The sequence below is a fragment of the Triticum aestivum genome, chromosome 2B (genome assembly GCF_018294505.1).
Source record: "Triticum aestivum cultivar Chinese Spring chromosome 2B, IWGSC CS RefSeq v2.1, whole genome shotgun sequence".
Lineage (NCBI taxonomy): Eukaryota > Viridiplantae > Streptophyta > Magnoliopsida > Poales > Poaceae > Triticum > Triticum aestivum.
The window spans coordinates 53870040-53929719 of NC_057798.1; the positions used below are offsets into that span (position 1 = coordinate 53870040).

Below are 59680 nucleotides of genomic sequence, written 5' to 3' on the forward strand. Positions count from 1 at the left end.
GTCGGGAACTACTGTCAGTGATAAAAGGTTAAAAGAACGAGCAAAGGGGGAAAAATTGCCCAGCTCGGCGAACAAGCACAGCAATCGTGGCCCCCGCTCAATGTGTCTAATGCTCCGGGGATGGTGGCCGGTTATGGCAATCTTGAAGATTACCTGCCTGACGATGCACTTCCTGATTTCATGGAGGTGGACGAACACAAATACGAGTACGGGAAGCCTCTCGTCAAAGATGAAAAATCTCTGACAACAATGATGCGAAGATTCCATAGTTGGTACATGAAAACCTGCAGAGAGTCTAAGGGGACAAACAGTTTGTATCTGAACATTAAAGAGGAGCACGACCTCGTTTCAAATAATCTGGTGTGTGTTCCATTTGAGGAGTTCTTCGAGTTCTTCAATCAAAAGGCCCTCGATAAATTAATGGTCTTTTGCTACTGCTTGTAAGTACTATTTCTGTCATTAAGTCTCTATATATAGCTCGGCTCTTTCATTGCATGTATTTATAATTAATTATCCTCAATATATTATGCAGATTGAAGATCGTCGAGTGCAAAAAACAAGAAATTTATGATATTGGGTTCATTAACACAAATATCATAGATATATTTCTAGTTGAAAAGCACGTCGAAGAGGCCGAGGACAACTTGCTATGATCGTTGATCAAAAATCAAAACAAAGATACCATACTCTTTCCTTACGACGGCCCGTGAGTGTTACTATCGTGTGCATATTCGGTTTCCCTTATTACTCGAGCGAGGTTATAGTAATGTAATTGATGAGTTATGCATGCGTGCGCAGGTACCACTATATTCTTCTGGAGATTAAGCTTGAGCGTGGACTAGTAACCGTCTTAGACTCGAGACAGAAAGATCCCGAAACCTATGCGGACATCACTGAAATGCTCAGCAAGTAAGTTCAATCGATCATTATCGCACCATATCGGCAACTTTTTGTTCATTTCCTGATATCTCAAGTAATAATAATTATTTTCTTTGTCTTGCAGGGTTTGGAAACAGTTCACTGCACAAGCTCCGGGACTGCCGAAGGAGCTGCGATATACATACCCAAAAGTAAGTACTACTGGCTAGCTAGTTGCGCGCATCTCCCGTTGATTCTATAGCTATACTTTCATCAATGCCATTTATAATGCTTCATTATCAGTTTGATTGACCTCTATTTCTCGTAAAGTGCTTGTGGCAGGAGGAAGGGAATGATTTCTGTGGATACTACGTGTGCGAGTTCATCCACAACGCGACTTTGAAAAACAAGCGGGGCTACTCTAGAAGACAATATGAAGTGCGTAAGCAATAATATTCACAATTTCATTTTATTACACCATCATTTCTGTTGAGTTTCATTCACATATATGTATTAATTAACCCCCTTCTTCAAATTAGACGTGGCAGATGCGGGATAAACTCCTAGAACCAGATAGCATGAAAGCAATTCAAGAGGAATTGGTGGGATTCTTTCTTGAACACGTCATCAGTAAAGCCGGAGAATACCATGAGGAAATTGATTTCAAATGCTAGGGGTTTGTAATTAAGAGATCTTATACATATTGTACATGTATGTAGCCAGTAGCGTCGGATACATGATACGAAAACTTGTTGTTCGACCAATCTCTCCGAGAAGGACAGGTCGATCGATCACTTCTCTCGGTATGCATGACGAACTTCTGTACTGAATGATTCTCTCGATCACTTATGTATATATAGTACGTAGCGTCGACCAAGCACGGACATAAGAGAGGACACTTCTCTCTATTAATTAGCTAGCTAACACAATATATGAAACACCTAAATTAACCCCCCAAAACCCCCAACTCCCCTCCTTTAAAAAAATAAAAACCCCAGCCACTGGAATGCAGACGCGTGGATGCCTTTTGGTCCCGGTTGGAGCCACCAACCGGGACCAAAGGCCCCCTGACTGGGCTCGGCGCACAGGGCCACGTGGAGGCACATTGGTCCCGGTTCGTGTTTGAACCGGGACTAATGGGTGGAGGTATTAGTAACGACCCATTAGTCCCGGTTCATGAACCGGGACTAAAGGCCCTTACGAACCGGGACTAATTGGTGTTTTTCTACTAGTGCACTTCATCAACCATGACACAAGCATAGCCCTCTGGAATCGGGATGCAATGGTAGGTTGCTTCGGGGGTAACTGGAAAAGCAACGCCGTTCGCCACCTTCATGGATATGTTCTTCATTTTGGGGTGTAGCTCACAGTTAGTGTTCTCTATGATGTCATCCACAGGGTATGTATCCAGCAGTGTGTCGCCCGGCGCAGAACCAATGCTGCTTCTCAGCATGGATGGGATGGTACCGAATGTGGCCCACACGAACGCCACCAAAGAAGATCAGGGTCGACGGCGGGACCTGAGGTCGGGTTCCTCACCAAGCGGCGCGCCCCTCCAGGTAGCACCTCCCAGTGCCAGCCCGGCGGAGCCCAGTCCCGGACATGGGTCCTCTGAAGCAGGACATCGTCGCGAACGGGTCGACGGCGAGGATGCGGGCCAGGCATATCGTCAAGAACAAATACTATATGCCCGCAAAAAGTAACATTTTTTAAATGATTGGATTGTGATAACTAAAATATATAGGACAAATGTTTGCTACAAGCAGTGGTAGTTACCACCACTTGCGTTTTGTATGTTGTATGTAGTATCTGTCAAAACGAGAGTATGTACATTTAGTATGTAGTATATAACAATGATTAGGTAGTATATATACAAATTTTTAGGTAGTATGTATCATTTTTTGAGTATGCTCTTTTTTACGTACAAATATGTACGTATTTCACAAATATAACAAAAACTATGGGCTCATATGCAATTTTTTCATGTAACTTGTTTTGAAATATCTTAGATATAGTATACAAACATATTTAAAATAATAAAATAGTATATATAGTACCACATCCTAGTATATGAGACATGTGGGGTAACTACCACCGGGTGGTAGGATGGATTTTCCCTATATATATATATATATATATATATATATATATATATATATATATATATATATATATATATGCAAATTCTAACAATTTGACATTAATCCTAAAATTCTAAAATTAATCTAATTCATCTAACTAAAACTAATTCTAAAATTTCCTGATTATATAACTAACGTTTCTATAACAATTCTAATATTTATATAACTAAAAAATAGAAAAATTGCTAACATTTCTATAAATATTTCTATAACTAAAAAACAGAAAACATTTATAACATTTTTATATAACTAACATTTCTAATATTTATATAACTAAAAAACAGAATAATTTCTAACATTTATATAACTAAAAAACAGAAAAAAATTATAACAAACAAACTAATGTGTGTGTGTGTGTAGTGTGTGTGTGTGCGTGTAGTGTGTGTGTGTGTGTGTGTGTGTGTGTGTGTGTGTCGTGTGTGTGTGTGTGGACATGGTGGCCGGGGCGAGCTGACTGGCGAGGCGACGACGGGGCGGCGACAACGGGGCGACGGGACGGGCGGCGACGACGGGGCGGGACGGCCGGGGCGATGGGACGGGGCGGCGACGACGGGGCGGGGCGGGGCGCGGCGATGGGTTGGCCGGGGCGTGGCGACGGGGATGACGGGAACGACGCGGACGGGGACGGCCGGGGCGGCGACGAGGGGCGGGGACGGCCGGGGTCGGCGACGAGGGGCGGGGACGGCGACGTCGACGGGGGCGGCATCGATCGGGGCAGGGCGGCGCGACGGAGGGAGTAAACAGAGGAAAACTGAATTTTTTTCAAGTGTTGTATATATACGATGGACCTTTAGTACCGGTTGGAGCCACCAACCGGTACTAAAGGTCTGTTTTGGCCAGGCCAAGCGGCGGGAAGCGCACCCCCTTTAGTACCGGGTTGTGGCTCCAACCGGTACTAAATGGGGGGGGGGTCTTTAGTACCGATTGAAGCCACAACCCGGTACTAAAGGGGGTGCGCTGGCTCCAGGCGGTGCGCAAGTTTAGTCCCACCTCGCTAGCCGAGGGGCCGCACTGGTTTATAAGCCCCAGTGCGGTAGCTCTCTCGAGCTCCTCTCCTAAGCAGGCCTACTGGGCCTACCTGTCCTCTTCTTCCCAGTGGGCCTACTGGGCCTTTGCGGGCCTGCATCCTGGCCCAACGAAAGGTTGTGTTCCTAGTCGTATGCAGGCTGCTTTGGCCCAGTAGGCGGGCTTTTTTATTTTCTTAATTTTTTTCGCTTTATTTATTTTTGAGTTGTTTTTTGTTGTATTTAGAGTTTCTTTGTGAATATTTTTGCTTTAGGTACAAAAAATTATAAATTTTCTATTAGTGCCGGTAGTTTTCAAATTTGAATAGTTTAAATTTTAAATTATTTGAAATTTGTGTGAATCACTACTTTGTGAATAACTTAACTTTGAAAAAAGTTTTTTCAGTGATTCTTTTTTCTTATGTTTAATATTAGTGTGTTTTATCATTATATTCAATTTGGTAATGCTAGGTTATTTAAAAAATGAAATGCCTTTCTAACAGTACAGTTTTCATTGGAAACCCTGATACTTCGAAAGAGATTGTCCATTTTGTACACGAAGTGCATCCAGTTTTTGCCGTAACCCTCTCTACTTTTTTGCACATGCTATTTGTATGAAATTATGATACCATGCCAACTTTCAACCTTTTCTGAGTTCATTTGAAATGCTTTTCAATTTCAGGGTCATTTAGCTGGAAAAAATCAGTAAATGCATGAAAAGAATTTGTTTGCACATAAAATTTCTTCGCGTTTCAAATGCCAAAACACATAACTACCCTAACTATTATAGACATTCCCTCCTGGGTGTGAAACACAGAAGAATGTGATGATAGTGAAGCCGATCACATCCCAGATCTTTGGGTGTGAAACTTTTTCTTCGCATGTGTCCCTTTGCGCCGTAGCCATGAAAAATATTCATCATTTAACTGGATGCTCGGGTCAATATTCACTGTGAATGGAGCAATTTCATCAAACTTTTAATAATCTTCTGACATGTCTGTCTTGTCATCCACTCCCACGATGTTTCTTTTTCCTGAAAGAACTATGTGGCGCTTTGGCTTGTCGTATGATCCATTCGCTTCCTTATCTTTTCTTTTTCTCGGCCTGGTAGACATGTCTTTCACATAAAAACCTGCGCCACATCATTGTCTAGGACGAATGGTTCATCTGCATATGCAAGATTGTTGAGATCCACTGTTGGCATTCCGTACTGCGGGTCTTCCGTTACCCCGCCTCGTGTCATATTGACCCATTTGCACCGAAACAAAGGGACCTTCAAATCACCTGATCCATAGTTAAGTTCCCATATGTCCTCTATGTAACCATAATATGTTTCCTTTCCCGTCTTGGTTGTTGCATCAAAGCGGACACCACTGTTTTGGTTGGTGCTCTTCTTATCTTGGGCGATCGTGTAAAATGTATTCCCATTTATCTAGTACCCTTTGAAAGTCATTATATTCGAAGATGGTAACTGGGACAGCGAGTACAGGTCATTTTGAATATCGCCATCATTCAGGGCACGTTTCTGCAACCAACCGGCGAAAGTCCTCGTTTGTTTGCGTGTAATCCAGTCGTCAGACTTTTCCGGGTGTTTGGACTGTAGAAAATTCTTGTGTTCCTCCATATACAGAGCCACCAAGGCAGAATTCTGTAGAACTGTGTAGTGTGCTTCAGTGAGAGAATTCCCGTCCATACATATTATTTGATGCCCTCCTAGCGTGCCTTTTCCTTCCAGTCTGCCCTTATGCCGCGATTCAGGAACACCAATCGGCTTAAGGTCAGGAATAAAGTCAATACAAAACTCAATGACCTCCTCATTTTCATGGCCCTTCGAGATGCTTCCTTCTGGCCTAGCACGGTTATGAACATATTTCTTCAAGACTCCCATGAACCTTTCAAAGGGGAACATATTGTGTAGAAATACAGGACCCAAAACATTAATCTCTTCGCAAAGGTGAACTAGGACGTGCGTCATGATGTTGAAGAAGGATGGTGGGAACACCAACTCGAAACTGTGCACCAAATCATTCTGTAACCTTGGTATGATTTCTGGATCGATTATCTTCTGAGAGATTGCATTGAGGAATGCACATAGCTTCACAATGGCTAATTGAACGTTTTCCGGTAGAAGCCCCCTCAATGCAACCGGAAGGAGTTGCGTCATAATCATGTGGCAGTCATGAGACTTTAGGTTCTGGAACTTTTTCTCTGCCATATTTATTATTCCCTTTATATTCGACGAGAAGCCAGACGGTACCTTCATGCTGAGCAGGCATTTGAAGAATATTTCATTTTCTTCTTTGGTAAGAGCGTAGCTGGCCTGACCCTGATTTATGTCGTCTTTTCCGTGCATACGTTACTGGTCCTCCCGTGCCTCTGGTGTATCTTTTGTCTTCCCATACACGCCCAAAAAGCCAAGCAGGGTCACGCAAAGATTCTCCGTCGCGTGCATCAGGTCGATTGCGGAGCGGACCTCTAGGTCTTTCCAATATGGTAGGTCCCAAAATATAGATTTCTTCTTCTACATGGGTGCGCGTCCGTCAGCGTCCTTCGGAACAGGTTGTCCGCCAGGACCCTTTCCAAAGATTACCTTCAAATCCTTGACCATATCATGTACATCAGCACCAGTACGGTGGTGAGGCTTCGTCCGGTGATCCGCCTCACCTTTGAAATGCTTGCCTTTCTTTCTTACGGGATGCCTTGTCGGAAGAAATCGACGATGTCCCAGGTACACATTCTTCCTACAACTATCCAAATATATACTGTCGGTATCATCCAAACAGTGCGTGCATCCACGGTATCCCTTGTTTGTCTGTCCTGAAAAGTTACTGAGAGCAGGCCAATCATTGATGGTCCCGAACAGCAACGCCTTTAGGTCAAATTCTTCCTGTCCGTGCTCATCCCACACACGTACACCTGTTCCATTCCACAGCTGTAATAGTTCTTCAACTAATGGCCTTAGGTACACATCAATGTCGTTGCCGGGTTGCTTAGGGCCTTGGATGAGCACTGGCATCATAATGAACTTCCGCTTCATGCACAACCAAGGAGGAAGGTTATACAAACATAGAGTCACAGGCCACGTGCTATGGTTGCTGCTCTGCTCCCCAAAAGGATTAATGCCATCTGCGCTTAGACCAAACCATACGTTCCATGGGTCACCTGCAAACTCCTCCTAGTACTTTCTCTCGATTTTTCTCCACTGCGAACCGTTAGCAGGTCCTCTCAACTTTCCGTCTTTCTTACGGTCTTCTGCGTGCCACCGCATCGCCTTCGCATGCTCTTTGTTTTGGAACAAACGTTTCAACCGTAGTATTATAGGAGCATACCACATCACCTTGGCAGGAATCTTCTTCTTGAGGCGCTCGCCCTCGACATCACCAGGGTCATCGCGACTGATCTTATAACGCAATGCACCACATACCGGGCAAGCGTTCAAATCCTCGTACTCACCGCGGTAGAGGATGTAGTCATTAGGGCATGCATGTATCTTTTGCACCTCTAACCCTAGAGGGCAGACAACGTACTCTCGGGCAATTCGTTGTCCTTTGGAAGCATATTCTTTATCATTACCAGCAACTTTCCAAATCCCTTTTCAGATACACCATTCTCTGCCTTCCATTGCAGCAATTCAAGTGTGGTGCCCAACTTTTTTTTTCAGCTTCGCAATTCGGGTACAACAATTTCTTGTGATCCTCTAACATGCGCTGCAACTTCGTCCTCTCCAGATCACTTGCGCAGTTTCTCTTTGCATCAGCAATGGTCCGACCTAGATCATCAGCGGGCTCATCTGATGCCTCTTCTTCAGCTTCTTCCTGCATTGTCGGCTCAGCTTCTGCCCCCATTGTTGTATCATCGTATTCAGGGAACCCATGGCTAGGATAGCCGTCGTCGTCCTCTTCTTCTTCATTGTCTTCCATCATAACCCCTATTTCTCCGTGCTTGGTCCAAACATTATAGTGAGGCATGAAACCGGACTTGAATAGGTGGACGTGAATGGTTTTTGACGTAGAGTAACTGTGACCATTCTTACAGCCAGCACATGGACAAGGCATAAAACCATCCGCCCACTTGTTTGCCTCAGCGGCCCACAGAAAAGTATGCACGCCATTAATGAACTCGGGAGAGCATCGATCATCATACATCCATTGTCGGCTCATCTTCATTACACAACACCGAATAGACCAAATTAATACAAGTTCATACATAAAGTTCATATATAAAGTTCATATACAGAACTTAATTAAATACAACATACAAATAACTCTCTAGCTAAAGAATTTTAATGCAACAACAAATGCGATGAAGATCGTAACTAAGGTAACAATTGATCCAACAGCATAATGATACCAAGCCACACTATCAATGGCATATTTTCTAATCTTTCTAATCTTCAACCTCATTTTCTCCATCTTGATCTTGCGATCATCGACGATATCGGCAACATGCAACTCCAATTCCATCTTCTGCCCCTCAATTCTTTTCAATTTTTCTTTCAAATACTTGTTTTCTCTTTCAACTAAATTTAACCTCTCGACAATAGGGTTGGTTGGAATTTTCGGTTCACATACCTCCTAGATAAAAATATCTATGTCAACTTTATGGGCATAATTTTTCATAAACACGAAATGCAACAACTAATTTTAAAAGAGAATATACCACATCCGAATCATAACAAGGACGAGGGCCGACGGGGACGGATATCAAAACCATGGCACTATGTATAACAAACAACGTACGGGTAAGATAATTATACGAGTAACTATATATCCAAATCACACAACATCAATTTGGTAATGTAAAACATTCATGAACAAGAGCCTCACCAGGTGGTGCCGGCGACGGTACGGTGCGGGCGATCGACGATGGTACGACAGAGATTTAGAAGGCACTAAGTAAACCACACCTACATATGCAAACTAAGTGTTATTTTTGACCTCAAATTGCATATAAATCAAATGCTAGCAAATATAATTCTTTCCAAATTAATCACTATACAAAGCATTGCAAGAGCTAATCTAGCAATGAGAGTTGAAAGGACAAAGTTGCTAACCTTTGTGATCATTTGAATGGATGGGGGCCTTCAAATCTTGACAAATTTTGGGCAAAAATTATGTGGAGCTCAAGGAAGAGAGGGGAAGAACAGAGGAAGTGAGGGGAAAGAGGAAGAACAGAGTGACTCGGGTGGACGGAGGGTTTATGTACGTCGACCTTTAGTACCGGTTCGTGTCACGAGCCGATACTAAAGGTGCTGGAGGGGGTCCAGACTGACAACACCCTGCCACCACTCTCTTTAGTACCGGTTCGTGGCACGAACCGGTGCTAAAGGTTCTCCACGAACCGGTACTAATGAGAACGGCCGGCTAGCCATTGGAACCGGCATTAATGGACACATTAGTGCCGGCTCAAAATCAAACCGGGACTAATGTGTCTCATATTAGGTCATTTTTCTACTAGTGCGTCCACCACCTTCGTCTTTGTCCAGCACCAGCTCGTCGCCAGCGTCGCCATCATCTACCCCGACCGCTTCATCTACTCTGACAACCGCGGGCGACATTGGCCCCGCGCCGATTGGCGCCGCAACCGCCGTCGAGTCCTTCTCTGTTGGCCTCTCCGACTTCTTCGACATGGCTTACAGCTCGTGCAGGTTCCCGTCTACGCATGCCCGATGCTGGCAATACCGCCGCGTGCCTTCGTCCACGACGTGTCCCCGGGCCTGACAAGCCTGGTACGGCGCTTCGCCAACTTCGTCTTCATCCATCTACGCATGCCCGGTGCTGGCAACACCGACGCGTGCCTTCGTCTACAATGTGTCCCGTGGGTTGGCAACCTCGGCGCGACGCGTCGTTAACAATGTCTTCTTCCGGGCACACCACTACTTCGACATCACTGCGCGCATGACTGACTCGGCGCCTCCTTGCGCCCGCGGCTCCACGGCGACTTCCTCGACACCGGCTACCCCGACTCGACATCGACCATAGCATTCTTTGCACGGCTACCTCGACCATGGCTACACCACATACGCTCTCGGCTACTTTGACAAACGGCACAAAGGGCTACCGCCGTGCTTGATCAACTTTGTCGGTTGCCACTCCAGTCACGACTCCGCGATGCGTTACGACTGTGGGGGGGTGTCCGTCGGCTTGCCTTCGGATTCTTCTCCAGTCTTACCGTCTGCGTCGCTACCGTTGTGACTGCGGGGGATGTTGAGTAACGTGATTGTATTAGGAAATATAGGATAAACTAGGAAGTATACTGGCTTGTCTTGTACTTAAAATAGATCATGTACTCTTATATATATGTCCACGAGACTCAAGCAATACAACGAATTATTTCACCAATCCCCTCTCTCCCTTCTAACACTTGCAAATCCGGATCGAAGTGGGATGCTTAGTCTGAACCGACTCGGCAAGGAAAAACCGACTCGGATCAGAGCCCAGCCCCTCTTGTCTTTATATACACCATCGAGCCGGCTCATTGGAAAACACCACGAAGCGTTTACGCTAGCTGTAGATCACGAGATGGCGCGCCCGCCGCTCCTCTCTGGTGGACCCATCTACGTCCCGCCGCGTCAGGCAGCAGCGGTCGGCCACGCCGTCGCCGGTGTCGCCGACGACAAGTCAGGCCCGGCCTACCAGCGGCGGACCTGGGACGCGCTGAGGGCCAGCATAACCGGCCACGTCAACAAGGCCACGCCCGCCAACATCCGCCACGTCCTGCCGGAGCTCCTTGCCGAGAACCTCGTTCGCGGGCGCGGCCTGCTCTGCCGCGCGCTGCTCAAGTCCCAGGCCGCCTGCCCGGCCTTCACCGACGTGTTCGCCGCGATCGCGGCCGTCGTTAACTCCAAGATCCCGGCCGTCGGCCGGCTCCTACTCGTCCGCCTCGTGGTGCGCCTCCGGCGCGCCCACGTCACCGGCGACAAGCACCAGCTGGCGGCCGCGGCGATGTTCGTCGCCCACCTCGTGAACCAGGGCGTGGCGCACGAGCTGCTGGCGCTGGAGCTCGTCGAGATGCTGCTCGCCGAGCCCACGGACGACGGCGTGGAGGTGGCTGTCGGGGTCGTCACGGAGTGCGGCGCGGCCCTCGGCGAGGCGTGCCCCAGAGAGGTCGACGCCGTGTTCGACGCCCTCCGGAGCATCCTCGTCGATGCCGACGTGGACCGGCGCATCGGGTTCTTGATCGAGGGCCTCTTCGCGGTTCGGAGAACCCAGTTCCGGGGGCACCCTCCCGTCCGCCCAGAGCTGGACCTCGTCGAGCAGGAGGATCAGTTCACGCATCAGATCGAGATCCCCCTCGAGGACAGCCATGTCAAGCAGCTCGACCCCGAGATCCATCTCGACGTGTTCAAGCCAAGCGCCACCTTTCTGCAGGACGAGGCAGCCTACGAAGACCTCAAGCGAAGCATGCTAGGAGACGATGGCGAGCACATTGAAGAAAGCGAGCCCAACGACGACGACGACGACTTCCACAGGGAAGACATGGAGATGGAGGTGATCAAGGACGGGACGGCCACCAACCTGATCAACCTCCGGAGGACGATATACCAGACGATCATGTCGAGCGCCGGCGCCGAGGAGGCCGGGCACAAGCTCCTGTCCATCGTGAGGCCGGGCCAGGAGGCGGAGCTCTGCGCCATGCTCGTGGAGTGCTGCAAGCAGGAGAGGGCGTCGTCCAACACGAGGTTCTACGGCCAGCTCGGGCAGCGGCTTTGCCGGATCAGCCGGGCGTACCAGGCAGGCTTCGAGGCGTGCTTCGCGCGGTGCTACGCGGCGGCGCACCGCATGGCAACCGACGAGCTGCGGGCCGCCGCGGGGCTCTTTGCGCACCTGCTGGCCGCGGACGCCGTCCCGTGGCGCAACGTGCTGGGCGGGGTCAGGATCACGGAGGATGACACCACCTCGTCGTCGCGCATCTTGATGAAGGTAATGTTCCAGGAGATGGCGGAGCAGCTCGGGGTACGGCTGCTCGGCCGGAGGATGAACGACGACGACGAGCCGGAGGTCCGTGACGCCCTTTTCCCCCGGGACTCCGCCGAGAGCACGCGCTTCGCCATCAATTTTTTCACGGCGATTGGGCTTGCAGGTGTCACTGAACCTGCGAGGAGGATATTACTATCAGAAACATGTGGTTTGTGATCAACTAAATAGATCCGTATTGTGTGAGCATTCAGTCTAATTTTAATTTTTTTGTTATCCTTATTCCAATGAATTTCTTACAAATGTCAATACCTTTCGTAAGTATGTCTGCAAGTTTGCAGAAACATGATTTAAGAGTGTACAATTTTGGTTCAGAGAAAAATATGCACTGTCCAATTTCCATGTTTCTAAACTTCTCGTTGCACACGGGTTTTAATACGTCAATTAACTGGGCAATTTCATAAGAGTAGGAATAAAAATGGAGGATTATAAGAGTGTGCATCTAAGTTCAACTCTTCACTAAACTGAAGTTTTTTTTAGGGGTCTCAATGGAAGTTGCCTTTTTCAGAGCTTAAGACATAAGAAAACTTCGATTGGGATTAGCAAGACTGATAAGAATCTCTCTTTGCACTCCCTCCATTCCTTTTTAGTCTGCATATAAGTTTGTCTAAAGTTAAAGTATTTCTAATTTGATCAAACTAATAGAAAAATATATCAATATTGGGAGTCTCTAGGGCGCATCTAGATGTGCTCTAGTTTGGTTTGGAGATCATGCTCCGAGGTGGATCCGGATGTGACGCGGCATGTGTGCTCTGTGTTCGACCTCTTCGCCATTTATGGCTTGAGTTTAGGTAGGGCAAGTAGTGTGTCGGTGTTGTCATGGTGGATGTAGATGCTAACCTCTTGGTGTGGCATTGTGCCCAAAGGCGATGTATCGGCCATCTTGGCCTTTTCTTTTATGAACATATGATACGCATGCTTATGCATATTCTAGAAAAAAAACATTTTAGTGGCTCAATCAAACTAGGAAGGAAAAGAGAAAAAGAGAAAATAAACTGTTTGCATGAATCTCCGCATAAAAATCAATGGCATAGGACTTAGATCTGCAATACTTTTTTACAAAAAGGCCTCATCGGCTAGCTTTATTAAGCTCAAATAATGCTTACATCGTCTGCTAGCAACAAAAATCGGAGATGCATCCACCCATACGAAAGGGCCGTTTGCACGCCCCCATTCAGCTAGCTCATGAGCAACTACATTTAATTCTCTATTACAATGTTCAAGTACAGATGCCGTTGCGAATTGGGCATTGAGAAATATTGCCAACGTGACGGTTTGCGAGCACATAAAAACAGGGCTTATTTTTCCCCGTGGTTGACTCCAAATCTTTTTCATATCGGATGTGGCCGGGAGCCACCATGGCCACTCAGGCTACTTTATCCTTGTATGTATCCTCCCATTCTTTATCCTTGTACGTACTCCCTCCATCTTTTAAAGAGTGTACTTCCAACTTTGTTGGAGGGTCAAACTATTTCAAAGTTTGACCGAGTTTATGCAAAAATATATCAATGTTTGTGAAATCAAATAGGTATATGATGAAAGTATATTTTATCACGAATCTAATGCTACTAATTTGATGGCATAAATGTTGATGTATTATTATATAAACACGGTCAAATTTAAAAAAGTTTGACTTTCCAAGAAAGTTGGGAGTACACTCTTTAAAGGACTCTTTAAAGGACGGAGGGAGTACCGAGGAAACCCCGCTTTTTGTGAGATGTCATGCTCTGTTGCCTTATAGCTGAATCTGCAAAATACGCCCTTGCACTCCGCATCAATGTGCCAAAAGTTATCCCCAATATAAAACTTAGATGTGCAATACTTTGGACAACGTGCTTTAGCAAAACTGATGTTTATAAAGTTAGTTTTAAACTTTTAATTGGTAGCGTTTGCTATGTTTCAAGACAACAGTCTAACATCGCGTGGCATGCATGTGCACAGCACCGGGCAGCCCGATCGACAGCCGGCGACGGGGAGAAGCGCGGAGATGTGGCGGTTGCTCGGAAGCGGCGACGTCAGGCAAACTAATAGTCTGAAACGAGCAATGCTAGACGTACAGGAAGTTACAGGGAGTTTACAGGGCTGATGGACTGTGATTGGCGGAGATTTAATTAGGAGGATGGGCCCATCAGTGAAAATCAGGGAGGGCCAATTAGATGAGGGCCAATTAGATGAGGCCACGCTCTCTCCCTGTAAAGTCTTGTATCAATCAGCCTGTACATCTAGTATTATTGGTCTGAAACGGGGGTGGAGGCGACTGAAACTTCATAAATTCTGAGTCGCCTGACTAATAGTCTGCCCTTTATTTATGCCAAAATATCCAACCTGCAGCTTACGACATTACTGAATGGTTACAGCGCCAGATCTATCTATGCTCAAACATCGGTCACATGATATCTTTGCGCATGACGTTGTAACTAGCGGCACATGAATATAAGCATAGTTGATATAACTGAGTTCATATCATTTCTGAAGGCGTGGCCCCGTTTTACGGGTATCTGAATTTTACGCTTCATCATGATGCAGTAGCAGTCACCTCCCCGATTCTCTTCAGGTCGAATATTTCAATCCAGTAGCCATCGGGATCCTTGATGAATGCGATGCCTTTCATTTTCCCTGCGGCCAAGATCCCGTTAATTGCATCGCTGCTCTAAGCATTAGTGAACAGATATTAAAGTACAAAGAGAATTAACATTTCTGGTCAAAACAATACTCGGCTAGTGCAGTCATCAGCAACAGATTTTATGCATCAGCTATCTCTACTTTTACATCCATAAATTGAGGTGAAAAGTTTGAACGGTTTGAAGAGTAAAACTGAACTAGTTGACGAAATTTCAATGCAGATCTTTCAACTTGTCTGAGTGTAAATTCAAAAAAGCACAGTTGTTCTGTACTAAAGCATAGTGCCACATTTCAAGACTAGATGTGCAGTACGACAAACAAAGCACAGAAGTCCACATCCTTAATGATGCAAACATTAGTGTTAATTCAAGCCACAGGCTAACAGCTCATCAAAATTTACAGAAGACAATTTCACACAATATAAGAGGAACAGTGGAACATGTAATGTTGAGTTGGCTGTCTTCCAAAATAGGAAGGTGAAGGAAAGCTCAACAGCTCCACAAAAGGTTGAAACTAATCAACGGTTTTGAGATAACTCTAGATTGAAGCAACGTGTAAGGGGTGGGCATCATCAGAAAAATGTCACATCACCACCATCAAACAAATATTTCACCATTTACTTTGTGAAAATTGAGATCATATATATAGACCATTCACTTGGAGACGATTAACTTCAAGTATCACGCTGGCCCATATAATTATATTAGAGAATTCATAGATTCTTTTCAATCAACTAAAGTTTTAACTCAAGTGTAACATCAAACGATGTACTCCCTCCGTCCCAAAATAAGTGACTCAACTTTGTACACTTATTTTGGAACAGAGGGAGTATATCTTAAAATCAAATAGAATGTATGAGCTATAGAGAAAAATAAATAATAAATGATTAAGACGTTGTCCATGCATATGTGTTGGCCACTATGCTAGTGTGATTCAAAGCGTCTTACATGGTTGAGACTAGAATACTCTCATTTAATTTACATGAAGATTGTATAGAATATTGATTTTTATACTATTTAACATGCGGTGGTTTGCTTGTGGCAATTGGTTGAGCATAGAAGTTACATGACTGTCCTAATATGGTTATGGTTGTCCTTCTGCGTGACAAAGTTGGTTGGGTTCACCAATAATATGACTGTCCCACACATATGGCTCTAATAGGTATCCTAGAAGTATAAATACTACATGCTATTCTCCCCATTTAACCCATCCACAACTTGCCACAATGCCATTGTAGTTGAGATTTAATTATGAAGTGGATACATATATTCCTTCACATATTAAATTTGAGTACTAAGATATTGGAGCATACCAAAATATTGTTTCTCTTGGTAGGCTGGTCACAGATGAACATAACCTATCAGAGTATATAAACCCAAACATGGCTAGTTTAGAAGCCTTGAAGTCAGCCTTTGACAGGTTCGTCATCAAAATCACAGATGTTCAACGCTTCACTCCACTTAACCAATGACTTGAAGCACAGTAGGAGGGGCCAACACCCATTTATATGACACAAGACGAAACACATTGCCTCGGTCTCTCGGGCGAAATGTCCAAGATGCTACAGTAGTGGCTGTCCAAAATTTTGCGATAGTTGACTGGTCCAAGGAAGCCTTGAGCTCGCAAAACCTCTCAAGATTTAGAAGATGTTGCGGGTGTTAAGAATTTTGTGGATGCCCTCAAGATTGTAAACTACAGGAAACACATGCCTTGATTTTTTTTATTTAGATTGTTATTCAAGTAATGCAGGTAATGCATTCACCAATGAAATATAATAGATTACTATGTGAATTGCATCTAGTGAGTAGCACCTATTACTCCACTCCTAACAAGAATTTAACAAGAACATGATATGAATAATAGACAAAGTAGATGATGGATCTAAAACAGAACTACCCAGTTGTTTTGCACTAAAGCATGAGCATCACATTTCAATACTCAACATGCAGTACAATAACAAAGCTCAAGAGATTATCAGAAATTACAAATGGCAATTCATATAATAAAAGAGAAATAGTGGGAACATGTAATGTTGAATTGGCTGTCTTCGAAAGTACGAAGGTGAAATGCTCAAGAGTTCCACAGAAAGTCAAAACCAATCAATAGTTTGGGGAGAACTCTAGATAGAAGCAATGCATAAGGATAGAAATCAAAAGAAGATAGTATACCCCCCCCCCCCCCCCAAAAAAAATGTTGTATCGATATTGCCGGAACAACTCAAATAATGAAACAAATCAGTAGTTGAGGACAATTCCAGGTAACAGCAATGAATAATGGTGGACACCAACATAAAAGCGCTTACCACCACCCCAAAAATAAATAAACAGAATAACTCAAATAATACCATAGTTAACATGACAGTCCTATGGATATAAGTCTTTTAACTAAGTTTCTTGCTTTCTCCTTTAATATTGGCCGTGATTTCTATTGGAAGTTCGATATCAATGCCATATGCAACACCAGTAGACCACATAATATTGACGATGTAAAAGTAGTAAGCAACATAGTTTTACCATCATCTGGTTTCTTCACAAACTCTACCCCAAGACGTTCGAAGCGCTCACATGCCTTATAAACATCATCCACAGTTACCCCTATATGGCCTGAATAAACAAAAATAAGACATGAGTGTTGCAGCATCTAAGAGATCATGGTGAGTTTAAGCAAAAGCAGCGGTAACATTTTTAGGCAAGATTTTTTTTTTTTGCACATACCGAATCCACGAGGGTCTGAGTTCCCATTATGGTACCCTTTGAATTCAGGATCACTTTCTGTGCCCCAGTTGCTACAGTGAAACCAAAAGTTTATTAATATATTAGTGGGTGGTTGGTGCTACTGAGAAACAATCAAGGACATCTTCACTCAGATAAAGAAAATAATGAAAAGTAACAGAACATACTGAGTGAGCTCGATTGTAGCCTTTTGCCCAAAAGTCCATCCAGTCCGCTGGACAGGATCAGCAGGGGCTGCAGACAAATCCTATCGGCAATGGCAAGGTAAAGAACCAGAGGCGTTAGCTCATTCAAGTAAATTGTCACGTTCAAATGATTTATTGTTCCCCTAATCAAGAAACTCTTACCTCGTAACCAAGAAAATACAAACTGAATTTCATCTCAGCAAAATCCAACCTTTTCAGCAACCTGGTTTTGTTAACAAAACATAAAAGAAACAACAAACAGTTAATATAGCATGACAGCGCAGTATGGTTTTGATGCACACTCATAGTGTAAAACTACATTTGAGACACTCTGAAATTCCTTCATTAGCATGTCTATGAAACCTCTTAGTCACTAATCGTAGCCTTCTGCTTCCTGCTTGTATACTTGAGAATTTATAACTTCAATGCCTTTTTATACAAAATAGACATGTGATAAATTATAAGAATTTGGAACACATCTAGCAAGAGGCCAAAACTAAGGCCTTGAGCTTTCTGTTGTGCAATAGAACTGAAATATACAGCCTATTCCCTTTTGGGTCAGATCCTTGTTGCTCCAGGTACCAATTACGGAATTACCACATTTCCACGCAACTACGCACACTATTACTCATGTTAGTTTGCCAGACATACAATAGGAGAAAATTCAGAGCATGACTTGATATGCAATGATACTAGCTTTCCTTGAAAATCCAAAAAAAAAAAAATAGAACATTTACAGATTTCATTAAGGAAATAGATGACCCATGGATGTCCTACTCACATGCACAAACACATCATTTGAAGGAAGACAAAAGAAAGAGAACTCACGACATGCCCATCACACGCGAGTAGAAGTCAAGGCTCACTTTTGGGTCCTTCACGCGGAACATCTATAAGCAAAAAAGAAGAGAGAGAAAAATTAATTATGGTAATAGCAACCGATTGGGACAACCTGAAATGCTGCTAGCAACAAGCTGGTCCACCAACTGTTGGATCAATAATCAATTGCAGAACAACTGAAGTTTCTTGGCCTAGTACATTAACACCAAAAATTTCCTCAGTCTATTGCGGAGCATTCAAAGCACCCCTATCAAAAATACAAGCCTATGAAAGCCTTTGATGAACTGCCTATGGTACCACCCAAACACATATTCCCCCCGTCCCATAATATAAGAGCGTTTTTGACACTGCACAGTGTCAAAAACGCTCTTATATCATGGGACGGAGGGAGTAGTTTCCAGCATTAGGGAGAACAACTCCATACCACAAGTGTTGAAATGAACAGAGAAGGATGATAAGTTAACTCTGCAGCTGCAAAACCAACACTGCTCGAAATTATCACATCACATGGAACTAACAGCACCCATCACTTCGGCCTCGGCAAGTGTTGCTTTCTCCCAATTTTTATAGCCCTGAAGCTACAAGCACCCACGGACCACCAAGTGTTCGACAGATTGCTTCTGCCAAATCCAGCCACAAACTCTCTTCCACTCCACAAATCAAACCCGGAGAAGCGCAAAACTGAATCCAATAACACGAATACCAGCTGAATCCGCGGCTGAACGTGGTACGAAGCAAAGGGAGGGGGTGGCTTACAGTCTGCTGCATGATGTAGCCCTTGGTGGCGGGGTCGGCCTCGGCGTGGAGGCCCGGGTTGTTGGCCGGCGCCTCCTTGGCCCCCGACGACGTCGACATGGCGGCGAACGCGGCCGGGTAGGACCGGCGAGCCCGGGCGAACCCCTGCAGAACCCCGATCAGAAACCGTGAGCGGAAGTGCGAACGGAACCCGCGAACGAGCAAGCGAGCGGGGAACCGCGGAGACCTGGGGCTGCGCGAGGCGGGGGGCGCGCGGCGCGGAGGAGGCGGAGGCGAGGCGGCGGAGGGCGCGGGAGGGGGCGGGGGAGAGGAGGAGGGCGGAGCGGAGTGTGGCGGCGGCGGCCATGGCGGAGCGGTACGGCGGGGTTATTTAGGGGAGGGGATAGAGGAAAGGCTGGGCTGGTGAGCTGGCGTGCGGTGCGGTGTGCCGGGTCTGGACCGATCCGTCGGGTTCGGGTGCGCTGGCAGACGCGACGCGCCACGTCTCCGCGGCTGGCGTGCCACGTGTTGGCGACCGGCGCCGGAGATCCGCTCGCCCGTCTTCCTCCCCTGCTCCGCTCCCCTCCCCCCAGTCGAGTCGCCTCCGCTGCCGGGCATCGGGTCCTTCTCCTGCTTCCGGAGACGCGTGCGTGGTTCTCGGGGTAAGAATATCCCGCGGGGGAATTGGCGGTTGCTTCCCACGCGCGTCCCCTCCTGATCCCCTTCCTCCCCAGTTGCCGTGCCGCGCGATGGCGGCGCCGCCTTCCACCTCCTCGCCGTCCGGGGAGGTCCGCGTCGAGAGATCGCCTACTGACCTAACCGGCGGCGACGGCCAGGCAGCGCCCTCGAGGTATGCGCCGTCTCCCCATCTCTCTGCCTCTTCTCCCCTCTCCGGTTTGTAGCTCCAGCACGCACAATTCGATCATAGTAGAAGCCAAAATTCCGATCGGCGCAACCGCCCACGACTAGCCAGGGTTGACAAGTTAAGAGTTACGGCTTCCAATTTGGCCTCAGCGTAGCTGTGCCGACTGCTTGTACGTACTCCCTCCGTTCCAAAATAGATGACCCAACTTTGTACTAACTTTATACTAAAGTTAGTATAAAGTTGAGTCATCTATTTTGGAACGGAGGGAGTACTTCGGTAGTGGCCTTCTCGAACACCGTCGCTGTTCTGCAGTGCAACTGGATGATCCGGTTTTCTGTGGGCATCACCTTGATAAAAATAGTATACTATGCGCATGCTTTGCAGAATATATGATCTGCTGTCTTGTACGTGTTTCTGTTTTCAGGGCCGAATTGCTCAGCATGGTGAAGAAGCACTCGCATCTGATCGGGTGGACAGTCGTCGAGGCCGAGGACGATCCGTCGGACGTCGAGATGGATGATAAGTTCTGGCATGAGATGCTTGATCTTTTCTTCGTGCGTGGTAGGGTGTCAAGGAGCAGGGAGGAGGACGACCTCGTCTTCTTTGTCAATAGCACGGTACCTTCTATAGGCCTGCTGATTTTCCCCTTATGTTAGCATGATATGTTGTTGCCCTGTGCAATATGCATATCACCGTTTGTTGCTGCTGGCTGTAGATGCAGAAAATGGAAGATCTGCCTCCCTTTTTCGTGCGGAGATGGGCTCCTACGGTAAATGAAGCTACACTACATCCAATTTACTTCAGATTTTTTGGCTAATTCTTGAGGCTTCCTTGGTAGTGTAGATTCAAGAAAATTTTATAAAATTTATTTGTTCTTTCTTCACTTTTTTTGTATTTGTATGTTCTCTACTGTTGAGTTAAATTCAGTTGCAACCATAACAAGTGTGCTCTGTATTCAGTTAAGCTCACAGTTTTTGTAACTATTGTTAAAATAAACTGTTTTTTAAGGGAAAATGTTCCCATTGTTTTATTTCATTGACCCTATGTATATAGAAAATTTATTCTAATTTGTTGTTCTTAACTGCTGAAGGAGCCTTTTTTTTTGGTACATGCTACACAATTTTCATATGTATAACTGTAATGAACATACATACAGTACTGGAAAATTTTATCTGTGAGTTGCATGACGACAATGTTAGATCCCTTACCATTTGTAACTTTGTATGCATGAACAGATGAACACTCAATACAGTAATTTTCATGTTTGTGAGGTGTAATTTTTAAGACTAGTGACAATGGGGAAATCCTTATCGGTGTTCTTTTATGTCTTATCTGGTTAACATAGTGTTAGTTGGAGAACCCATGATAAGAACAATTACTTTCTGTTGAATTACTGGGCTAAATATGCTCCTTTTTTGCAATTGCCAGCTTGAAAAGCTCATCAATGCTAATTCAACTGAGGTTGATTGGGAACGTTCCTTCTATTTGAATTTAGTCGCTCACACGTCATATACTGTCACAGTGGCATTGTGCAGGTATGTTTCTATGGCACTTTTGCTAGGATCTTACAAGCTCTGTATGCTCAGAACAATTAATTAGCTATAACTATGCATAAGAACAACTAAAAACCTTTTCTGGTGATCTATTGAGGTGTCACGGCTGGTGTGCAAGACACCGGAGTAGAGACATATATTCAGGAGGCGCCACGTTATAGAAGAGCCATAATAATGGTGGCACAGATTGTGTGTGTGTTCAGTGTGGATGTGGCCATGTATTGAGCTGTAGGGTATATGAGCCAATCTGTACCCAGAGAATGGTTAAGTTGCACAAATATAGGGAAATCTACCAATTATCCTTCTATTCTCTATTATTCCTCTTCTTCTCCTCATCACGTCTCGGCAGATCGCCAATGGCAACGGGGTGCTACATGAAGTAAATCTTATATTAATATAAATGCAGCACTTTTAGTCTGTTAGCTATAGTCAGTTAAAGAACTTCCAGATTTTTGGTTCATAGTTTCTCACCCTTTATCAAAATCTGAGACGGTTGGCAAATAATTATTGTCATGTCATCTAATTCCATATTGAAACAGCATTCTCTGCTTCAACTAAATGTTGAGAAACCGGTCTGGGTTGGTGGTACAATCACACTTTTTTCATTAGCTGACTGAACAATTTGTGACCACAAATTTATTTTTCAGCATGAGTTTGCGCTGGAATGTTAAGGGACTCACAAATCTTAAGAGTGCCAATAGTATCAATTGTCATGCACAACAAAGCTTTTTTTTTTCATAACTCCCCTCAGTAATATTTAATGGCTGGTTATGTGCTTCTTATAATCTACTTCCACAGTATCAGCAATCTTCGCAATCGTGCAGACAAAAGCAAGTGGTCGCCTCCAATTTATAAGGTTTCGAAAACTGTATATGCATCCCCTAGCCGTGTAAATTTCCGCCTTGATCAAAGAAAGGTAATTTTTTTCTGGTATCATCTTTTCAGAGAAACAGCCTTTCAATATAAATAATCTGTCATAACTCATATCTCTTTAATAGGCTGTAGAAACAGTACCTGCATATCCCAACATTTATTTCTCAGTTGATGACTTCGATGATCCTTTTGATGCTGTGGTGAGTTCTGATTTACTTCTCCCAAAAATTGCATAACATCGTGTTCTGGCAATACTTTGCAAATGTTGTAGATGCCTACGGTTTTATCAGTGATATTCCTTGGTTTTCCTTTAGATGACTTTGACCATATACTTTCTAAGTTGACCATAAAGAGTAAACTGGTCTTGTAAATTTGAGCAGGTTTTGTCAGACCCAGAACACTGCTATTGTGTGATTCTCAATGCGCATGATGGGGCAGCATTTCCTGAAGAAACTGAAGCAAGCAACGTCTCAAATGTACAATCTGGGTTCAACTCTGGGAGCAGTGGAGAGAACCCACCAAAGGTTCACTCTCTTCCTAAATGAAGGTTTCTTTGTAACCTTCTTCAGATTCATTATGTAAGATAATATTGGTAGAGAAGATGTCCAGACAACCCCCTGAACTATAGCGATGTGTATTGTTCAGGGGGTCGACCAGATATCTTCTCTAATAGTTCATCTATTTTACAAAATCCATCCCTAAACTGTACAACTGTTGTCTGTGCTCTGTCGTGTGAAGCAGCTTTCGCAGCCAGCCCTTCTCTCTTCTCTCCTCTGTTTTGTTCTAACCTGCAGCTTCAGTGGGATTCCGCCCACAGTAAGGCCAAGGGCCGCTTATAAGTACTGCAAATATCTACCTGTCTGCTCCCTATTTTTTTATTGATCTATATTTAGACTACTCTCTTCATGTCCGCATTACTTGCTGCTTAAAATCTAGTTATACTTGAGAATCTGTCTGCTTCTGGGAGATATTTCTGACTGTATGCAGAATTTGCCAGTAACACCTGTCCCTTTAGGAAAAAATCCATGTTACTCTGTGATGCAACTCTCCAAAATCCATTTTACACTTAACATTGAAACCACTAGCACACTTCTCATCCTTATGAAAAGGAATCCTGGATTTCACGCTTATTTGGTTACATGGAGCTTACTATGATTTCTGTTGCAGAGAACTCTCTTCTCAGGCTATGTCAGCTATCAAAATGTCCGTGAAGCTTATGATGGTTAGTCTTTCATTCATTTACTTTATTTACAAGGAAAATATTGCGCTTGTGGTCCTATTATCAAATATTGTTTCTGCAAGTATTTTGTTCTCTGCAACTAAGCATGATTCAGTCTTTAGTAATACTACTACTTCTAACTGGTTGACACTTTGCTCGGCCTATATAGGTGATGTCCTTTTTGAGATTTTGATAGATTTTATTGTTTTCTAACATATACTTCTCCTAATGTTATTCAGCTGGCAGATCCAAATTTGGGAGCTTCCTCTCACTTGGGCAGGACAATACTAAACTTGATAAACTTTTCATGAGGGGCCCTGAAGGACGTGGGGAAGTTGAAGTTGCTGTTTCTGGGATTCCAGGTTTTATATGCTCTGTCTATACTCTGCAAACTGTCCCACTTCTCTGTGCAATCTGGTTTACAATTTCGCTGCTAGTTTGACCAATAACAAACTTTATACACAACCTCAAATATGCCCAATGCACTTTCTGTTTTGCTGTAGCTCTACTGCAAGTTGTCTGACTTGTTAAGCTGAAATGTTTTTTCTCCCTTAATTAGATCAGAGCCACGAGAGATCAAAGAAAGATCCAGGAGATAACTTCCGGGTTCTTGTTCGCAAGGCGGCTTCTGCTGCATCAAAGTTTGCAGAGCAGGCCTTCGAGGCTGCATCTGCCAACAAACGACCGGACCATAAGCTTCTTCCTCTCAAGTGTTGTTTGATGTCAGTATCTCTTCCTTGGGACTTCATTGCCCATGACCTGTTGCACAAGGTAAGTTCTTCATCTTACTTCGGGATAATGCCCAAACAGTGTTGATGTTTAAAATAGTTGGAAAGTAGTCCCACCCCTTGCTTAGATTTTCCTCATATCAAAGTCATGTATTTCTATTAAGCCATAGGTGAGATTATTTGCTTATGTATGTACATATTATATTTTACTTGTACCAATGAATCTGGTCATACTTTCAATGGGATTAGGATTGATATTGGTCTATACCTGTAAAAAGAACTCAGTGTATACTAGTGAGTTTTAAGGGTGTCTCCGTGGACAGTTTTGCTCACAGATGTATGACCTTCAGTCTTCAGACTTAGATTTTATTGGCGTCTGATTGAAATACAAGTGGATTAGGTTCTCCTCCTATTTGGCATAGTCTAACTAATCCAGCTGATGATGATATGGCATGTTGAAGTACTGACCTATGTCCTGCCGATGTACCAGGAAACGCCACCTTTGGACTTCTGAGGCTGCGATTCCACCGTCCCCTAAAGGGTTGGATGTGGAACTTCTGCCGATGTAACCAGGAAACTTCTGCACAATCTCCTAACATCCATGGAGATTGCTCAGAAGTTTGTGGATGGATATGTCGTAGACTTCAGTAAGATGGCGTGCGAGTACGAGGAAGGATGGAGCTACCCAAGAAACTGAGATATGATATGTGTGCGTGTGTGTGTACTTTGTTAGATCAAACTTGGTAGTGTTCGAGCCTGTCTCTGTGCTGCAGACTAGCTGACTAGGGCGTGTAAATATGGAGGGGTTCTTTCATGGTTTCTTTCATTGCTTTTTTATATCGTTTAAAAGTTCTGTCGTCGAAACGATAACAATTCATCAGTGTCCAATTAGCCCTCTTATTATGTCGTCAAATACCCAGATAAAAATATGACAACAACTGATCGTCTGAACTGATACTTGATACACATCTGATGCACATCATCGTTAACACTTCCATAGATGGTGCTGACAGAATGTGACCTAATATTGCAGGATGACATATCATGCTATATACATATGCATTTCCATGTTCATTTTCCAAATAAAGATGCTGCAAATTTATAATTTTTTGCTGTCAAGTGTTTTGTCATATAACTTTTTTTTTGAGGGAGTTTTCTCATATAACTGGATCCGATGTTTATAAGTGTGAGCTTGACACGATGTTTATAAGTGTAGACGCATGCAGTGATTTATTTAAAAAATTTGTAGTTATGGGCTTTGAGAATTTGTTCATACGGTACTAATCAATCAAGCGGAATTCTCATATCTACTAGGTGTATTTAAAAAGGAGAAAGTCATAAATTATATCGCCATATGGTACGTACATGGAATATCCGGGTCCGGGAGTATGGGTGGGTGCGTGTGGCCTGCGCCGGCTCCGACTGCGCATAGTAGCAGGGCCGCCAGCAACAGGGCTGCGACTGGGAGCAAGCCACTTTTCCTCTTAGGCATGCGCCCAGATCGATTTCCCTCGCGCTCTCCACGAGCTCGCGAGGCACAAGTGCTGGCTCTTACAGTATAATTTACTTATATATATGCTCACTTTCTCAGAGGACGGGGCAAGCGGCATGCCTGTATATATGGTAGAGTACGTCAGTGGTCAGTGGGACGCCTGCGTGCGCGGCGGGCTAGCGCCGGAGACCGGCGGTCAGCCACAGCCGGTCAATCATTGGCAGCTGCACACGCATCTTGTGACTCCAGGTCCGCGGGTCATCCACGCACTCATGCACTCATGCACGTAGAGACTGAGTAAATGACGACGCGACACACTCGAGGACCGACTTCCAAGTCCACACATAATAATCACCACAACACATTCCAACGAGGAAATGAAAAATATTAAGAAAGACTTACAGATTCACCTGATCCAAAGAGGGTCTAACTTCAGTGGGAAGGAAATGAAATTACAAATTCATCAGTCATCACTGACCCTGCAATGCACAGCAGCACAATGAATAAAGTGATACATTAATTCAGTGTATAATATACTCCCTCCGTTCCAAAATAGATGACCCAACTTTATACTAAAGTTAGTACAGAATTGGGTCATCTATTTTAGAACGGAGGGAGTAGTTGTAGATGTTAAGCTATATGGCAACTGAACAAGACAGAAGTCTTTAGGCCAGTGTTTCTCTTGCGGGTCTGCAACTTACAGGAATATTGGGCCCAAAGATGTTGACAGTCAAGAATTGTCTAATTCTTGGAAGAAAAATGGTCCTGTAAACCACCAAATGGTGCAGTGTGTGCAGGGTCACCGTCAATGCAATGTCACATCTGCACTATATGAAAAATCAACAGGATAGTAACATCAGTCAAATAAGGAGGCGGTACAGGACAAATAGCTGTGAGCAATGAAAGCGCACTGGTCGTCGGGGATAGTGACTTGTCACCCAGAACAATATGCTCCTGATGTGAACAATAAAATCGTTAAAAACATCTATTTTTTTTTCTCATCGTACATGTTCGTATGCACATGAGAAGGATCGACAAATAGAGAGCTAAGACCATGTTTGTGGCTAAAGTATATATCTTCTGGTCTTTGTTAATAAGCGAATTTTGCACACGACAAAAAAAAAAGAGAGCAAATACTTTAGCCGCAAACAAACTGGGCTATGCTGGAGATGGAAAGCACCCATGAGAGCTTTCTAGGTCTTGTTTCACGGTAATAACATGTTCAATCTTTCAAACAGCACTTCCTAGTCCTATGATTTATATTTTTCATCTCTTTAGTATCTTTTGGGTTTCTAGAAATAAGTTGGCATAATAGATACCCAGAATGTTCTCCTATACAAGAATACGAAACAGGTATATATGTAGTGAACTTGGACATGAATACTGAATAGTGCTGGCTAGCAAATCTATGTGAGTGGATCACAATCAATCCATCACTCACTAATGCATATGGTCAAGCTGTGGTTGCAAGTGGCAGAGGCAGAGCAATCATCTATTGTATGGTCAGGGTCAAAACAAGTGGCGTTCTAGCGCACAGTGACTTGTTGGTTTCTTGCCTCCTATTCAACGCCCATACATACTTGTGAATTGGCCCACGCCCACTATAAATACCGGCAGATTTCAATTAAACTAAACGATCACACACACAAATTGCTTAACATCTAGCAGCATACACGAGATGGGTGAAGTAGGAGCTCGAAACAAGATGCTGCCACGTCTTGCTGCAACGCTCATCTGCTTGGTGAGCTTCTGTCCCCGTGTCTGCTCCTTAGCCACACCTGCACTCCACAATGCTTCCGAAACCGATAGGCATGCCCTTCTATGTCTAAGGTCGCACCTCTCTGACCCTGCTGGAGAAACGAGTCATTATCGTTCTGTGATTGGCGAGGGGTGACATGCAGTACTGTGCATGCAGCTCGTGTTGTTTCCCTTCATCTTGATTCTTTGAACATCACCGGCCAAATATTTCCTTGCATTTCTGACCTTCTTTTCCTCCATGAAACCCACATGGCAGACAACCAAATCAATGGCCACATACCTCCCGAGATAAGCCGCCTAACCCAACTCAGGTACCTCAACCTTAGCATGAATTCCATTACAGGGATGATTCCAAATAGCATATCGTCATGCACCCTCCTCGAGGTCATCGACCTTAGGATGAATTCAATCACGGGGGTGATTCCGACTACCATATCGTCATGTTCACGCCTCAAGGTCATAGACCTTAGCATGAATTCCATCACAGGGGTGATTCCGAATACCATATCCTCATGTTCGCACCTCGAGGTCATCCACCTGTGGAACAACTCGATCGAAGGTGCAATCCCTCCAGCGCTTGCACAATGCTCGTCTCTTCGCGAAATTGTTCTTAGCAATAACAACCTTAATGGCAGTATCCCTCATGGAATTGGCTTGCTTCCCAACCTTACATACCTGTTTCTGCCGAGCAACAATCTGAAGGGTCCAATTCCTGAATCTTTGGGAGGTAGCCCATTGCTCAATGTCGTCCTGTCGAATAATAGCCTAACTGGTGGAATTCCACCTCTGCTAGCAAATTGCTCTTCACTTAACTACCTTGACCTCATGAGAAATAGCTTTGATGGAGAGATTCCTCTAGGACTCTTTAGTAACCCATCTCTTGCTATCTTAGATCTCTCATATAATCAATTCTCCGGACCAATACCATCTTCCTCACTGATAGCCTCCCAGCTACAGTATGTCAGCCTGACAGGAAACAACCTCTCAGGAAAAATTCCTGACACACTAGGAAACATTTCTAACCTATATTCTTTGACACTTGCTCAGAATAGGCTGCAAGGAAGCATTCCGGAGAGTTTAGCTAAGATTCCGATTTTGCAAGCACTTGATTTGTCATACAACAACTTGTCTGGTGCAGTCCCACCAGCTCTTTACAGAGTCACATCTCTCACTTATCTTGGCCTTGGTAACAACCAACTTTCTGGGAGAATTCCGATAGATATTGCATACACACTTCCCAGCATTGAGACATTGGTCATGGAAGGAAACCATTTCGATGGTCCACTTCCTATATCATTAGTTAACTTATCCAACCTTCAAGTGCTTGAGCTCCGTGATAACGCATTCACTGGTTTGATTCCTTCTTTCTGGTCCTTGCCCAACTTGATCCAATTGGACCTTGGTACCAACCAGTTTGAGGCTGTAGATTGGAGTACTTTGTCCTCAGTACCAGGCTCTGCCCAGTTGCAGGCAATTTATCTGGATTACAACAAGCTTCATGGAAAATTACCTAGTTCCATGGGAAATCTTCCAAGAAGCTTACAGAAGTTGTATCTATCAGAAAACAGATTTACTGGGACCATACCTTCAGAGATAGCAAAACTCACAAACCTCACAGTTCTTCAACTTGGTGGGAACTTTCTCTCTGGGGGGATTCCTGACACACTCGGAAACCTCAAGAACTTGTTTCTTCTAGGTTTGTCACGGAACAAACTTTCTGGAAAAATCCCGCAGTCAGTTGGTAACTTAAAAAATCTTGGTGAGCTTTATCTCGAAGAAAACAACTTGACTGGATCCATACCTTCAAGCTTAGCAGACTGCCAAAATTTGGTACTGCTAAACCTCTCATGCAATGATTTCCATGGGAGTATTCCACCTGGGCTCATGTCTATTTCCACTCTTTCAAAGAGCCTAGATTTGTCTTATAATAAACTCAACGGATCCATACCATCTGAGATTGGCAGCTTGATTAATCTCGACTCCCTTAATATTTCCAACAACCAGTTATCTGGAGATATTCCACATGCAGTTGGTGAGTGCCTTCATTTAGAATCGCTTCGACTAGAGGTGAACTTTCTTCGTGGGAGCATCCCAGAATCCCTCATGAGCTTAAGAGGCATTACTGAGATGGACCTTTCTCGGAACAACTTGTCCGGCGAAATCCCAGACTTCTTTGAGTCCTTTGACTCTTTGCAGCTTCTCAATTTGTCCTTTAACAGCCTTGAGGGAATAGTTCCAACAGGTGGCGCATTTAGCAATTCAAGTAAGGTGTTCATACAAGGAAACAAGGATTTATGTACAAGGTCTCCGATGCTCCAGTTACCACTTTGCACATCAGACCCAACCAAAAGAAAGGAAACTTTGCATATCATATCAATAGTTGTTCCTCTGGCTGCTGCTGTTGTAGTTCTGATATCAGCAGTTGCAACCATTCTTTTCAAGAAAAGAAATGAATTAAGAGAACACATTTATCAGTCAATCAAGGAGTTCAAGAAATTCTCATACAATGAGCTTGCTGCAGCTACCAACAATTTTTCTTCAGCTAACCATGTTGGTTCCGGGAGTTTTGGAGTGGTCTATAAAGGCATACTAAAGTTTCAGGCGCAGCCAGTTGCTATTAAGGTGTTCAAACTGGAACATATTGGAGCACCAAAGAGCTTCTTTACTGAATGTGAGGTGCTCAGAAACACCCGCCACCGAAATCTTATGCGGGTCATTAGTCTATGCTCAAGCTTCGATCACCTGGGAAGTGAATTCAAGGCACTGGTTCTTGACTATATGGCCAATGGTAACCTAGAAAGCTGGCTCCATTCAGAAGTACATGAAGAAAGACAGAAAAGGCCATTGAGTCTAGTATCAAGAGTAAGCATAGCTACGGACATTGCTGCTGCCTTGGACTATCTCCACAACCGGTGCACGCCTCCTTTGGTTCACTGTGATTTGAAGCCAAGCAACATCCTTTTGGATGACGCTATGGTTGCTCATGTTAGTGACTATGGATTAGCAAAGTTTCTTGGTAACCATCCTTCAGCAAGTCTTAATGATTTGACAAGTATACATGGGCCAAGAGGATCAGTTGGATATATTGCACCTGGTAAGCTTTTATTATTCTTATATTTGTAATATAAGTTGAATACCTGAGCTTGTGCATGCATGAGCATTTGTGTGTGTTTGTGCTGGAATTAGTGCTACTCCTTAGAATCTCGTTTTCCTTAACAAAAAAACTCTTTATTTCGTAGGATAAATACTTTAAAATAAGTTCAGAAAACGAGAAGTACTAATCTGTTTCATATCACATAAATTGCAGAATACGGATTAGGTTATGAAATATCAACTGCAGGGGACGTCTACAGCTATGGTATTATTCTGCTAGAAATGCTCACAGGGAAGCATCCTACTGACGATATCTTCAACAATGGTCTGAACCTTCACAGATTGGTGGTCTCTGCACTCCCACAAGATATTGGTGACATTTTAGAGACCGGTCTTATTCCACATGATGAACTTGAAGAAACAAACCGCAACACAGAAAGTAAGAATCACCCAGTGGTCAGAATGCAGAACTGTATCATGCAGTTAGCTAAACTGGGCCTAAAATGTTCCATGGACTCACCAAAAGATCGGCCAATGATGCAAGATGTTTATGCTGAAATCATCACGATCAAGGAAACATTTTCAGAATTGTGGAGTTGAGGAAATAGATCAAATATTGTAGAACCAAAGTTATCCAAAGGCGCATCATACCTTATTTACTATACTATTCACACCTTTTCTTATGCATAAGATCATTCAAGCTCTTGGCTCCTTGTATTTCCTTCCTTCTAGAGTTCCAAATAAAAATATTCATGTATGATCACTTCTAGATCACAGTACATACATACAATGAAATAAAGTTGTGTTGCAAAGATTTTTCTGCTGGCTGCATTTTTTTTAATTAGTGAGCAACGAGTTTGAAATGGGGATTTTTTTATATATGCAAGAATTCTAAACACATGTATCTGCCATGCATAGAGGAAATACATGAGACATCATAAAGAAATAATAGAGGGGAAATACAATGGAAGTTCTTTTCTATACCCTTCATGTAGTAAACTGGGGTAGGTCCAAAAATTAGAGTAGATTCCACCACGGATCACCAGCCATATGTAGACGTATCCTTTATCAGTATCTAGAGATGGCATGCCCCGAGTTAAAATGCAGATCATATTTGACTGATTGACAGTCATTTTAAATAACTGCATAATTATAAAATATTACTAGTAGAATGAACTTTTCGCAGGTCCTTGGACAACTTTCGAAAAACTTATAACAGGTCTAGCTTGCAATTGGTCACTCTTTAGCCTAAATTAAAAAGGCTGCCAATTAAGTGCTCTTTGGACCTCTGTAGTAATTTAGAGACCTAAATGTGCAATTTCAACTTTAGTCACCCAAATGATACATCCATGTACGTTAAGGGGTCTATGCTTTCTTTATTGTACATATTAAGAAAGAATATAATAGCGGCTAAGAATAGGCAAAAACATGTTTAGTGGCTGCACTGAATAGAAGTCACTACAGTTTGGCAAAAACAGTGTTTTACTCTTGTAAGAATGAAAGAATTGGTCTATAACTTAACTTGAAAGACTGCAAGGAAATGCTCAACCTGACTGTACGTAGTTCGAAAGACAATGTGTAGTTTCCCCATCCCCCGCCGTGATAGTGACACAAAAGCCCAAGTTTCTAATAGCCAAGGTAATACTGAGATGAAAGGTTGGTACGCAGTTCTACATAAGCCCAAGTTTGCAGGAAGAAAATTAAGGCTTTTAATCTTGTGGAATGAGCGAGCATTGAAGCATATTGTTGTCTACAAACTGAATCTTGCAGAGAGAGTACCTAGAAATCCAATTATCCACGGATAAGATATACAAATACGTTAAAGATAACTACACAACATACCAGTTGTAAGTGTACCGAACTTCTGTCAAATAAAATGATGCTGCCACAGTGCATTTGTGGTAAACAGAAGCAGCAAGAATGTTACTGCCACATGCGCAACAATTGAGTTGTCCCTGATATGCTCCTCAAATTGGCTGTACATGTTCACTGCGAGATCTGGTTGCCGGAAACAATATAATTCTCTTGGTCAACCTCACATACCAAAACTGCAAATTGCAATCGCACCGGCCATTACCAATTGTCCGCAGAAGTAAAAATCTGTTGGGATTTGAAGGTACCTGCAAGGGGGTAGCATCGTCTGAGAACGCGTGCCGCCTCCTCGTATCCTACGACATGGCCACACGCCGCAGATTCCTTTATGCGGCAGTGCGGCGCGAGGTCGAGCTGTTGTCCGCGCCGCCAGGGGGCACGCGCGATGTCAGCAGCGCCATCGACGGCTAATCGCGCTCGTGGCGTCCGCGGGGGCGGGCAGGACGCCATTGCGCCCGCCACACCCCGCGGATGAATCGAGAGCGAGCAGATCTGAGGGTGCGAGGACGACGAGGTGAAGAAGGCGAGACCGACCGTCGGTGGCCGAGCAACCCGAGGTGGCATTTGCTCGAACGCCTGGTGGGCAGCCGGGAGTGGGAGTTACGGCCGACAGGAACAAGAAAACTATGGTAAAGTTTTTTAAGTGTGAAACTGTGGTAATTAACAAACAGGTACACCTGGCCACACGGGCCGTCCCGGCCCGCGGTAAACGTGCCTGGCCCACGGGTGGGAGGTCGCAACCTGGGCACGGCCCAGCTACTAATTGGGCCGGCCCACAGGCACGCCAGGCCCGCTAGTTCGTCTGCTATCTGACGCAATAGGCTTTTTTTAGCATATTTTTACCCGTTGGACCATATAAAGGTGTATAAAAAAGATTATAATCGAGTCGTGCCATGCCGACCCGCGTACTCAGGCTAGCAGACAAAGCACGGCCCAGGGCGTGCCGTGCCTGGCCCATGACGGACCGTGCCACGGGTCGGCCTGGTTAGCCAGATCCATTTGGCCAGCTATAAAACACGTGTTTGTACTAAAAAAACAAATGTTCTTAGCGCAGTTGTACACATTCGGCTTTGGTAAATGTTGTGAATTTGCCTACCGGATGCGTTCTTCGTTTTTCTCTTTTGTCTCTTTAGTCATCCTAACATCCTCGCAAAAAAAAGCGCTAGTCATAGTAATATAATGCACCCTAGAACAAATTTGCTTAACTACATGTCAGGCGCCCTGGACCCGTCTTAAACGTTCGGACGGACGATTCAATGAAAAAAAGACACAGATGAACTCCTTAAACGAGTCTCAAACGTCCGGACATCCCTCATATCTAGCTCAAATGGGTGCGTCCGCACGTCAGACCCGACAACCCTATCACACTATAAATTGCACCAAATCCATCAAACCCTTCCTGCTCCTCCCGCTTTCCTCTAACCTTTTCCGCGTCTGAGCCCTCGCCTCCGCCACCCTTGCTCCCCATCCTCTCAGTAAGAACCAAAGTTACCTAACCAATAGGAGAACTAAGCAAACTCCCGTCTTCAGTACCTACACACATAAAAGAAAATACTTGCACCCAACGCAGACAAGAAGGTTATCAACCCCATTGAACTCATTACTTGTAAGGATTGTTTCTGTTAGTGATAGACAGATAAAAAGTAAAGTAAAATAAAAATAAACAGAGTACCGCTTTAAGCAAGATGATATGATGTAGACAAAACTAAACATAATCAATATGAATAAACCCCGTTATTTTACCCCTTAATGACAACAATACAATACGTGCCTCGCTACCCCTTCTGTCACGAGCTGAGGACACCGCAAGATTTGAACCAATCACAAAGCGCCTCTCCCACTGAAGATAAATCAATCTAATTGGCCAAACCAAACTGATAGACCGGAGAGAAATACAAAGCTATAATAATCATGCATAATAAAATTTAGAAGACTCAATTATTTTCAATGAATAATGTGATCATAAACCGCAAAAGAAGATTACATCGGATAGAACTCCAAGAAGATCGAGGACAACATGGTATTGAAGATCAAAGAGAAAGAGAAGAAGTCATCTAGCTACTAGCTATGGACATGTATGTCTGTGGTAAACTACTCACGAATCATTGAAAGGCATCAATGATGATGTAGAAACCCTCCCTGATCGACTTCCCCTCAGATAGAGTACCAGAAAAGGTCTCTAGGTGAGATCGCGGAAGAACAGAAACTTGCGGCGGCGCAAAAAGTGTTTCGGGTGGTTCTTTATTGGTTTGGAAATATTTGTGAATTTATAGGCTTGGAATTAGGTCAAACGGAGCTGCATGGGGCCCATGAGCTGAGGGGCGCGCCTACCCCCCTAGGGCGCATCCTGTGAGCTCATGGCTTTCGTAGCTCTTCTGGCCTCCTCTAGACGCTTTTAGGGTCCCTTATGGCTCAAAAAATCACTGTAAAGTTTTATCGTGTTTGTATTTCGTTTGGTACTAATTTTCTGAAAAGCCAAAAATAAGCAAAAAAAGAAAATGGCACTGGGCACTGGGTTTATAGGTTAGTCCCAAAAATAATATAAAGTGTCATATAAATGCATATAAAGTATCCAAGATTGATAATATAATAACATAAAACAATCAAAAATTATAGATACGTTAGAGAGGTATCAAGCATCCCCAAGCTTAATTCCTCTCGTCCTCGAGTATGTAAATGATAAAAAAAGGGTTTTGATGTGAACTGATACCTAACATGTGTATCATGTAATCTCTTTACGGTATAAATACTGAGAAACAATGAAGTAACAATATCAACATAATAATATCCATGAACATAAGAAACATAATCATTATTTTTTTCAAAATATATGATCCTTAACGAATGGTATTCCCACTCATTTTATCATGTTAGCATGGCATGACTCCGCCTTCGTCGCATAAATATAAATCATGAGCTCCCAGTGTCAAACCAGGCAATTGGATCATACTTCTAACGCGCTTTAGCATTTTCAAACCCATACAAGATATGAGCGTGACCCATGGATATAACACTATAGGTGGAATAGAATCTGGTGATATAGATTAATAAGGAGAAGTAAAAAAATATGAAAGTCCCGCGTCGACGCGACTAGCTAATCAACGTGTTATGTAGATGCCCATCAATTGATATCAATGCAAGGAGTAGGGAGTGATATGCAACAAATGCACTAAGAGTTATAAGTGTATGACAGCTCAACAGAAACTTAGTGGGTGTGCATCCAACTTGCTTGCTCGTGAAGACCTCAGGCATTTGAGGAAGCCATCATTGGAATATACAATCCAAGTTCTATAATGTTAAATTCTCACTAGTATATGAAAGTGATAACTTAGGAGACTCTCTATATGAAGAACATGGTGCTACTCTGAAGCACAAGTTTGGTGCTACTCTCCGCCGTGCTTTAAAAGATATAAGTGAAGCACTAGAGCAACTGTCTAACTCAAAAGATATAAGTGAACACATAGAATATTCTAACAAATCACTAATAAATGTGTGTCCCTCTCAAAAGGTGTGTCCAGAAAATAATGATTGTGGCAAACTAAAAAGAAAACAAAGCAAAAACTACTGTGGCACAAGACTCTCCAAGCGAAACTGATATCATGTGATGAATAAAAATATAGCTCCAAGTGACATACCGATAAATTGTAGACGAAATAGGGGATGCCATCCGGGGCATCCCCATGCTTAGACGCTTGGGTATTTCTTGAATATTACCTTGTGGTGCCTTTGGAATCCCCAACCTTAGGTTTTTTTTGCTCCTTATTTCTTCATCCATCATTGTCTCACCCAAAACTTGAAAACTTCAGCACACAAAACTCAACAGAAACATCGTGAGATCCGTTAGTTTAATAGACAAATCATAAAATTTAGGTATTGTTATGAACCCATTAATATTTTATTTTAGCATAAGACCTACTGTATTCTAACTTCTCCATAACTTATACCCCCAATATAATCCATAGCATCATTAAAAGAAGCAAACTATGCAACGAAAACAGAATCTGTCTAAAACAGAACAGTCTGTAATGATCTAAACAAATACCATACTTCTGTAAGTCTAAAAATTCTGTAAATTTAGCAAAATGTGTTAGATTTGTACATATATCTTGTGTAAAAAACGCAGATAAAAATCACGTTCTAGTGAATTTTAGAAATTCTTGGACTGAGAGCAAAAGTTTTTACTTTTTCACAGAATCAAGTCAACTATTATCCAAATCATCTCAAAGAATTTACTTGGCACAAAAACTAAATAAAACATAAAAACAAAATCATAATAGTAGCAATAATTGTGTCAACACACCAAAACAGAAAATAAAAGAATTTTTTAAAGATAACTATTGGGTTGCCTCACAACAAGTGCTATTGTTTCAAATATTGTCATCCTTCAAATCCAACTCCTCAATTATACATCCATGCTTCCCAGGAGGTTTCCCATTTATATTTCTAATAATCACACTCCTAGAGTCAAAGTTAAGTAATTTACTTTCAAAGGTAGTTTCCTTTATTATATCTAGGCCTGGGCATTTGGTCCAACCGAACCGACCAGTTCGGTTTTCCAGATCACAAACATTTTCGGTTCCTTAAAAAGTGCAGACCGATCGGGTCCTGCAAATCAGGTAACCGATCTTACTTAGAACCAACAATTCGGTCATGTCATCGGTTTTGAACGAACAAACCCGAAATACAGCCGCAAGAATATAGTAAGCCTGTCCATGCCAAACATTTATGTAATAGCACCAGCAGCGGACGAGTTGAACGGCCAACTGCTACTACCCTTTGATTGTCTTGCCTATGCTTCCATTCTCAATGATTGTCTGAGGTGGTACTAAACCACAAACTGTTGTACTAGTGCATTAACATATTATGTATGGGCTGGTTGCTCCACAATATTTGGGCCATACCAAACTTGTATGTGGCTATACGTATGAGAGAGAGAGAGAGAGACTTAGAGAGCTTATGCGTCAGTCTAACTAGGCCAGCTAGCCCAGCCGACCGTGTGCTTCGACCGGAATACAGGAGGAGCGTGGCGTGTCCTGTAGTTTCGGGTTATTTGGGTTTTTGGGTTAAATAGGTGCTAAAACCAAAATTACAGAATAAATTTCGGTTTTGTAAATTTAATAACCAAAATAGGAACCTAAATTTTCGGTTTTTGTCTATTCGGCTTCAGTCCCGATTATTTCGGGTCGGTGCATCGGTTCTCGGTTAATATGCCCACCCCTAATTATATCAATGAAGTTGGTGTGCACACTAATCATTTTAAGATCCTCATTTCCGTTACTAGATGTGGCACCCTTATTTTTAGAAACATACATAAGTTTGGAATTCTTATTCGGAGTTCTGTCAATTGTTTTAATGATAGAAAAAATGGAACCCAAATTATTAATAATTTCTTCCAACTTATCAATTCTGGTAGGACTTTGTTCTATTCTCTCATTAATTATTGGTTCCTTGTCTTTTAACATCTTTAATGTAGTTCCTACCATTGATCCAAATTGAGTAATATGATTATGGACCGTCTTGTCTAGATTTTCAATATGTTCAATAGTAGGCATTTTATTTTCAATAGCTTCTAGCCTTTGCATAAAATGTTCCAAAGTTAATGTCATTTCATTAATAGTGATAGGTGGTGATCCTACTAAATTTCCGATGGAATAAAAAATCAATAGTGTGACTACTCAAGAAACTCCCTCCAGTAATAGTGTTAAACACAAATCTCTACCAAACACCCACATAAAAATTTCAAAGAAGAACAGTAGTGGGATGCTTATGACTTGATCTATTTTGAGCATCACACATCCTATAACAATCATCTTTTAAATTTTCACCTCCCCTTTGTTTAAAATTAAGCACGCCACTCTCATGGGGTACAAGCAACAAGTGAAGAACTAGCCATAGCGGCACAAACAAGCAAATAAGCTAAATAACAAAGTAAAATATTTTTGTGTTTTTGTTTTTTTATGAGAAGTGGAGGGATATGAAAAAGAGAGGCAAATAAAAAGTAGAGCAAGTAGATGATAGTTTGTATGTAGGAATCTGATAAGAATTTGATGTTGTTTCCCCGGCAAAGGCGCTGGAAATTTTTCCTGCTACTTGTAAATTGTGCTGGATTTTTTTCAAAGAGGAGGGGAGATGCATTATAGTAGAGATAATTATTTCACTCAGTGAGAACCAAGGTTATCAAACCAATAGGAGAACCAAGCTGAAGGAAATATGCCCTAGAGGCAATAATAAAGTTATTATTTATTGCCTTATTTCATGATAAATGTTTATTATTCATGCTAGAATTGTATTAACCGGAAACTTAGTACATGTGCGAATACATAGACAAAACATATTGTCCCTGGTATGCCTCTACTTGACTAGCTCGTTAATCAAAGATGGTTATGTTTCCTAACCATAGACATGTGTTGTCATTTGATGAACGGGATCACATCATTAGGAGAATGATGTGATGGATATGACTCATCTGTTAGCTTAGCATTATGATCGCTACAGTTTCATTGCTACTGCCTTCTTCATGACTTACACATGTTCCTCAGACTATGAGATTATGCAACTCCCGAATACCGGAGGAATACCTTGTGTGCTATCAAACGCACAACATAAATGGGTGACTATAAAGATGCTCTACAAGTGTCTCCGAAGGTGTTTGTTGGGTTGGCATAGATCGAGATTAGGATTTGTCACTCCGTGTTTCAAAGAGGTATCTCTGGGCCCTCTCGGTAATGCTCATTACTATAAGCCTTGCAACCAATGTGACTAGTGAGTTAGTTGCGGGATGAAGGATTACAGAGCGAGTAAAGAGACTTGTCGGTAACGAGACTGAACTAGGTATGATGATACCGACGATCGAATCTCGGGCAAGTAACATACCGATGACAAAGGGAACAACGTATGTTGTTATGCGGTTTGACCGATAAAGATCTTCGTAGAATATGTAGGAACCAATATGTGCATCCAGGTTCCGCTATTGGTTATTGACCGAAGATGTGTCTCGGTCATGTCTACATAGTTCTCGAACTCATAGGGTCTGCACGCTTAACGTTCGATGATGATTGGTATTATGAGTTTATGTGATTTGATGTATCGAAGGTTGTTCGAAGTCCCGGATGAGATCACGGACATGACAAGGAGTCTCGAAATGGTCGAGATGTAAAGATCGATATATTGCAAGGCTATATTCGGACATTGGAAAGGTTCTGAGTGATTCGGGTATTTTTGGAGTACCGGGAGTTACGGGAATTCACCGGGAGAAGTAATGGGCCTTATTGGGATTTAGTGGAGAGAGGGGAGAAGGGCCAAGAGGTGGCGCGTGCCTCCGCCTGCCCAAACCGAATTGGACAAGGGGTGGGGGCGCAAACCCCCTTTCCTTCTCCCTCTCCCCCTCTCTTTCCTTCTCTCCTACTCCGAATAGGAAAGGGAATCCTACTAGGACTTGGGAGTCCTAGTAGGACTCCCTATGCTTGGCGCGACCCCTAGGCCGGCCGTCTCCTCCGTCCCTCCTTTATATACGGGGGAGGGGAGCACCCCAAGGACACACAAGTTGATCTTTAGCCGTGCGGTGCCCCCCTCCACATTTTTCCACCTCGGTCATATCGACGTAGTGCTTAGGCGAAGCCCTGCGCCGGTAACTTCATCATCACCGTCACCACGCCGTCATGTTGACGGAACTCTCCCTCGGCCTCACCTAGATCTAGAGTTCGAGGGACGTCCCCGAGCTGAACGTGTGCAGATCGCGGAGGTGCCGCGCGTTCGGTACTTGATCAGTTGGATCGCGAAGACGTTCGACTACATCAACCACGTTACTTAACGCTTCCTCTTTCGGTCTGCGAGGGTACGTGGACACACCACTACTAGGAAAAAGCCTACTAATGGCGCACTGGTTTTGCCTACTAATGGCGCATTACCAGTGCGCCATTAGTAGCACGCCACTAGTATTTTTTACTAATGGCGCACCACTGGTGCGCCATTAGTATCTGGTATACTAATGGCGCACCAGGCAGTGCGCCATTAGTATGTAACTCCATGCGCCATTAGTATGCCTCCCGGGGGGCCATATGTAACCATGTGCTTTGTCACACTAATGGCGCACTCTGCCTTGATGCGCCATTAGTATGAATATTTGTTTTTTGTTTTGCTTTTCTGATTTTTGCACAGGTTACAAAATATATTATTGGACAGAATATAGACAGCAGCACACAGCAACATCAGATTCATCGAATACAATAGAAGATTAGTCTCCGAATACAATTCATCATGTTAGTCTCCGAATTCAAAAGACCGAACAAAGATAAAACATTACAAGTCTCAAGACCGCGAGTATCGAGTTTGTCTTCACATTACAAGTCGATATCGATCATCTAAACTACCATCACATAAAAGAGAACTGCGGTCATCACGATGAGCATCATCGCGATCAAACTGGTCTTCATCCGGTTCCTCCAACGCTCCCTCCTCTCTCCCGCTAGATAGCGGGCGTATCTAGATTCGGCCTCCGCCCTAGTGGTGTACCCTTTGTAACTGTTACCGCTGAAACGGTGAACCTGTCTCCGACACTCCTCCCAGTCGTCGTAGACTCCGGGAACCTTACCCTTGTACACGACATATGACGACATCTCTATGCACAAGCCAAACAACAGACAACAGACAATACATAAGCAATATGTAAGTATGCAACAAAAGGATCAGAAGAGAAAAGCAAGACATTAATAGCACGATTCATGATCCTACTAATAAATAGCATCGATTACATCTAAGTTGAATGACTGTCCAAACCAAAGAGACATACGAATTCATTAAAGTTTAATTACAACATGAGCCAATCAATGTTTCAGAACTACACATCACTTCTTTCGACTCGACTCATCGGACAGGAGCGTGGATGAAGCCGTCGTCTGTCGTGATGGTCATGAAATCGCGCTCGTTGTCACCCTGCATTTGTAGCGTTCCATCTATCTCATTGTTGGACGGTTGATATCTGAGGTAGAACTGCCCCGAGGTATGAAGGACATCTTGATGGATGATGTTCGCAAACTCCGACTGGATGCAAAAGAATTCTTGTCTAAGGTCCGCGTCCTGGGTTGCCGACAACCTCGCGGCCCAATCTTTGAGACTATCTGGTAGCAGAAGTTGATGATGGTCCCTTACGATCACCCGCATGTGATGGAGGGCGTAGTAGGCATCCTTTTGACCGCCAGGCGGCTGCTTGACACAGCAGAAGTTCGTATTGTGTGAGAAGGTGTGCTTGCCGTACTTACGAACTGCCCTGGTGAAGGTGCCTCTAGATTTGGCGTAGCCGAGGAGAACATCATCAAGAACTTTCTTGACATTTGTGTAGTCTATCTTGGAGTTACGGTTCGGGTCGAAATACGTGGCCATGGAATATTTTGGGCTTAAGAGGATGAGTGTGCAATGTGTGTCACTGCACAGAACACGGAATGTTAGAAAAAAAAAAGAACGATCGAAATCTAAGAAATCATATGTTACGGGGCGGTTAAGGGATGACTTACTCGGGAAAGTAAGCCACAAGGAAGTTATCCTTATCTGGGTTTGCCAGAATGACGCCTTCGAGGTGTGAACTCGCAACTTGGCGGTCCCCAGCGCTGCTCAAGTGCTTGGCACACATGTAGAAGGGGTCGACTATCACGATGTCCGGGGTCTTGTCTCTAATGATCCGCATCTCCATACTCAGCGAAAACAGCCGAACGAAGGTGTAGTGCAGCGGATGAAGGTTAAACATAGCAAAGATGTCATCAAACCGCAGGACGATCGTACCCCTGATGTCGCCATCCACAAAGCCCTTGCCCTCTGGCACCTTGGCCACGAAAACCGGGTATGCCACATCATTCTCTCTGAGATGCCGCTTCTCCAAAGAAAGAACACTGTCGTGTAGACTCCGCATAGCACCAGTTGCAGCATTCAGCATATTTGGCGGTAGCATCGCCCTACCCGCCACATGCACCCTCCTCGAGATATCCTTAGGTGAAGGTGGCCCGTCCTAAGCACGGATCGAACTCGGTGCCGGCTGGCTCGTACCGGCGCCCTTGTCAGTCTTTCGCTTCCGTCCCTTCTTCTTGATCTCTTGTAATGGGACCGAGTTCTGCTCACAGACCGCCTTCTTGAGCGTGTTGGGGATGATAATATTTCGCACCTCAGCTATCTGAGGCTCGGTGAAGGCAGGAGCTAGAGGCGTGTCCTAAGAACTGAAAGCCAGACGATGCCTGTTGCAATTGGATTTCTCCGTCGTACCAGCTAGATCGCGGTCGTCTTGGTTGGGTTCTTGAGAAAGAGGCCCGCAGAACTCGTCAGTGTACCCATGTTCGGCAAAGTACTTATCAACTTTGGTAAATGTACCGTCGTAGTTGTTGTCGCCATCCGGATCCTGTGCCATAGGGCTGTCCGGATCCTGTGCCATAGGGATGTCCGGCAGGTCCGGTAGCGTTGCGGCGTTCTTGCCATGGCTTGGCGCCGGCACGACCGGCGGTCTTGTCTGTGGGGTGGTGTCCCCCGCCCCCAAACAAATCTGGCTCTTTGGCCAAAGCAGGGGCCAGTTTACGCAGGCGCTGAGGGTCATCTCATCTTCTTCGTCGGCCCCAGCGGGTCGAATCGGAGGTAATAGCTCATCGCAGCCTGGCAGCACCCGAACCACTTCAACCCTATACATTGTGGGTGGCATCGGATTACCATGGAACATGGGGTTGCCCGGTTGAACGATTCTGCCCTTGGCGACATCGACCAAATCGGCGCCCATGAAGTGCAGAAGAGCGCAAGGAATGTCGGCGGTGCCCTGCGAAAACATGTACAGGGCGTCAGGGATGCCCAGTCAAAGGCAAGGAGATGAAGTCATCGGCCGAGAGGCTTAGTTACCGTGATGTTGTCGAGCTCGGCTAATGTCGAGGCACTGCCAACGGCGGGCGTGCAACTGACGGAGGGGGCGCTTGCTGGCGAGGTGCCGGCCGGCGTACACCCAGGTGCATTAAGCTCCAATGCCCATGCCGGCGCCGGAGACACGAATACCGCCTCCGCCGGAGACACCAATGGCGCCGCCGCTGGAGACACCAATGGCGCCGCCACCGGAGACACCAATGGCACCGCGTGCGCGCTGTGCGAGTTGCTGGCCGTGAAGCTGGGAACCGAGGGAGGCCCCTGTTGGCCGCCCGCAATCCACGTCGCCAGCCCATGAATCAACGCAGGCACCATGGCGTTGAGCTTCGTTCCCAGTTGTTGTTCCACTTGCTCTTGGACAAGCTCCGGAATCCGCACCACTTGTGCCTTGAGTTCTTCAACCTCGCGCGTCTGGCTTTCCAAGCTGGTCTTTTTCTCCTTCCGCACACCAGCGGTATAGTATGACCCCCATTTTGTGGACAAGCCTTTGCCGGCCACACGACCAGCTGACGTCGGCTTAGTGAGCTTATCCTTGTTTTTCATTACGTTCAACGCCCTATTTAAAGGGGTGTCGAAAGGGGATCTCTGAGACAACCCCGCGCTACTACTTTCAGTGTCCTGCGAAAGGAACGTGAACCATTTAGAAATATTGGGGATTAATTAGAGTGCAACCATATGGAGCTAATTACGCGGGGGTGTATTCCTTACCAGAACAAGCTTAAGCGCCCTGGTCTTCAGATCCGTGGTAAGCTCCTTTGTTATCGGGTCCTCCTTGTACCGGGCCCTGACATAGTTCCTGGTCTGCTTGTTACCGCTGAATTTCTTGAAGCGGGGTGGTAGGCCTTGCTCGGCACGCTCCGCGTCCTCCTTGTCCCATATAGGCTCCGCCACTCTGTAACCGCCGGGACCGAGTTTGTGTTCCCCTAAATTCAACTCCCGCATTTCTTTCCCCCACCGACTTGATTCGGAGGTTGCACTGCTCTCGCACTTTATCTTGAACTCCTTGTAGTCATCTTCGCTCATCATAGGATATTTCGCCTTGATCTTCTCATAACTATCACCTTTATCAATCAGTCTCTTCAACGCGCTTCTCCAAGTAGACAGGGCCGTGCTCATCCTCGTGAGGGCGGCACTGTTCACTTTATTCCCTGAGAGGCGTGTGTTTTCAAAATCGGCGGGGAACTTGTATCGTTCGTGCAGCTTCATGAAGAGGAGGTTGCACAAATTCCCTTGATCCTTATGCCTAAGGTTCTCGGTGTTGATCGAGACGGTGCTCCGGAGAATGCACCCGAGCTGAAGCGAGTACCCCTTGACTATATGTTTGGCCTCCGTTGGATTCCCGTCGGAGTCCACTTGAGTGAATTCCTCCTTGAGGGTGCGGAGCGCATTCGGGCGCCGGTCCTTCCTTTGCTTCTTCGGTTGGCTGCCATCTGTGTGTGTGCCGCCATCATCAGTGGTGGCATCCTCGGCGGCACCATCAGTGGTGTCATCCCCGACACCACTAGGGGTTGTGTAATCAGGATCGGTGTCTTCCGCGGCGTCCTCATAGCGGTGAGGTTGTTCCTCCATCTCCTGGGACAGCTCCCAGAATTGCTTGCCGCCCGAACCACCGGCCTCATCGTTGTGGGCCATGTTTCGCTCTAAATAGGAAAAAAATTTGGTCAAAAAGTTGGTTATTGTCAAGGAACAAGATCATGGTCTCATCATTTAGGGTTTGTCGATATCGAGGCACCCTAAAAGCCTAAGCTTTCATCATTTAGGGTTTGTCGACGCCGAGGCACCCTAAAAGCCTAAGCGTACATCATTTAGGTTCTCATCGACACCGAGGCATCCGGGGCAGCCAAGTTAAGTTTTCATCATTTAGGGTTTATCGATGCCGAGGCACCCTAGGTTGGGCCTAATCACTTGGCACTAATCACTTGGCTCTATTGCCACCTATGGTTTAATACAGCAAGAATAAAGGGGCAGTTGATCCTACTTAATTAAGTACTAAGATACCCCGGCCCATGCATTAGTAGCAAGTACCTCATATGTCCGATTTTTAGCAAAATCATGCTAAAATTCACGGAAAATTTCAGCATGACCTTTGCTGAAAATAGGACATATGGAGTACCCGAATTTGCCGGAACGAATGTTAATCGACATTCCGGCAAACTCAAGGGCCTCTCGGGGTACCTGCAAAATCATCACGACACGAAGGGCCTCTCAAGGGCCTCAAGCAGCAGCGGTGTCTCCCAGGACCCCATTTTTTTGCTAAATTTCTTTGAGCAACAATCAGAGCAGAAAATTCAAAATCACTTGAAACCTGATCACTCGGACCACACCACATGCCACAGCATACATAGTACATAGAGTTGACAATTCAGTTGCAATCATGTAGTAATGGATTGTTCTACCTAGCAGGCTGTTGGAAATGGATTGTTCTACCTAGCAGGTTGTTGGAAATTCAGTTGCTTTTTTCATTAGGGCTGGCAACCAGACATGGTCAAATTTCAATTAAGATTATCTATTGGTTCAAGACTGGCAACAAGACTTGTTCTACAAAATCAATTATCTATTGAGTAGTTCTTGTGCTCATCCAGTAGCAACATCTTTCATACATGATCAATAGTCATGTACCAAATTTTTATTTAAACTGAATTTGCAAATCACCAAGAGCTCTACTAGTTTCAGACTAGATTTACACTAAATACACTAGAGTATTTGACCAGTAGTCAGTTACATTTACACTGGACTGAAGAAATTGTTGCATCACTAGACTAAAGAAAATGTACTGATTCAGTTAACTAACAGCAAGTAACAGCATGTTCTAACAGCAACAGTTTCAGAGTACTACTCCAAAATCCTCCTAGTTGTAGCTCACCTAAATGGTTGAATTCAAAGAACTACAGTGGCCTTCAGTGATTGAGAGCTTAAATTTTCCAACAATCTAAACAAACAAAGTAAAAAAGGATCAGTATCTCATTTCAGCTTATTTATTCTTCATAAGCATAGGCTTTGTTTGTTGGAAACTAGCCTGTGAAACTGAAATTTAACAGTAAACCGAATTACTGTCATTTAACAGTAAACTGAATTGGGGGCGAGGGGGAAGATGGAATCGGGGGCTCTGTACCTGCGGCGGCTGCGGCTGGAGGACGGCGCCGTCGACGAACTCGAGGGCGGGGGCACCGGATGCTCCTCTCGTTGATGGGGAGGGGAGAGGCTGGAGGCAAACCCTAGCCGCCAAGCGCACAAGTGCTGCAGCTAGGTGGAGTAACCTCTGCCGGAGACGACGGAGCAGGTGGCCGACGTCGTGGTTAGTGAGGAGCAGGTGGCCGGCGTCGTGGTTGGTGAGGAGAGCACGAGGAAGAGCGCCCCATCCAGCGTGGTTGGTGCCTTGGCGGCCGGCGGCGGCGGAGGCCTCGAGGATGTGGAAGAAGGCGCAGACGGCGAGGAGGAGTCCGGCGAGGGTCGGGGCGGCAGGGGTGGGGGCGCGGGGGCGGCGGGGGTGGAGTCAGGGTGGCGGCATCGTGGGTCGGGGCAGCGCGCGGGTGGATCTGGTGGCGAGGGAGAGAGGGTCGAAGGGGATATGGCGAGAGAGAGGGAGGATAGCTAGGGGGAGGGTTCTAATGGCGCATCGTCTAGTCGTGCGCCATAAGTATGACTACTCTAATGGCGCACCTCCCCTCGGTGCGCCATTAGAATTTTGTATTAATCTAGCCCACTAACCATATCTACAACCTAACCCTATCTACAATAGAACCCACCCACTAGCTTGACTGGTCAGCACGTAGCACACACACCAGGAGGTCCTGGGTTCGATTCCCAGGCTCCCCAATATTTTTTTATGCATTTTAAATGCTGTTTTTTATATTTATTTGTGTTTAAATATGTTCAAACTTGTTTAAATCATAACAGTAATATTTTTTTATAAAAACAGTAATAATTTTTTAAAAATATGTTCAAATTTCTTACTTGAAAATATCATCGGCGGTGGCGGTGGAGCGGGGGAGGGTGTGGGGATCGAGATCGAGATGGAGGGGGATCGAGATCAAGTGTCCTCATAAATTCAAAAGGTGCCCATGAAATTTAAAAATATTCATGATATCAAAAAGTTCCCATGAAATACAATCGAGAAATGAAGACTACGATTTAAATACAATCGATCTTAGCTAGCTATCTGTTCACAATCTTCTTGCCCTTCTTTTTCGCAAATGGAGTTCTTCTATGGAACGGACGTCCTTTAGGTAGGGTGGTCCTGCTTCTTCTTGTGGTGTGTGCTGATACTTCATCGTCGTCGTCATGTTCAATCTTCGGGTCTCCGTACTTGTCGAAGTCTTGCTCATTGGCTACTCCATCCATTCCGATGATCTTCCTTTTGCCTCTCCTCACGACAACACGACTGGGCTTTGGCAGGTCGGTAATGAAGAAGCATTGGTCCACTTGGGAAGCCAGTACCCATGGCTCATTTTTCGCGGTGACGTTTGCGCCCGCGGTCTTGGATTTGGCTTCGGGTATAACCATGGTGGTGAAATATCGGTCTTCTTTTAGGACGCTCTTGGCCCATCTGACATGGAACATCGGCACCTTCTCTCCAGCGTAGCTTAGCTCCCAGATCTCCTCGATCCTTCCGTAGTATCTGTCCTTGTCCTTACCGGTGTAGGATTCCATCGTTACCCCGGAGTTCTGATAACCATCGCTCTTCATGTCCTTGTCCTCGGTGTAGAATGTGTAGCCGTTGATATCGTATGCCTCATAGGTCATCAGGTTGTGCTCGGCACCCTGTGACAAGGCGAATATGAGTTGTTCTTCCGCGGAAGAATCTTCATGTAAAGGGTACGACAGAAGCTTCTGCTTGAACCAATGCGTGAAACATGAGTTGTGCTCTTTGAGTATATCTCCGCCCGTCCTCTGTTGGCCTCGGTCATTGTACGTCTTCTCAATAAAGGTTTTGTGCTCTACCACCCAAGGATCGACCACGTCTATGTGTTGTAGCGCGACTAGGTTTGCTCTTTCAAAGTCGGCGAGTCAACCCTCGAAGTCGACATGCATTTCGCGGCGACCCTCACGGTGACCCCATCCAGCGAGCCTGCCTAGGTGCCTGTTGACAGGCAGACCAATGGGGTTCTTGATGCCTAGATAATTCGTGCAGTAGGAGATGCACTCTTCAGCCAGAAAGCCCCTGCCTATACTTCCCTCTGGACGTGACATGTTGCGAATGTATCCTTTGATGACACCATTCATCCTTTCAAACGGCATCATGCTGTGCAGGAACATCGGCCCGAGTTGGATGATATCCTCCACGATATGGACAAGCAGATGCACCATAACATTGAAGAATGCGGGCGGGAAGTACATCTCAAGCTCGCATAGTATCACCACGATCTCTTCCTGTAGCCTTCTGAGTTGCCTCACGCCAATCGACTTCCGAGAGATGACGTCGGAAAAGTTGCGTAGGACAAATAGCATTTCACGGACGTGCGCGTCCATGATCCCACGGATTGCAACTGGAAGTATCTGCGTCATCAGCACGTGACAGTCGTGAGACTTCATCCCACTGAACTTCTGCTTCGCTGGGTCTAGGTATCTGCTTATCTTCCCCGCGTAACCGTAAGGAAGTTTTACTCCTAGGAGGCAGGTGAAAAACTGCTCGATCTCCTCCTGACTTAGAGCGAAGCACGCGGGAGGGTAGTCATTTCCGGTCTTCTTGGCCTTTTTGCCTTTGCGACGACTTTCTATGTCCTGCTTCGCCTCATCATCATCATCATCATCATCATCATTAGCGTGAAGCTCCTCCCTGATGCCCATTGATTTCAAGTCTGCCCTTGCTTTCGACCCATCTTTGGTCCTCTCTGGCATGTTGAGCAGGGTACCAAGCAGACTCTCGCACACGTTCTTCGTGATATGCATGACATCAAGGCTGTGAGGCACACGGTGGATCTTCCAGTACGGTAAGTCCCAGAAAACAGACCTCATTTTCCATACCTTCAGCAGCGGCTCTGGCGCCTTTCGCTTTTTTCCCGGCTCTGGCGCCTTTTGCTCCTTTCCCAGCAGTGGGCAATCTTTCCAATTTTTCAACAGCTCGTCTATTTCCTCGCCGCTCCTCGTACACGGGCGTTTTCGGGGTTCGGTTTCACCATCGAACAGATCCTTGCGTTTCCTCCGCGGGTCATCGTCACGAAGCCACCTTCGATGTCCCATGAACACGATTTTCGAAGACCCGGGATCTCTATCTAGCTGGTGATACGTTGTGTCATCCGTGCACCTGACGCATCCAGAAAATCCGTGGACTACCTGCCCCGTGATATATCCGTAACCGAGATAGTCGTGCACCGTCGTGAGCAGTGCGGCTCTCATAGGGAAATATTCTTTCTCTGCGGCGTCCCACGTATTGGCTGGCATTTTCCACAGCGTGTCGAGCTCCTCCTTCAGCAGCCCCAGATACAGATTGATGTCGTTCCCTGGTTGTTTCGGCCCTTCAATTAGCATACTCATGTGAATGTACTTCCTCTTCATGCACAACCAGGGGGGAAGGTTGTACATCCACACAAACACAGGCCAGGTGCTATGTGTGCTTCTCTGGCTGCCAAACGGATTGACTCCATCGGTGCTCGCGCCCAGCACGATGTTCCTCGGATCCTTCCCAAATTCTGGGTATTCAAAGTTCAACGTTTGCCACTGGTTCGCATCCTTAGGGTGACTCAGCATCTTGTCTTTTTTATTTATCTCCGGATCATTTCCGTCATCTTCCCGCTTCTTCTCCTCCCTATCCGCGTGCCAACGTAGGAGCTTTGCTACCTTAGGGTCCACGAAATACCGCTGCAGACGAGGAGTGATCGGAAAGTACCACACCGATTTTCGAGGAGCTTTCTTCCTCTTCTTGTATCGAGTGACGCCGCACACCGAACATATGGTAGACTCCACGTGCTCGTCCCGATAAATGATGCAATTGTTCATGCACACATGGTATTTCACGTGCAGTAAATCTAGAGGACACACGATTTTCTTCGCCTCCTCGAAACTGGTCGGGCACTTGTTCCCCTTGGGAAGACGTTCGTGCCAGAATGACATGTTCTTGTCGAAGCATGCGTCGGTCATTTTGTGTTTTACCTTCATCTCCAGAGCCATGAGCGTTACTTTCAGGCGGGTATCCTCGGGCCTGCATCCTTCATACAATGAAGTAACCGCGTCTATCTCCAGTTGATCCAGCTTGGCTTTCTCTCGGGCGGCAGCTCTTGTGTTATCCGTCTGCTTGAGAAGCAGCTCTTGAATATGAGGGTCATGTACCCAGCCTCCATCGTCGTCTGCTCCGGCATCTTCATCTTCATGATCATGCCCTTCGTCTTGATCTTCCTCATCATCATGTACGATATCTTCTACATGATGACTGTGTATAGCATCCCCGCCGTGATCATGTCCTGGAGATTCTTCGTCTTCTCGCCCGCCCTCGCCGCGGTGGTACTTGTCTTGTTGCCCTTCCTCATTTCTTGCCCGGACCCCATGGACGACTTCATAGTCATCTTCATCACCTTGCCACCGATAGCCATCCATGAAACCACGCAAGAGCAGGTGGTCCCGCACCTGCCCGGAATCCGGGTCCGCAATAAGGCTCTTCAGCTTGCATCTTCGACACGGACATCTTATCTCCATCTCGTTCTTTTGAAGCTTCTCGGCCTTCGCGGAGCTCAAAAACCTATTCATGATGCCTTCAGTCATCGTGCGGACCATGGTCGCCTGCGGGGTAGAGCAAAACGATATTTTAGAACCAAGAAAAAAATTTGGCATGACCTTCCCTAAAGATAGGACCAAAAAGAATGCATAGTGCCAAAGTTCTCGCCGAAACGGAAATGAATCAACATTCCGGCAAAATATTGGCAACTATCGCATTTCAAATACCGGTACCTGTAAACACAAACATATATGCAACACCACAAACACAAGCAACACCACAAACATACATAGATCTAGCTAGGCCACAAAAAGTGCATGTGCACGTTGTTGGAGCGAGCTAGGGAGAAAAAAAGTAGATCTACATCATGAAGATAACTTTCCCCTTACTTACCTATAAAAAAAGGTAATTTCACCACTTAAGTTTGATGAATCTATAGTGGAAATGAGGTGAGGAGGAGGAGGCAGCCGAAAGCTTGGAGAAGGAGGTGTAGGGAATGAAGTGGGGAAAGTGAGTGGGTAGGTGTGGGGCTGTCTAAAATATCTTGTTGGGGTCCCAGGTTACTAATGGCGCACCAGCAGCAAATGCGCCATTAGTAACCCTGGTTACTAATGGCGCACCTACTGGTGGTGCGCCATTAGTAGTGTTGCAGAAAAGTAAATATATATATATATATATATATATATATATATATATATATATACACTAATGCCGCATCTGGTCACAGTGCGCCATTATTAATCTAACTAGTAATGGCGCACTTGGTCTGTGTGCGCCATTAGTAATTTTGCAAAAAAAAAGAATTAAAAAACAACAGTAATGGCGCACGATCTGCCTCGTGCGCCATTACTAGTTAGAACTAAATGGCGCACTTCGACCGGATGCGCCATTAGAGTGTATGGAAAAATGGAAAAAAATCAATACTAGTGGCGCACCGTGTGCCTGGTGCGCCATTAGTGTCTTCCACACTAATGGCGCACCTCCAACCGGTGCGCCATTAGTATATAGTAGTGGCGCACTACTTACCTGGTGCGCCATTAGTATCAATCCTATCTATAGCCCTTTTCCTAGTAGTGCACTCTCCCTCTCGTTGCTATGCATCACCTAGATAGATCTTGCGTGATCGTAGGATTTTTTTTTGAAATTACTGCGTTCCCCAACAGTGGCATCCGAGCCAGGTCTATGCGTAGATGTTATATGCACAAGTAGAACACAAAGAGTTGTGGGCGACAATAGTCATACTGCTTACCACCAACGTCTTACTTTGATTCGACAGTATTGTTGAATGAAGCGGCCCGGACCGACATTACATGACCGCGTTCTTGAGATTGGTTCTACCGACGTGCTTTTGCACATAGGTGGCTGGCGGGTGTCTATTTCTCCAACTTTAGTTGAATCGAGTGTGGCTACGCCCGGTCCTTGTTGAAGGTTAAAACAACACACTTGACGAAAAATCGTTGTGGTTTTGATGAACGGTTCTTGCTAGAAGCCCGTAGCAGCCACATAAAACTTAAAACAACAAAGTAGAGGACGTCTAACTTGTTTTTGAAGGGCTTGCTGTGATGTGATATGGTCAAGGTATGATGTGATACAAATTGTTGTATCAGATGATCATGTTTTGTAACAAAGTTATCAGCAACTGGCAGGAGCCATATGGTTGTCACTTTATTGTATGCAATGCAATCGCCATGTAATTGTTTTACTTTATCATTAAGCGGTAGCGATAGTCGTAGAAATAATAGTTGGCGAGACGACAACGATGCTACGATGGAGATCAAGTCGCGCCGGTGACGATGGAGATCATGACGATGCTTCGGTGATGGAGATCATGAGCACAAGACGATGATGGCCATATCATGTCACATATTTTGATTGCATGTGCTGTTTATCTTTAGGTATCTTATTTTGCTTAGACGGCGGTAGCATTATAAGATGATCCCTTACTAAAATTTCAAGGTATAAGTGTTCTCCCTGAGTATGCACCGTTGCGACAGTTCTTCGTGCTGAGACACCACATGATGATCGGGTGTGATAGACTCTACGTTCACATACAACGGGTGCAAGCCAGTTCTGCACATGCAGGATACTCGGGTTAAACTTGACGAGCTATGCAGATATGGCCTCGGAACACTAGAGACCAAAAGGTCGAGCGTGAATCATATAGTAGATATGATCAACATAGTGATGTTCACCATTGAAAACTAGTCCATCTCACGTGATGATCAAACATGGTTTAGTTGATTTGGATCACGTGATCATTTAGATGACTAGAGGGATGTCTATCTAAGTGGGAGTTCTTAAGTAATATGATTAATTGAACTTTAGTTTATCATGAACATTAGTCCTGATAGTATTTTGCAAATTATGTTGTAGATCAATAGCTCGCGTTGTAGCTTCCCTATGTTTTTATATGTTCCTAGAGAAAACTAAGTTGAAAGATGATAGTATCAATGATGCGGACTGGGTCTGTGATCTAAGGTTTATCCTCATTGCTGTACAGAAGAATTATGTCCTTGATGCACCGCTAGGTGACAGATCTACTGCAGGAGCAGATGCAGACGTTATGAATGTTTGGCTAGCTCGGTATGATGACTACTTGATAGTTTAGTGCACCATGCTTTACGGCTTAGAATCGAGACTTCAAAGAAGTTTTGAACGTCATGGAATATATGAGGTGTTCCAGGAGTTGAAGTTAAATATTTCAAGCAAATGCCCGAGTTGAGAGATATGTAGTCTCCAACAAGTTCTATAGCTAAAAGATGGAGGAGAATAGCTCAGGCAATGAGCATGTGCTCAGATTGTCTGGGTACTACAATCGCTTGAATCAAGTGGGAGTTAATCTTCTAGATAAGATTGCAACTAGCAGAGTTCTCTAGTCACCATCAACAAGCTACTGGAACTTCGTGATGAACTATAATATGCAAGGGATGACAAAAGTGATTCCCGAGCTCTTCATGATGCTGAAATCAACGAAGGTAAAAATCAAGAAAAAGCATCAAGTGTTGATGATTAAACAAGATCACTAGTTTCAAGAAAAAGGGCAAAGGGAAAGAAAGGGAACTTCAAGAAGCATGGAAAGCAGGTTGTCACTCCCGTGAAGAAGCCCAAAGCTAGACCTAAGCCTGAAACTGAGTGCTTCTACTGCAAAGGAAATTGTCACTATAAGAGGAACTACCCCAAATATTTGGTGCATAAGAAGGATGGCAAAGTGAACAAAGGTATATTTGATATACATGTTATTGATGTGTACCTTACTAGTGCTCGTAGTAACCCCTGGGTATTTGATACTTGTTCGGTTACTAAGATTAGTAACTCGAAACATGAGTTGCAAAATAAACATAGACTAGTTGAGGGTGAAGTGACGATGTATGTTGGAAGTGGTTCCAAGATTGATATAATCATCATCGCACAACCCCTATACTTTCGGGATTAGAGTTGAATCTAAATAAATGTTATTTGGTGTTTGCGTTAAAGCATGAATATGATTAGATCATGTTTATTACAATACGATTATTAATTTAAGACAGAGAATAATTGTTATTCTGTTTACATGAATAAAACCTTCAATGGTCATACACCCAATATTGATGGTTTATTGAATCTCGATGGTGGTAATACACATATTCATAGTATTGAAGCCAAAAGATGCAAAGTTGATAATGATAGTGCAACTTATTTGTGGCACTGCCGTTTGGGTCATATCGGTGTAAAGCGCATAAAGAAACTCCATAAAGATGGACTTCTGGAATCACTTGATTATGAATCATTTGATACTTGCGAACCATGCCTTATGGGCAAGATGACTAAAACTCCGTTCTCCGGAACAATGGAACGAGCTACTGACTTATTGAAAATAATACATACCGATGTATGCGGTCCAATGAGTGTTGAGGCTCGTGGCGGATATCGTTATTTTCTGACCTTCACAAATGATTTGAGCAGATATGGGTATATCTACTTAATGAAACACAAGTCTGAAACATTTGAAAAGTTCAAAGAATTTTAGAGTCAAGTGGAGAATCATCGTAACAAGAAATAAAAGTTTCTACGATCTGATCGTGGAGGAGAATATTTGAGTTACGAGTTTGGCCTTCGTTTAAAACAATGTGGAGTAGTTTCATAGCTCACGCCACTTGGAACACCACACCGTAATGGTGTGTCTGAACGTTGTAACCACACTTTATTGGATATGGTGTGATCTATGATGTCTCTTACCGGTTTACCACTATCATTTTGGGGTTATGCATTAGAGACAACTGCATTCACTTTAAATATGGCACCATCAAAATCTGTTGAGACGACGCCTCACTACTAGGGAAAAGCCTAGCAGCAGCGCGGGTTTTGGGCCTCTCAGTAGCGCGGGGACAGGTGCTACTAATAAGGCGCTACAGCTAACGTATAGCAGTAGCGCCTGTTGTCCCACACTACTGCTATACATGAATAGCTGTAGCGCTGTTTAGAAAAGGGCGCTTCTGATATTATCTGCAGCAATGTTTACCGGGAAGCGCTACTGGTAATGCGGCGCTACTGCTAAATTTCCCCCCCTCGCTACTACTAGTTTTATTAGTTTTTTCCTGCATATTTGTTTTTGTATTTGTTTTGTATTTGAATAGGCTTTATACAATAATCTTTAGCATATCATACACATACAAATGTAATCATAGCATATACATACAATTAGTCTCATCAAATCATGTCATCATCATAATCATCATCCAACACGAAGTGGTCTCTCGTCATCATCTCGAAAATAGCGATACAAGTCCTCGATTACTTGCAAATACATCGTCATCCATCTAAACAATGGTATACGCGAGAAGAGATATCACTTTGAGTACATGAGTTCGTATCCCTCTCTCGCATTAGCGTGAACCTAAACTAACTACTGCCTGTTGCTCGGAAACCAGAAGCCGGTACACCTGGGCATGACACTCTGGCCACTCGTTGTATATATATTCCTGTCGTAGCACTTCTTCGCCATCGATGATCTATGCACCTGCATCGTCACATGAGTCGATGATATGCAACATATATAGTTGAGCAACAGAAAGAGACAGACTTGGCAAAAATAGAAACAACATATCATAAGCATAAATAACAAAGTTCATCGTACTCAAAATGGCCTAACTAGAGTGATCTTCTCTAGTGGAGGAGGAGGACGGTTTAATTACATCACAAATAAAGTTTCACCGTGCATAACTCAAAGTTTTGTCATAAAGAAAGTATGGACTAAACAGACACATTGTCATATATCGACAATCACTCCACCATGTCGTGCCATCCATCCAGGTCAGGGAGATAGTCCCCGAGCTTAGTGAAAGGCTTCATGTCGAGACACTGCGAGGCTATCCATGTTCGGACGTCTTCCCGCGACATTTGTCCTTCTTCGTAGAACATCCCTGTTTTTTGGACGACCTCCTTCATGATGATTTGGGCAAGTTTGTGTTGGATGTGATAGAACTCAGCTCGAAGTCGATGATCCTCGATATCTCCTACGTTCTTTGCCCATTGCAGAATATGGGCATCGCCGGATCTAGGTGACATGCGAAGGTTCTGGTGACCCTGTCTGTACTCCAGCATGTGGTGTAGGACATAGAATCCATCATTAAGAGAATTGTTCGGTTGCTGGATGCAGCAGAAGTCGGTCTTATGGCCGAAGGCGACCCTGCCGCCCCTTCTCTTCTTGTCCCTGACCTCTCCACCCCTTGCTTGGTAGTAAAACATAGCACTATCAAGAACATCCTTGATGTGGGTGTAATACTTTTTGTGAATGTTCTTCGACGAGTCCAAGTAAAGAGCGTGGGAGAATCGGGGGTATAGGATGATGAGGACGGTGTGCCCGCTGCTGCACAAAATAAGTACACCTCAAATTACTTAGCCTCCACCGTGCAAATGAATGATTGAAATCGAAGGAAGGATAGCAGCGCGGATGACTTACACGTGATGATAAGGCACGAGAATCGCCCCCTTGTCCTTATTGGCGAGCATGAAATTGACGATGTATTCCCTCGCGTATACACAGTGCTCTGCGCAGATTCCCAAGAAGCCCTTGTGCATGTAGTACGTGTCAGTGACGCAGATATGAGATATCTGCTCAAACCCGATGATGCAGTTCATGTGCAAGGCATAAAGGCGGATAAACGTAAAATCCAGCTTCTTCACGTGAAACATGTCGAATATGTAATCGAATCGGAGGAAGAACTTATCCGCGGGGAAGCTGTCGACGTACGACATTTGCCGCGGAACGTTAACCACGTAGAGTGGGTATCCTGGATCTGTCGAGGCGATGAGGCCTTTCTCTACCCGCAGCACATCGTCATGAAGTCTCCTTAGATCGCCGAATCTGGCCTGTAGCACTGTTGCAGGTAGGATTGGTTGACCGGGGATATGCCATTTATCCGCATCGGGGATATCTATACGGTCCTGAAGCTGAGGCTGCTGAGGCGGCTAGATCATAGAATCATCTTTTTTGCCTTTCCTCGCTCTCTTCCTAGACTTCTTTACTACCGAAAGTTCGTCCATAATACGTTGAGACGACAATTTAGGCACCGACTCATGACGCTCAAACCCTGAGGAGGCGCCAGAATAGACATACTGTTCAGCGCCACCGTTGTCCTCATCCTCATCCATGGCGACGGCATCAGCGACTAATGGAGCCTCCTCCTTACCCCGTCCGCTATCACCCAACCCGACACCCGACGCTAATTGGGTAGGTGGGGTGTTGATGTTCATACCTTGCTGAGGCTGCGTGCTCGTGGGTGTGCTCCCAACCACCTTCAGACGAAGCAGACTCTTTGGCCACAACAGGACCCACCCATTGCAACAATCACCAAGCCGCCGCGGTGTCTCCTCATCATCCACCAGTAGTACTGGAGGAGGCAAATTCTCGTGGCCCGGTTCGACACTGGCCACGGAAACCTTGAAGACGTTCGGGGGGATCGGTCGGCTGTGGAACAATGGTTCCTTCGGCTCCATTATCGTTGATGGTGGCGGTTGTCCGTACGATGCAGCCTATTTGATTGTCGTAGCATCGACGCGCTTCCTCGGGCGCCTTTGGCTCAAAAATGCCGTCGTCCACCTCCGTGACCACCAATCTAGTAGTCCTGAGTTTGTTAGGAAGCCGTTGCCTCTTTGCTTTCGGTTCTACACCGGCTCCGCTCCCCGAGGCAGCACCGGTCTCAGTCTCAGCGCCGGTCTCGATGCCGGTCTAAGTCTCAGCGCCGGTCTCAGTCTCAGCACCGGTCTGCGTGTCAGTCTCAGTCCCCGATGCCACCGGTGGGCCCAGCAACAACATCGGTTGATCGTCAGTAAGGCTAAAAAATTCGTCTGCCGCCCGGTAGACGTCGTCGCAATCACCAGAACCATGTCCTTCATCGTTGCTAGCCATGTTTCCTATGATTAAATGTAGTCAATTAATTCTAGACCCAATAAAATGAATAATGACATAAAAAGGCCTATTGTTTTGCAGGAATGTTGACTCCTTCCTGGTGCGGCAAATCCCGGGCACTCGATATGTCCTAGTTTGTAGCACAAGTCATGCCGAAATTCAGGAAAATTTCGGCATGACCTTTGCTAAAAAGTGGACAGATCGAGAACCTGAAATTTGCCGGAACAGAAATGAATCAACATTCCAACAAAACATAGGCCACTCAGCATCATTCCCTGGAAACAGTGTTCAAGTATCCCTCTTCGACACCGCAACACATGTCCAAATATACACGAGCAACCACATGTCCAAATTTCACAAGCTAATTCAAAAACAAAGTGTAGAAGAAAATTCATTTAACTACTAATAGAACAAAATTCAGTTAACTTTAGTGCTCTATAATGATGAAAGGAAAAAAATTCAGTTAACTACTAATTTCATTCATTTAGGTTATTCATTTAACATCACCTAATTAACCTACTGTACCACTACTACTAGCATCACTACTAACCTAATTAACCTAGCAAAACTCTAGTGCCCTAACTGAAAAACATCTAATTAACATCTACTAGTACCACTATTGCCCTAACCTAATTAACATCTATTAGTATCACTATATACTATACAAGCGGCATCTACCCTAATTAAACCCTACTGCCCTAACTAACTTTTGTTGTAAACCAATTTTTTGCTCTAAACTAATTTTTGCTAACATCTACTACTTAACATCCTTTGCTCTAAACTAATTTTTTTTCTATAAACAAACTTTTGCTCTACTAATTTTTTCTCTAAAATGCAGAGAGAGAGGAGTCGGGGGGAGGGGTGGGGGACTTACAGAGAGTGGAGAGATGGTGGCGGGGAGGTGCTCGGTGACGGAGGCAGGGCGGAGAGGGCGGGCTCGAGAGAACGGGCAACGGCGGTCCTGGGTAGGCTCGGGCGGCGGTGAGGTGGAGGGCACCGACGGTGACGTCGAGGACGGCCTCGGGCGGCGGCGGTGAGGCTGAGGGCGGCCTCGGGCGGCGGCGGTGAGGATGACGGCGGCCTCGGGGGGAGACGGTGAGGTTGCGGGCGTCCACGCCGGCAGGAGACGGCGGCGAAGTGGGGCGACAGCGAATTGGGGAGACGGCGGTGAGGGCGAGGGATCTGGGGAAGAAGTGTGGTGGCCGGGGGGCGGGG

The 59680-nt window shown here is 44.8% G+C and overlaps 4 protein-coding genes and 1 long non-coding RNA gene across 6 annotated transcripts; 3 read left to right on the forward strand and 2 right to left on the reverse strand.

Moving 5' to 3' along the window:
- Positions 1 to 10524: 10524 nt before the first annotated feature.
- LOC123038936 (pre-mRNA-splicing factor cwc22) lies at positions 10525 to 12138 on the forward strand. Its single transcript, XM_044462309.1, has one exon. The coding sequence runs from the start codon at positions 10525 to 10527 to the stop codon at positions 12136 to 12138; it is 1614 nt and encodes a 537-aa protein (XP_044318244.1).
- Positions 12139 to 14263: 2125 nt separating this feature from the next.
- Positions 14264 to 19528, reverse strand: LOC123043433 (lactoylglutathione lyase). The gene is made up of 8 exons (XM_044465886.1): positions 19341 to 19528; positions 19115 to 19258; positions 18347 to 18408; positions 17681 to 17741; positions 17501 to 17580; positions 17316 to 17386; positions 17115 to 17204; positions 14264 to 14595 (listed from the first exon to the last, which is right to left on the reverse strand). The coding sequence occupies exons 1-8, from the start codon at positions 19458 to 19460 to the stop codon at positions 14495 to 14497; spliced, it is 729 nt and encodes a 242-aa protein (XP_044321821.1). The 5' UTR covers positions 19461 to 19528; the 3' UTR covers positions 14264 to 14494.
- Positions 19522 to 25204, forward strand: LOC123043432 (uncharacterized protein KIAA0930 homolog). The gene is made up of 12 exons (XM_044465885.1): positions 19522 to 19755; positions 19828 to 19943; positions 20383 to 20575; positions 20674 to 20727; positions 21387 to 21493; positions 22310 to 22427; positions 22510 to 22584; positions 22765 to 22908; positions 23552 to 23606; positions 23843 to 23965; positions 24163 to 24374; positions 24822 to 25204. Exons 2-12 carry the CDS (start codon positions 19843 to 19845, stop codon positions 24843 to 24845), a joined length of 1206 nt encoding a protein of 401 aa, XP_044321820.1. The 5' UTR covers positions 19522 to 19755; positions 19828 to 19842; the 3' UTR covers positions 24846 to 25204.
- A 2243-nt stretch (positions 25205 to 27447) lies between these two features.
- On the forward strand, positions 27448 to 31274 carry LOC123043431 (probable LRR receptor-like serine/threonine-protein kinase At3g47570). Its single transcript, XM_044465884.1, has 2 exons — positions 27448 to 30675; positions 30889 to 31274. The coding sequence occupies exons 1-2, from the start codon at positions 27831 to 27833 to the stop codon at positions 31272 to 31274; spliced, it is 3231 nt and encodes a 1076-aa protein (XP_044321819.1). The 5' UTR covers positions 27448 to 27830.
- Positions 31089 to 33140, reverse strand: LOC123043434 (uncharacterized). 2 transcript variants are annotated; one of them, XR_006419190.1, is made up of 5 exons: positions 32795 to 33140; positions 32517 to 32722; positions 31659 to 31749; positions 31326 to 31402; positions 31089 to 31227 (listed from the first exon to the last, which is right to left on the reverse strand). It is a non-coding gene; the product is annotated as an uncharacterized lncRNA (long non-coding RNA). The 2 variants fall into 2 exon arrangements; XR_006419189.1 differs by lacking the exon at positions 31089 to 31227 and having other exon boundaries at positions 31396 to 31500.
- Between the last annotated feature and the right edge of the window lie 26540 nt (positions 33141 to 59680).

Excerpts from the sequence above, each read along its gene's own strand:
- LOC123043431 (XM_044465884.1), top strand. The coding sequence starts at position 27,831 with ATGGCAGACAACCAAATCAATGGCCACATACCTCCCGAGATAAGCCGC. Across the intron at positions 30,676-30,888 it reads AGTTGGATATATTGCACCTG|AATACGGATTAGGTTATGAA; the intron begins GTAAGCTTTTAT and ends CATAAATTGCAG.
- LOC123043432 (XM_044465885.1), top strand. The coding sequence starts at position 19,843 with ATGGCGGCGCCGCCTTCCACCTCCTCGCCGTCCGGGGAGGTCCGCGTC. Across the intron at positions 20,728-21,386 it reads TGCGGAGATGGGCTCCTACG|CTTGAAAAGCTCATCAATGC; the intron begins GTAAATGAAGCT and ends TGCAATTGCCAG. Across the intron at positions 22,428-22,509 it reads TCCGCCTTGATCAAAGAAAG|GCTGTAGAAACAGTACCTGC; the intron begins GTAATTTTTTTC and ends TCTCTTTAATAG.
- LOC123043433 (XM_044465886.1), bottom strand. The coding sequence starts at position 19,460 with ATGGCCGCCGCCGCCACACTCCGCTCCGCCCTCCTCCTCTCCCCCGCC. Across the intron at positions 17,742-18,346 it reads TCGCGTGTGATGGGCATGTC|GTTGCTGAAAAGGTTGGATT; the intron begins GTGAGTTCTCTT and ends TAACAAAACCAG. Across the intron at positions 17,205-17,315 it reads CTCAGACCCTCGTGGATTCG|GCCATATAGGGGTAACTGTG; the intron begins GTATGTGCAAAA and ends TTGTTTATTCAG.
- LOC123038936 (XM_044462309.1), top strand. The coding sequence starts at position 10,525 with ATGGCGCGCCCGCCGCTCCTCTCTGGTGGACCCATCTACGTCCCGCCG.